The sequence below is a fragment of the Heterodontus francisci genome, chromosome 10 (genome assembly GCF_036365525.1).
Source record: "Heterodontus francisci isolate sHetFra1 chromosome 10, sHetFra1.hap1, whole genome shotgun sequence".
NCBI lineage: Eukaryota > Metazoa > Chordata > Chondrichthyes > Heterodontiformes > Heterodontidae > Heterodontus > Heterodontus francisci.
Window position 1 is genome coordinate 65,974,035 of NC_090380.1, and position 72,089 is coordinate 66,046,123.

General features: G+C 44.2%; 1 protein-coding gene across 1 annotated transcript; it reads right to left on the reverse strand.

The window, feature by feature from the left end:
- Nucleotides 1-35,819: 35,819 nt before the first annotated feature.
- rpl8 (ribosomal protein L8) lies at nt 35,820-48,598 on the reverse strand. Its single transcript, XM_068040659.1, has 6 exons — nt 48,523-48,598; nt 47,720-47,866; nt 47,393-47,534; nt 44,129-44,347; nt 43,312-43,427; nt 35,820-36,031 (listed from the first exon to the last, which is right to left on the reverse strand). Exons 2-6 carry the CDS (start codon nt 47,855-47,857, stop codon nt 35,873-35,875), a joined length of 774 nt encoding a protein of 257 aa, XP_067896760.1. The 5' UTR covers nt 47,858-47,866; nt 48,523-48,598; the 3' UTR covers nt 35,820-35,872.
- Between the last annotated feature and the right edge of the window lie 23,491 nt (nt 48,599-72,089).

Sequence of the window (72,089 nt, forward strand, 5' to 3'; positions counted from 1 at the left end):
CTGAGTCAGCGGCGCTTGAGATGGCTTGGCCATGTGAGCCGCATGGAAGATGGCAGGATCCCCAAAGACACATTGTACAGCGAGCTCGCCACTGGTATCAGACCCACCGGCCGTCCATGTCTCCGTTATAAAGACGTCTGCAAACGCGACATGAAATCGTGTGACATTGATCACAAGTCGTGGGAGTCAGTTGCCAGCATTCGCCAGAGCTGGCGGGCAGCCATAAAGACAGGGCTAAATTGTGGCGAGTCGAAGAGACTTAGTAGTTGGCAGGAAAAAAGACAGAGGCGCAAGGGGAGAGCCAACTGTGCAACAGCCCCAACAAACAAATTTCTCTGCAGCACCTGTGGAAGAGCCTGTCACTCCACAATTGGCCTTTATAGCCACTCCAGGCGCTGCTTCACAAACCACTGACCACCTCCAGGCGCGTATCCATTGTCTCTCGAGATAAGGAGGCCCAAAAGAAAAGAAAGAAAAGAAAAAAAAAGAAAATATATTCTCATACCATCTGTAAAGTGCTAGGAACTAGTTGTTATGTGTAAGTGTTCCAGTGGGGCCACATGCATGGCTACGCTGGAGAGTCATGTGATATGTAACAGAAAACCAGTTTCACCAGTCCCTACCAGGCGACATGGTGAGCTGTATTAAACACAGAGCTCCAGCCATTCCAAGTCTAAAGTGTGTTTATTTCTAAAATCTGGCAACCAGAAAGTAACAAGATGATGAAACATGGTGGCCGAGAGTGTCTGTGAGTAAACCTAGAACATTTTAAAATTAGATTTGGAAAATTGGCCCAAATTAGAGCCAGAGAGAGAGAAAGAAGTATTAGATTCATACAAAAACTAAAAAAAAAAGTCAGCCAGGACAGGAATGAATGCACAGCTACAGCTCATAATGATTGGGAAGCTGATGATGTCGTAGAGGCATTTGAGAAGTTTAAACAAAAGTGCAGATTGATATTCATCAGTTTCCTAAAAGGCAAGAGTGAAGAGAGGGTCAGCCATGTCCTTCTGCAGGCTGGAGATAAAGGATTAAATTTATTCAATAGCTGGGACCTAAGTGAAGAGGACAGCAGAAACTCAGACAAATGTTTTGAAGAATTCAGCACTCATCTCCAGCCAAAATCAAATCATCGGATATACTGATGTGAATTTCAAATCCTCAGACAAGAACTAGGTGAGCCTATTGACAAATTTGTAACAAGATTGAAAAATGCAGCCAGAAAATGTAAATTTAAGGACACAGATGAAAGGCTGATAGATCAGCTCATTTGGGGTTCTGCGCATTCCTGAAGTACAGAAAGCTCTAATTGGAAAGGACAAGCTCACACTATCTCAGGCTGTAGACACTGCCAGAGCACATGAAGCCACAAGCAGACAGATGAAGACACTGACTACCCAAATGGCTAGCCTTCAGTTAAGCCAAGAGAAAGGCAGCAGGGTTGATGCAGTGAAACAACAACAAAAGAATGTACACCAGATACAAAGACGTAGGAGCTGTGGACGACCACATGAATTGACAGACAGAAGGAAATGTCCCTCATATGGATCAATCTGCAGAACTTGCAGAAACACCAATCACTGGGAAAAGATGTGCAGAACAAGGCAAGAAGGTGGTAAACGAGTCACCAGTGCCAGAGTAACAGGGTGAATGAGTAGTGAAAGAAACCAAAACATCCATACCCTGGAAGATGACGATGGATTTGAGAACATGATAGACACAGTGGGCGGCACAGTGGCGCAGTGGTTAGCACTACAGCCTCACAGCTCCAGGGACCCGGGTTCGATTCTGGGTACTGCCTGTGTGGAGTTTGCAAGTTCTCCCTGTGTCTGCGTGGGTTTTCTCCGGGTGCTCCGGTTTCCTCCCACAAGCCAAAAGACTTGCAGGTTGGTAGGTAAATTGGCCATTATAAATTGTCACTAGTATAGGTAGGTGGTAGGGAAATATAGGGACAGGTGGGGATGTTTGGTGGGAATATGGGATTAGTGTAGGATTAGTATAGTTGGGTGGCTGATGGTCGGCACAGACACGGTGGGCCGAAGGGCCTGTTTCAGTGCTGTATCTCTAATCTAATCTAATAGAAACCATGAAATGTCTGGATGTGACAGTTCCCAGAGAAAAGAAATTCACACAACCATGCAGATCAACAAGAGGGTGAGAAACACGCCCACAACGATGAATCTGAAGGTGAAGATTGATACTGGAGCTCAGAGTAACATCATCCCGCTCAGACTATACCAGAAGATCGTTCCTGAAAATTTGGAGGAAAATGGTTATCCAAGGAAACGTGCTCTGAAACCAAACAACGTCTTGCTAACAGTATACGGGGGAACTGAGATTCGACAGCTAGGAACAACCCAAATCAGAGGGACACACAAAGGAAAAGATGTTAATTGTATGTTCTACGTCACTGAAACAGATGGTCCTGCTATCCTGGGGTTGAGCAGTTGCCAAGAACTGCAGATTATCTCAGTTAAACCATGAGGTGAAGGAGGCGACACTGAAGGTTGAAGACAGTACACCCACTGAAAAGCGTCCTCCGATCAGAAACAAAGAAGATCTGGTACAAATGTACCCAGAGTGTTTTGATGAAACGGTTGGATGCTTTGAAGATTTTGAGTATCACATCACTATTGACCCAGCGATTAAACCAGTGATTCATCCCCCATGTAAAGTTCCAGTAGAACTAAAAGGAAAGCTTGAAAGAGAGCTCCAAGAAATGGAAGAAAAGGTGATCGCCAGAGTCACAGAGCCTACAGATAGTGTAAATCCTATCGTCATGAGAGAGAAGCCAAATGGGCAGCTAAGAATTTGCCAAGATCCCAAGGATCTTAACTAAGCAATAAAGAAGGATCACTACCCTATTCCCACACTGGAAGAAATCACACCACTGGCAGGGGCAAAAGTTTTCAGCAAGCTTGATGCCAGAAATGGCTACTGGAATGTGAAGCTAGATGCAGAATCTTCACTGTTGACAACATTCAACATACCCTTTGGACGGTACAAATTCCTGTGTCTATCTTTTGGCCTCAAAGTGAGCCAGGATGTGTTCCAACAGAAAGTAGAAGAGACATACAGGGAATGCAAAGGAGCAGTCGGCATAGCAGATGATATCCAGATATATGGTGTAGATGGAAAAGATCATGACAACCATCTACATGAAGCCATGGAGAGAACCAGGAAAGCTGGGTTTAAGCTAAATGCAAGATATGCCAACACAGAGAGCTTTTGGCTGTCGTGTATGGATGTGAGAAGTTCCACACACAATTCTACGGGAGAAAGTTCATAGTGGAGAGTGACCATCGTCCACTGGAGCAGTTCGACAAGCAAAATCTATGTATAGCACCAGCAAGACTGCAGAGGTTACTCTTGAGGCTTCAGTTACGATTTCACTCTGAAATATAAGCCAGGAAGAGAAATGGTGCTGGCAGACACCCTATCTCGGTTGTTACCACAGGAGAGACAAGAGATAGAAGATCTAGGTATAAAGATTCATCACCTAGTGAATGTAACACCACCAAAACTTAATCAAATTAGAGATGAGACCAGCAAAGACAACGAGTTACAGACGCTATCTCAGCAAGTGATCCAGGGATGGCCTGATAAGATACAGCATACATAGCAGTACTGGTCTATCAGAGATGGCATCTCACTAGAGGATGGTGTTCTGCTGACCGGATCCAGAATAATCACACCCAAAACAATGCAGGAAGAACTTCTCCAAATGGTACATGAAGGCCACATGGGAATGGAGAAGTGTAAGCTCAGAGCTGCGTACTGGATAGGCATATACAAAGACATTGAAAATATGGTGTCTACATATACAAAAAATGGAGAAGCAGTTTTGTAACACCTCCAACCCTGGAGGAATGAAACGACATTTTTAAATGTGTTTCAATACAACGAGTGAAAAAAGATGAAAAATATTAAAACGCGTTTACAAATATATGACCGTACAAATTAGGAGTAGAACTAGGCCATTCGGCCCCTCAAGCCTGCTCCACCATTCAATAAGATTATGGCTGATCTGTTTGTGTTTTGAATTCCACCCTCTCACATACCCCCAAGACCCTTTGATTCCCTTGCCTAACTAGGATCGATCTACCTCCGCCTTAAAAATATTCAATGACCCTGCCTCCACCACCTTCTGAGGCAGAGTGTTCCAAAGTCGCACAACCCTCTGAGAGAAAATTTCTCCTCATCTCTGTCCTAAAAGGTTGACCCCTAATTTTAAAACAGTGCCTCCTCGTTTTGGACTCGGGCACAAGAGGAAACATCCTTTCCACATGCACCTTGTCAAGACCGTTCAGGATCTTGTATGCTTCAAGCAAGTCTTCTAAACTCCAGTGAAAACAAGCCCAGTCTGTCCAACCTTTCCTCATAAGACAATCCACTCATTCCAGGTATCAATCTCGTAAACCTCCTCTGGACTGCCTACAACTCATTTGCATCCTTCCTTAAATAAGGAGAACAAAACTGCACACAGTATTCGAGATGTCTTCTTCTTTGGCCTCCTTGTCTCGAGAGACAATGGGTAAGCACCTGGAGGTGGTCAGTGGTTTGTGAAGCAGCTTCTGGAGTGGCGAGAAAGGCCAATTCTAGAGTGACCGACTCTTCCACAGGTGCTACAGATAAAATTGGTTGTCGGGGCTGTTACACAGTTGGCTCTCCCCTTGCGCTTCTGTCTTTTTTCCTGCCAACTGCTAAGTCTCTTCGACTCGCCACACTTTAGCCCCGCCTTTATGGCTGCCCGCCAGCTCTGGTGAACGCTGGCAACTGACTCCCACGACTTGTGATCAATGTCACAGGATTTCATGTCGCATTTGCAGACATCTTTAAAGCGGAGACATGGGCGGCCGGTGGGTCTGATACCAGTGACGAGCTCGCTGTACAATGTGTCCTTGGGGATCCTGCCATCTTCCATGCGGCTCACACTGCCAAGCCATCTCAAGCACCGCTGGCTCAGTAGGGTGTATATGCTGGAGATGTTGGCCGCCTCGAGGACTTCTGCGTTGGAGATACGGTCCTGCCACCTGATGCCAAGGATTCTCTGGAGGCAGCGAATTGAGACATCGCTCTTGGCTGACATAAGTTGTCCAGGCCTCGCTGCCATAGAGCAAGGTATTGAGGACACAGGCTTGATACACTCGGACTTTTGTGTTTCGTGTCAGTGTGCCATTTTCCCACACTCTCTTGGCCAGTCTGGACATAGCAGTGGAAGCCTTTCCCATGCGCTTGTTGATTTCTGCATCGAGAGACAGGTTACTGGTGATAGTTGAGCCTAGATAGGTGAACTCTTGAACCACTTCCAGAGCGTGGTTGCTGATATTGATGGATGGAGCATTTCTGACGTCCTGTCCCATGATGATCGTTTTCTTGAGGCTGATGGTTAGGCCAAATTCGTTGCAGGCAGCCACAATCCTGTCGATGAGTCTCTGCATTCACTCTTCAGTGTGAGGTGTTAATGTAGCATCGTCAGCAAAGAGGAGTTCCCTGATGAGGACTTTCCGTACTTTGGTCTTCGCTCTTAGATGGGCAAGGTTGAACAACCTGCCCCCTGATCTTGAGTGGAGGAAAATTCCTTCTGAAGACTTGAACGCATGTGAAAGCAGCAGGGAGAAGATGATCCCAAACAGTGCAGGTGCGAGAACACAGCCCTGTTTCACGCCACTCAGGATAGGAAAGGGGTCTGATGAGGCGCCGCTATGCTGAATTGTGCCTTTCATATTGTCATGGAATGAGGTGATGATACTTAGTAGCTTTGGTGGACATCCAATCTTTTCTAGTAGTCTGAAGAGACCACGTCTGCTGACGAGGTCAAAGGCTATGGTGAGATAAATGAAAGCAACATAGAGGGCATCTGTTGTTCACGGCATTTCTCCTGTAGCTGGCGAAGGAGAACAGCATGTCAATGGTGGATCTCTCTGCTCGAAAGCCACACTGTGCCTCAGGGTAGACACGCTCGTCCAGCTTCTGGAGCCTGTTTAAAGCGACTTGAGCGAAGACTTCCCCCACTATGCTGAGCAGGGAGAATCCACGGTAGTTGTTGCAGTCACCGCGGTCACCCTTGTTTTTATAGAGGGTGATGATATTGGCATCGCGCATGTCCTGAGGTTCTGCTCCCTCGTCCCAGCACAGGCAAAGCAGTTCGTAGAGTGCTGAAAGTATAACAGGCTTGGCACTCTTGATTATTTCGGGGTAATGCCATCCTTCCCAGGGGCTTTTCCGCTGGCTAGAGAATCAATAGCATCACTGAGTTCCGATTTTGTTGGCTGTACGTCCAGCTCATCCATGACTGGCAGAGACTGGGCTGCATTGAGGGCGGTCTCAGTGACAACATTTTCCCTGAAGTACAGTTCTAGGTAGTGCTCAACCCAGCGGTCCATTTGCTTGCGTTGGTCAGTGATTGTGTCCCCTGATTTAGATTTGAGGGGGGCGATCTTCTTGATGGTTGGCCCAAAAGCTCTCAGTGCCATCATACATTCCTCTGATGATTCCGGTGTCAGAGGCCAGTTGAATATGACTGCATAGGTGTTGCCAGTAGTCATTTGCATAGCACCTGGCTGTTCTTTGTGCAGCGCTTCTGGCTGCTTTAAGTGCTACGGATATTAACTCGCTGGGGGCTTTCTTGTAATTCAGCAGTGCAATGCCCCTAGCAGCTATGACAAGTTCCAGCTCTTCAAAGTGAGATTGAAACTAGTCTGCATTCTGCTTCACACATTTGCCATAGGTGGTCATTGCTGAGTCATAGATGGCGTCTCTGATGTGGGCCTACTTGGTCTCTGCATCCCCTGTTGGAGTGTTTTGAAGGGCTTTTTCAAGTGAATTTAGAAACTTATGTAACAGCTGTGGATGGGAAATTCTGCCCGTGTTGATGCGCGGGTGGCCCTTCTGCTTGGAGTGATGCAGCTTCTTTGGTTTTAGTCTAACCTTGCCGCACACCAGGGAGTGGTCGGTGTTGCAGTCCACACTGTGGAATCTGCGTGTGATTTGAACGCTGTTTAAAGAGGCTCGCTTTGTGATGTTGAGGTCCAGCTGGTGCCAACGACATGATCTTGGGTGCCTCCAAGAAACCTGGTGACAGGGTTTCGTGTGAAAGAACGAGTTGGTGATGCAGAGGTTATGATAGGTACACAGCTCAAGCAGTCTTTGTCTATTCTCATTCATCCTTCCAATGCCATCGCGCCCAAGGCAAGAGGGCCATGAGTCATGGTCGGCCCCAACCTTGGCATTAAGGTCCCCCAGCAGGAAAAGGTGTTCGGTATTGGGGATGCTACTAATGATATTATGGAGTTCCTTGTAGAACTGGTCTTTAGCTTCAGGTGGGGAGCAGAGTGTTGGGGCATAGATGCTGAGTAGGTGTACTGGACCAGAGGCGGTGAACAGTCGGATGGACAGTATGCGTTCCGAGCCATTTGAGTGTGGCTCTATCATGCTGAGCAAAGAGTTTCTGATGGCGAAGCCCACTCCATACTGTCTTGGTTCTTGGTCTCACCAATACCCTGTATAACTGAAGCATAACATCCCTTCTTTTATTTTCGATTCCTGTCTTAATAAAGGATGGCATTCCATTAGCCTTCTTTATTACCTGCTGTACCTGCAGACTAACCTTTTTTGACTCATGCACTAAGTCATCATATAAATTGTAAAAAGTTGAGGCCCCAGCACAGATCCCTGTGGGACTCCACTCTCCACATCATGCCACTCAGAAAAGGATCCCTTTATGCCTACTTTCTGTTTCCTGCCAGCCAGCCAATCTTCTATCCATGCTAATATGTTTGCCACTACACCATGCTCTCTTACTTTGTGCAATAACCTTTTATGTGGTACCTTGTCAAATGCCTTCTGGAAATTTACACACTCATTCTTATTCACTCTTTACCTGTAGCTAATACAGTTCTGCTTTGTACCATCTTTGCATTCAGATAGCTCAAAGCAAAGTTAAATCCTGGACAAATCATCCGCAGTCACATTATTTTTCTCTGCAATGTGGCTAATCTTTAAGTGATAGTGCTGTAATAGTAAACCCCATTGGAAAGGTCTGGCAATCTGGTTTTTGAATTTTTATCAAAGTTTACCAAATCAGCTGACTGTAATTTTCTAAACAGAGATTCCAGTAGTTTCAAGTGGTCCTTCCAAGTGTCACGGTATACCAGCGCATCATCAAGGTAAACCACACAGTTAGGAACAGTGGCTACCACTTGTTTCATTAGTCTCTGGCAAGTTGCTGGGGCATGTTTTAGCCCGAATGGCATCAATCAGCATTGGAAAAGACTGTCTCCTGTGACAAAGGCTGATATTTTTTTAGCTCAGGGTGTTAAAGGAACCTGCCAGTATCCCTTTAACAAGTCTATTTTTGTAAGAAATGTGGCATTGCCCACTCTGTCGATACAGTCTTCCAAGCGATGAATTGGCTAGGAGTCTGCCTTTGTTACTGCATTAACCGTTCTGTAGTCTATGCAGAATCTAGTTGAACCATCAGTTTTAGACATTGCCACCACTGGGGAACTGCAGCTGCTTTGACTGGGTTCAATAAGGTGGTTTTCCAACATGTCTTGGATTTCTGCTTTTACCTGGGCCCGTTTCTCTAGACTTAAGTGATAAGGATGTTGTTTTATAAGGAAGAATTACCCTACATCCACATCATGTATGGCTAAGGTTGTACATCCTGACTTGTCCCTACAGACTCTTTTAAATGCCGTGAGTAACCCTGTTAGGTCTTCTCATTGTTCTGCATCTAAATATGAAAGCATAGTGTCCAATCTCCATAACAATATAACAGTTCAGTATTAGCTAACCAGAAAGTAGGGGGTTCAATTTGAGAATTGTCTCAGCCTCTAAGATTTTTGTGTGTTTAGGTGGGTTGTCAACTAGCTTTTGACCCACGAGCTACAAACTTTGGCTTCTTAATCAAGATAGAGAGTTTATTAAGTACAGCAAGAGTATACAAGCAATACTTAACCAACGGCAGTAGTTATACAGCAGGATTTATGGTGTCCTCGATCCTTGCCTTCAGAGCTGCTATGGCACCGTCTTCTTTCTTGAAGTGTTCTGTTGACTGCAGGTTGTTTTATTTCTTGATTCAGTGGGCCCCGAGTTGCCCCAGCGCCTGTCATTTATGGCCCCCTCCGAGAGTTTCTTCCTTCCATATTAGGTTATAGTCCACCTTAACCCCTTGATTGGTCAGGTATGACCTCACCTTCTGTACATTGTTATAAACTAATCAAGAAGGGACAATCAAATTACAGCAGATATGACCCTACCCTCTGTACCTTGTCTCTTCAGACAGCTTGATGACCCAAGCCATTGTCACACAATGGGGAATGTTTGCTGTTGCGATCAATATTCCAATTTTGAATGGTCTCTGAATATCTTTATTTACATTATCATCCTTTGTGAGGCCTACAAGTCTATCCCTTATTGTGACTGAGTCTGTCTTAGTTGAAATGCAGAATGGGCATCCGGTCTCGTAGCAACCCTCCTTCTGCTATTGTTGCAATAAACACCATCTCCCATCATCTCCCCACTACAGTTATACCAATATATATTTCACATTTAACAACATGATTCTAAACACAAAGTTCGTAACTTAGTCTAATCTAATACATTGATATATACATACAAAGTATAACTATTCCCAAGCATAACCGCAACATCACTTATAATCATTCTAATTTGAAACATAACATCCCATGTGAGTTTTATCAGACCATAACTTACGTAGATTCATCCAACAGATAAAACATGACCGAGGTTAACCCGTTAGTTCCTTCACCTCCTTCTGCCTCATTCTCACTATATCTTTCATCCTTCACTGTCCCCACTACCTGACATACCTGTGCTTGCTTATCCTCCTCTCGGTGATGATATTGTTTCAACATATTGATTTGACACAGCCAATTTTTCCAGCAATCTGGGGTGTCAATCAAATAATTTACTTTACCAATTCTCTTGACCATTTTATAGGGACCACTGAACCGTGTTTTCAGCGGTTCACCCTGTAAAGACAGTAATACTAACAGCTCAACTCTGATTGAATTGTTCGGGTCTTGGCATGCTTGTCTGCCCATTTCTTCGTGGTTGTTTCGGAAGGGTTAAGGTATTCCTGAGCCACTTTGCAGGCTCTCGTGAGCCGTTCCCAGAACACAGATACATAATCTAACACACAAGATTCATCCCTCTGTTCTAAAAATCTTTCTTTAATTAGTTTTAGAGGACCTCTTGTCTAATGTCCATAAACTAATTCAAAAAGACTAAAACCAATAGATTCATTAGGTGAATCCCTAGTAGCAAACAAAAGAAATTCTAGCCCTTTATCATGGGGATATTCATGACAGTATGCCCTGATCATTGTTTTGAGGGTCTGATGGTACCTTTCTAAAGTTCCTTGTGTCTGTGGGTGGTGGGCTGAAGACTTGAACTGTATTATACCCAAATTATTCATAACTTCCTGGAAAATTTTGGACATAAAATTGGAACCTTGATCCAATTGAATCTCAGTTGGTAATCTATATGTTGTGAAGAACTGGATTCACTTCTCTACCACTAACTTAAAAGAATTCGTTCTCAAGGGAATGGCCTCTGGGAACCGAATAACCATATCCATGATGGTGAGTAAATATTGTTGTCGTGCTTTTGTTTTCGGTAAAGGTCCTACACAGTCTACCAACACCTTAATAAATGGTTCCCCAAAAACTGGTATGGGAATTAGAGGTGCCGTTTTTATGACCGGTTGTGGTTTTTGCACATTTTACAAAACTGTACCACGTCCTTGGAAAGACCTACCCAGTAAAAATGCGGACTTATAGGTGATTGGGTCTTCCAGATTCCCGTATATCCCGCTATAGGAATTTCATGCTCTACGCTTAATATTTCCTGGCGATACTTGGGTGGTACATATCTGGTGAACAACCGTCCATTCTTCGTCCCCAGGTCTGTGAGGAGGTCTCCACTTCCTCATCAGCATACCATTTTTAATATAGTAGCCTCCCGGAACTCCCTTTGCCTCACTTCCATTGGAGCCAATTGTGCTACTTTATTTAACTCTGGATCATCTTGTTGAGTCTTGATCAGACAATGTTTATTGAACATTTCCTTCGGATTATCCAAATCCCCAAAGAACGTTTCAGATATTCGACTATCTGTGGTGCCAATTTTACCTCTAACAATGGAACTTGTTTAACCATTGCTCGGGTCACGACACATGAAGGAAAAAAGTCCTGGAACCTTTTCCTGCAACTGTTCTGTCTCTTTGACTTCACTTAGTCTTTCCGTGACTACTGGAGAAGCTACTACCTTCACTCCGGCCAAATCATTCCCCAGGAGTAGGTCAACTCCGTCTACAAGCAGACTATGGAAACTCCTACAGTGACTGTTCCAGACGTTAGGTCACGCTCTAGGTACATTCGATACAAGGGTATGGGTATATACTCCCTGCCAATACCATTCACTGAAACTTTGGCATTCAATGAGCTCGCTGGTGGAAAGGTTATCCCCAGCAAAAGTGTTTGGGTGGCTCCAGTATCCCTAAGTGTAACGAAAGGTTTACCAGCCTCACTTGAGGGATAAGGAGTTACTTTTCCTTTTGACAAGAATTCCCTATAACTCTCAGGTATCTTATTCATATCTCCCACACTCAGTGTTTTTTATGCTTGACCTTGCAGCTGCAGTCAGAGCTACAGCCTGATGTATCATACACTTGGTCAGGGCCTCTTTCTCTACATTGGCCTTGTGTATCCCAATAAGTCCCATGGGTTTACCCTGCAACTTCCAGCATTCTGCACAATGTCCCACCTTGTGACAATGGTAACACTTAGACTTGCAAACTTCACTTCCATCCTCGGCATCTTCATTTCTGGCCTGAGGAGGAGATGCCAGGGCATTCCTAGCTGTCCCTTGTTCCCGGCTACTTGCCTTCCGTTCACCCTTGCACCTTCTATCCTTCTCAGGTTTTCGGGGTGACAGACAAAGGGTTTGGGGTGATAAATAAGCTGGTAATCATCAGCGATTTCCGCTGCCTGTCTGGCTGTTGAAACTTCCTGGTTCTCTACATGGATTCTTACTAACAGAGGGAGTGAATTTTTAAATTCTTCCAGGAGAATTAGTTCCCGAAGGTTCTGATACATGGCCTGTACCTTTAGTGCCCACATCCAGTGATCGAAATTAATTTGCTTTACCCTCTGCATTGAGTGCTGCTGGGAGGGCACATAGTGTGAAGAAGGGTGTTTGATAAGTCAGAAGATTTTGGAGTTAATCTCTCAAGTCTAGTTTTTGTTTTGTTTACATTTTGTAATTAACTGAAATTACTGTTTGAGTTGAGAGGCAAGTTAAGTTTCGTACAGTTTTAAATGGGTATACAAGCTCTCTGGGAGTAGCTGTAGCTAGTTAATTAGGTAGCTAGCTTAAACTGATTTCTGAGCTCCAAGAGAGCTGACACATCATTGTTTTCAAAGAGTATAAATTCAGGGGATTCTCAGAGCTGCTGGAGGGCACAGTGTGAAGAAGGAAGTTTGGTAAGTGAGGGAGTTCAGTCAGGAGGGGATCTATAAATTAATTAAGAAAAAATAAATTTAATTAAATTAACACAATAAAGATGGCAGGACAGGTGATGTGTCACAGCTGCAGTATGTGGGAGCCCCGGATGCCATGGCAATCTATGGCCACCTTTTCTGTAGTCATTGTTTGCAGCTTGAGGAGCTATAGCTCAGAGTCGTTGAGCTGGAGGCCGAGCTGCAGACACTGCGATGCATCAGGGAGGGGGAAAGTTACCTGGACATTTTGTTCCAGAAGGCATGCACACCCCTTATGATAGGGTCGTCTGTTTTGGTCAGTGGTCAGGGAAAGGAGAACATGATTACGCGTCAGGCAGGTAAGGGGATTGAGAAGGTGCAAGTGGAGGAACCTCAGCCCTTGCAATTGACCAACAAGTTCAAGGTGCTTGCAGATTGTATGGACAAGAGCAAGGGCTGTAGTATGGATGAGCAGATTGACCATGGCACCATGGTACAGGAAGCTGTTCAAGGGGGGGGGGGAGCAAAAAGGAAAATAGTGGTAGTAGGGGACAGTATAGTGAGGGGGATTGACACTGTTCTCTGTAGAAAGGAGTGAGACTCCAGAAGGCTGTGTGGTCTGCCCGGTGCCAGGGTTCAGGACATCTGTCAGGGCCAGAGAGGAACTTACAGTGGGAGGGGGAGGAGCCAGTCATCGTGGTCCATGTAAGTACCAACAACATAGGCAAGACAAGGAACGAGGTTCTGCATAGTCAGTATGAGGAGCTAGGCACCAAATTAAGAAGCAGAACCTCAAAGGTGGTAATCTCTGGATTATTACGTGAGCCATGTGAAAATTGGAGTAGGGCAAATAAGATTAGAGAAATGATTGTGTGGCTCAAAGACTGGTGTGGTAGAAGTGGGTTGTGGTAGAAGTGGGTTCCAGTTCGTGGGGCACTGGCACCAGTACTGGGGAAAGTGGGGATTGTACCGTTGGGACGGTCTACACCTGAACTGTGCTGGGACCAGTGTTTTAGCAAGCTGTATAACTAGGGAAGTAGAGGGTTTTAAACTAAATAATGATGGCAAGGGATCAAACTTGGGAAGATGTGGTAAATCAAAGAGTGGAGACAAGACAAGTGAGAAAGGTATTAATATGGAAAAAGATAAACAGACCGTAACAGGAAGGGACAGTGATTACAAATCTATGAGTAAACCAGCAGACAAGGCTAGAGGTTACAAAAATAATAAAAGGACAAAATAAAGGCTCTGTATCTGAATGCACATAGCATTCAAAACAAAACAGACGAACTGATTGCACAAATAGAAATAAATAAGTGCGATCTGATGGCCATTACAGAGACATGGCTGCAGGATGACAAAGATTGGGACCTGAATATTGAAGGGTACATGACATTTAGGAAGGAGAGGAAGCTAGGAAAAGGTGGAGGGGTGACTCTGTTAATTAATAATGGTATTACCATAATAGAGAGGGATGACCTAAGTTCAGGAAACCAGGATGTAGAAGCACTTTGGGTTGAGATGAGAAATGATAAAGGAGTCACTTGTGGGAGTGGTGTACAGTAACCACACATTAGGACGAGGTATAAAGGAAGAAATAATGGGTGCTTGTCAGAAAGGTACAGCGATAATCATGGAGGATTTTAATCTACTTATAGATTGGAAAAATTAGATGGGCAATGGTAGCCTAGATGAGGAGCTCATAGAATGATTTTGGGATATTTTCTTAGAACAGCACATTCTGGAGCCAACCAGAGAGCAGGCTATACTAGACCTGGTATTGTGCAACGAGATAGGATTAATTAATGACCTCATAGTGAAGGTGACCCTAGGCAGCAGTGATCATAATATGATCGAATTTTGCATTCAGTTTGAGGGAGAAAAGAGTGGATCTAAGACTACTATTTTATACTTAAATAAGGGCAATTATGAGGGCATGAAAGCAGAGCTAGCTGAAGTGAACTGACAACGTAGGTTAAGAGATGGGTCAATAGGGATGCAGTGGCAGACATTTAAGGGGATATTACAGAATAGGTACATTCCCAATGAGAAAGAAAAATTCCAAGGGGAGGACCCACCGTCCGTGGTTAAATAAAAAAAGTTAAAGATAGTATCAAACTTAAAGAAAAAGCATATAATTGTGCAAAGATAGGTGGCAGGTCAGAAGATTGGACAGAATATAAAAAGCAACAAACAACGACTAAAAGATTAAGAAGGAGGGAAAAATTAAGAGTACAATAGAAAGCTTGCTAGAAATATAAAAACATAGTAAGAGTTTCTATAGATATTTAAAAAAAGAATTAACAAAGTGAGCATTGGTCCTATAGAAAGTGAGTCTGGGGAATTAGTAAGGGAAAATAAGGAGATGGCAGATGAATTGAAGAGGTATTTTGCATCAGGCTTCACCATAGAGGATACAAATAACATCCCAGAAAATGCTGTAAATCAGGCAATGGAAGGGAGGGAGGAACTCAAGCAAATTACAATCACCAGGGAAGTGGTACTGAGCAAACCGATGGAGCTGAGGGCTGACAAATCCCTGGATCCTGATGGACCTCATCCTCGGGTCTTAAAAGAAGTGGCTAGTGAAATGGTTGATGCGTTGGTTTTGATTTTCCAAAATTCCCTAGATTCGGGGAAGGTTCCATTATATTGGAAAGTAGCCAATGTAATGCCTTTATTCGAAAAGGGAGGGAGACAGAAAGCAGGAAACTACAGGCCAGTTAGCTTAACATCTGTCATAGGGAAAATGTTAGAAGCCATTATTAAAAACATTATAGTAGGGCACTTAGAAAAATTCAAGGTAATCAGGCAGAGACAACATGGTTTTATGAAAGGGAAATCATGTTTAATCAATTTATTGCAGTTCTTTGAAGTAACATGTGCTATGGATAAAGGGGAACTGGTGGATGTAGTGTACTTAGATTTCCAGAAGGCATTTGATAAGGTGCCACATCAAAGGTTATTGTGGAAAATGAAAGCTCATGGTGTAGGGGGTAATATTTTGACATGGATAGAAGATTGGCTCGCTAACAGGATGCAGAGAGTAGACATAAATGGGTCATTTTCTGGTTGGCAAGATGTAACAAGTGGTGTGCCACAGGGATCAGTGCTGGGGCCTCAACTTTCTACAATATACATAAATGACTTGGAAGAAGGGACCGAAGGTATGGTTGCTAAATTTGCTGACGACACAAAGACAGGTAGGAAAGTAAGCTATGAAATAACTAGGGCTTTTATAAGTAGTTAAAGAATAGTCAAAGGGATAAGTGCTCTTAGAGATCATCAGGTTCATTGTGTGCTCGAGTTAGGAATGGCAGAAATGTGTTTCTGAGCTTAGCAATTACCAGACGAAAAGTCGCACGATAATGGGCATTGTTGACTAATCATAGAAATCTCCATCAATTAATCTACAACAGCCCCAGAATCTAGGGGAAACCTCATCAGTGGAGACCTTTTGGAAGCATAGGTCCAAAGTCACCGTTGCTCCAAAGTATGCACCTAGCACCCATAATGACTCAGTGTATTTATGTACTATATACCAAAATGTTATTTATTTTTTGAAGGAAATCAATTGATTTTGCGTTTGAATGAATCAATACCAACTGCAGAGTGAATATTGGAAGGAAATAAGTATTTGAATTACTCTACAACAGATGGGATTAAATTAAATATTATAAAGTATTGGGTCTGTATTGGCCTTCGAGAGCCCATGCCGGAGGTAATAAAAATCTGTACCTACCACCACGAGGTGCAAGTACATGCAGTCTAATTGCATCCACTATCTCGCCAGAGCACCTAGCCCATAAGTCAACTTTCATTCCTAAAACCGGAGGGCAAAGTTGGAGGAGGATTTGGAACAGTCACTGCTGGAAATATTCAAGTTTACGGGATTAAGAAAAAACAACTTTTATTTATACAGTACCTTTAATGGAATAAAATGCTCCACGGCACTTCACGAGCGTTATAAAGCAAAATTAGACATCAAGCCATGTAAGGAGATATTGGGGCAGATGGCCAAAAGCTTGGTCAAAGAGGTAGGTTTTAAGGAGTGTCTTAAAAAAGAGGAAAACAAAGCGAAAAGACAGATGTGTAGGGAGTGTATTCCAGAGCTGAGGGCCTAGGCAGCTGAAGGCACCGTGACCAATGGTGGAGGGATCAAAATCAGAGGTGAAGAGGCCAGAAATAGATGAGCGCAGTTACTCAGAGGATTATGGGGCTGGAGGAGACTAGAGATGGAGAGGATCGAAGCCATGGAGGGATTTAAAAACAAGGATGAGAATTTTCAAGTTGAGGCAATGCTTGACTGGAGTCAATATAGGTTGCCGACCAGAGGGGTGATAATGAGCGGGTCTTTATGCGAGAAAGGCAGCAGTTTTGGATGACCTGAAGTTTACAGCAGGTAGTCAAGTCGGGGAGATAACAATGTCATGCATGAGGGATTCAGCAGATGAGATGAAACAGGGACGAAGATGAGCATGGATTTGGGAGGAGACAACCTGTTCAAGGACTGGAAAAGGAGGTTGAAGATGGAGCAGTAGTTTGTCAGGACGGTGGGGTTAAGGGTTGGTTTTTCTTTTTGAGGGATGACTACAGATGTAAAAGGAGTGGGCAGCACCTGGAGAGAGAGAAACCCAATAATATAAGCTAACATGGGGGCCAAGAGGGGAACTTGTGTGGTCAGTTTAGTGGGAATAGGGTCAAGAAAGGAGAAGGGTCCTATGGACAAGAGATCAGTAGGGGCATGAGGGGAAATAAGAAAGGGAAATTTGAGAGTTCAGGGCTAGGGTGGGGGGTGGGGGGGAGTTTTAGAGGAAGTTTAGCCCGGTGGGCTAGTGGAAGGGAGGGAAGGAGCTGATTGGATGGTCTCGATCATGGTGACAAAGACATCTATGAGTTCCTCACGTTTATTGTTGGAGGTAAGAGTGGAGGAGATGGGAAAGAGGGGTTTAAGAAGACAGCTTACAGTCAAGAAAAGAAGTCTGGGGTTATCTTTGTATTCTAGGATAATTCTGGTACTTTACTGGTCCTGCCAGATCAGGTGGTGAATGGCTGAAGCAGTTGTCTGCAATACTGGAGATGAAAAACAGCAAAATCAACAAGTTTTATGTAGTCTGGAATGCAAACTACATAAAAGACTTGCATTTATACAGCAATATTCATGACCACTGGACATAAAGCACTTCACAGGCAATGATGTACTTTTGAAGTGTAGTCACTGCTGTAATGTAGGTAACATGGCAGCCAATTAGTGCACTGCAAGCTCCCATAAACAGTAATGTGATAACCAGATAATGTTTGTGATGCTGATTGAGGAATAAATATTGGTGAGGGCACCAGGGATAATTCCCCTGCTCTCCAAAAGAATGCCATGGTATCTTTTAGAGGGCTTCGATTTTACATATCACCCGAAAGATGTCATCTCCAACAGTACTGCACTCGATTTGATGGTCAGCCTTGATGTTTATGCTCAAGTCCTGAAATGACACTTGAATCCAGAACCTTGTGACTGAGGGGTGAGTACTACCAACTGAGCCACAGCTAACAAACATTCAGCAGTCACTTACAACAAGTTGGGGACTAGATAGTGGAAATTGGAAATGTGCCAAAGGACCTGCACAATCTAACATCCCTTTTCCAGGAAAGGAGTAAGCCATTATATAAGGCAGATAGTCTTACTTCAGATGTGGATAAATCTTCAGATGATCACAGTATGGGCTGAAATTAATGGACACTAAAAGCATGGACAAATCAGAGAATATTCATTAAGCAAAGCTTATGCTTGACTATTTTAATTGACTTCTTTTCCAAGTGATTCAAGATATAAAAGGAATTCAAGTAGATACCATATATGGATTTTCAGAATCTTTTGATCAGGTATCACATTAAGAGTTGTTACAAGGAGGGTAAGAGGGTAAGGCTAGAGAACAGAAAGCAGAGTGTAGGGGTAGGTGTTTTCCTGATGTGGGTGGCCACCCATTTTATCACCATAAGCATTCACTCCCTTCACCACCGGCACAGTAGCTGCAGTGTAAAGTCTACAAGATGCACTGCAGCAACTCGCCAAGATTCCTTCCACAGCACCTTCCAAACCTGCAACCTTTATCACCCAGAAGAGCAAGAGCAGCAGATGCATTAACAACAACACCAACACCTGCAAATGCCCCTCCAAGCCACACCCCATCTTGACATGGAAATATATAACCAGTCCTTCAATATCGTTGGGTCAAAATCCTGAAACTCCGTTCCTAAGAGGACTGTGGGTCTAAGTACACCACATAGACTGCAGCAGTTCAAGGTGGCGGCTCACCACCACCTTCTCAAGGGCAATTAGGAATGGACAAATAAATGCTGACCTTGCCAGCGATGCCCACATCTCATGAATTAAACATTTTAAAAGGCACAAAGGGACAATCAAAATTTTGGGGTGGGGAGGGGGTAGGGGTATGTAAATGAATTAGTTAGGTCAAATGTAATAATAGACAATATTGTAGAGTTCAAGTTGAAATCAAAGCAAAGTTGAATGAGATGAGTATTAATCAAAATTAATCAGGCAGAAAACTTTACAAACAGGTTGTTAAAATCAGCAGTCAGGGCAAATATGATCCAGATATAGTGCAAAATGGTTGCCGTCCCTACCATTTAAAACGCCCATGTTTAAATAGGCAATCGCTTATATTGACCAAAAAGTAATAACCATTATTCATTTGCATTAACATCAATTTCAAAGTTGCTAAAACATCTTAAAATGTTTTCTGCATAATTAAAGCAGTCTCTGCTGCCCCATAGAGCTTGGCAATATTTTACATTTGCAATGTCTTATTAAAAGTGGTGGGACTGGCATTTTGGGCATTCATTTGCCCTACTGTATATTACACTGACTTTTGGTGCCATCTACTAGCTTTGGTTTAAAATGCTCGTGTGAAAACTCTTTATATAAAAAAAAAGAAATGTCAGCCGGGACAGGAATGAATGCACTGCTACAGCTGATCATGAATTGGGAAGCTGATGATGTCTTGGAGGCATTTGAGAAGTTTAAACAAAAGTGCAATTTGGCATTCGGCAGTTTCCTAAAAGGCACTAGTGAAGAGGAGAGGGTCAGCTGCATCCTTCTGTGGGCTGGAGATAAAGGGTTAAATTTATTTAACAGCTGGACTTAAGCCAAGAGGACAGCAGAAAGTATATCACAATCCCCCTCCCTGATTTCTACACCTACTACCACCCTCTGTCTTCTATGGGCCAGCCAATTCTGTATCTAGACAGCCAAATTTCCCTGTATCCCATGCCTCCTTACTTTCTGAATGAGCCTACCATGGGGAACCTTATCAAACGCCTTGCTAAAATCCATATACACCACATCCACTGCTCTTCCTTCATCAATATGTTTTGTCACATCCTCAAAGAATTCAATAAGGCTTGTGAGGCATGACCTGCCCCTCACAAAGCCATGCTGACTATCTCTAATCAAACTATGCTTTTCCAAATAATCATAAATCCTGTCTCTCAGAATCCTCTCCAATAATTTGCCCACTACCGACGTAAGACTGACTGGTCTGTAATTCCCAGGGTTATCCCTATTCCCTTTCTTGAACAAGGGAATAACATTTGCCACCCTCCAATCATCTGGTACTACTCCAGTGGACAGTGAAGATGCAAAGATCATCGCCAAAGGCGCGGCAATCTCTTCCCTCGCTTCCCGTAATAACCTTGGGTATATCCCGTCTGGCCCCGGGGACTTATCTATCCTCATGTCTTTCAAAATTTCCAGCACATCCGCCTTCTTAACATCAACCTGTTCGAGCATATCGGCCTGTTTCACGCTGTCCTCACAAACGACCAGGTCCCTCTCACTAGTGAATACTGAAGCAAAGTATTCATTAAGGACCTCCCCTACCTCCTCCGACTCCAGGCACAAGTTCCCTCCACTATCCCTGATTGGCCCTATCCTCACGCTGGCCATCCTCTTGTTCCTCACATAAGTGTAGAACGCCTTGGGATTTTCTTTAATCCTACCCGCCAAGACTTTTTCATGTCCCCTTCTAGCTCTCCTAAGTCCATTCTTCAGTTCCTTCCTGGCTACCTTGTAACCCTCTAGAGCCCTGTCTGATCCTTGCTTCCTCAACCTTAAGTAAGCTTCCTTCTTCCTCTTGACTAGCTGTTCCACATCTCTTGTCATCCAAGGTTCCTTCACCCTACCATCCCTTCCTTGCCTCATTGGAACAAACCTATCCAGCAGTCGCAGCAAGTGCTCCCTAAACAACCTCCGCATTTCTGTCGTGCATTTCCCTGAGAACATCGGTTCCCAATTTAACCTGCCCAGTTCCTGCCTAATAGCATTGTAATTCCCCCTCCCCCAATTAAATATTTTCCCATCCCGTCTGCTCCTGTCCCTCTCCATGACGATAGTAAAGGTCAGGGAGTTGTGATCACTATCACCGAAATGCTCTCCCACCTGGCCTGGTTCGTTGCCAAGCACCAAGTCCAACATAGTCTCCCCTCTAGTTGGCCTATCTACATATTGAGTCAGGAAACCTTCCTGGACACACCTGACAAAAACTGCTCCATCCAAACTATTTGCACTAAGGAGGTTCCAATCAATATTAGGGAAGTTGAATCACCCATGACAACAACTTTGTTACTTCTGCACCTTTCCAAAATCTGCCTCCCAATCTGTTCCTCCGTGTCTCTGTTGCTATTGGGGGGTCTATAGAAAACTGCCAATAAAGTGATTGCTCCTTTCCTGTTTCTGACTTCCACCCATACTCAAGTTCCACCCATATGGCATTTGAGGAACCTTCTATGATATCCCTCCTTACTGCAGTAATTGACTCCTTGATCAACAGTGCAATGCCACCTCCTCTTTTACCCCCTCCCCTGTCACGCCTGAAGATTCTATACCCCGGAATATTGAGCTGCCAATCCTGCCCAGCCCTCAACAATGTCTGCGATAGCGATAATATCATCATGCCATGTGCTAATCAACGCCCTCAATTCATCTGCCTTACTAGTAATATTCCTTGCATTCAAATAGATGCAATCCAGCCTTGCATTTTTCACTTATGCCTGAACAGGTCTGTATTTGCTCTGCCTTCCAGACTGATTCACTTTCTGTTCTGTACCTCCACTCTGTATCCCAAATTAGTTTAAACCACCACCACCACCCCACAACAGCACTAGCAAACCTCCCAGCAAGGATGTTGATCCTGTTCCGGTTCTGGTGCAACCCGTCCAACTTGAACAGGTCCCACCTTTGCCAGAAACAGACCCTGTGATCCAGGAAACTAAAGCCCTCCTTCCTGCACCACCTCCTCAGTCACGCATTCATCTGCTCTATCCTCCTATTCCTATATTCACAAGCACGTGGCACTGGGAGTAATCCAGAGATTACAACCTTTGCGGTCCTGCTTTTTAATCTGCTACCTAGCTCCCTAAATTCTTGTTGCAGGACCTCATCCCTCTTTCTACCTGTGTCGTTGGTACTAATGTGTACCACGATCTCTGACTGTTCACCCTCCCCCTTGACATCTTGACCCTAGCACCAGAGAGGCAACATGCCATCCTGGAGTCTCGTTTGTGGCCACAGAAACGCTTGTCTGTTCCCTTTACATTGAATCTCCTTTCAGTATGGCTCCCCCATTCTTTTTCATCCCTTCCTGTGCAGCAGAGCCATCTGTGGTGCCATGAACATGGCTGTTGCTGCTTTCCCCTGGGAGGCCATTCCCCCCCACCCCCAACAGTATTAAAAGTGATATATCTGTTTGAGAGGGGGATGATCACAGGGGACTCCTGCAATACCTGCCTATGCCTACTACTACTCCTGGTGGTCACCCATCCCTTTTCTGCCTCTGCAGCCATTACCTGCGATGTGACCACCTCGCTAAACGTGCTATCCATGACGTCCTCAGCATCGCGGATGGTCCACAGTTAGTCCATCCGCAGCTCCAGCTACGCAATGCAGTCAGCCAGTAGCTGCAGCTGGACAAAGTTCCTGCACACATGATCGCTAGGAACACTGGATGTGTCCCTGATTTCCCACATAGCGCAGGAGGAGCATGCCATGGGGCTGAGCTCTCTTGCCATGACATAGGCTTGGATTAAGCTCCTTAGTTACTCCCTTTAATTTAGAGTACTAATTACGCTAGGGAACCTATTCTACTCCAGACACTACCTACTACCATCTAAATTCCCTACCTTTACTTTTACCTCAGCTATTGAGCGTAGTAAAAAAAGGGTAGAAATACCCACCTGTTCCTACTTACCAATCAGCTGCTTCCCCTTGCAATGCGTCACTTTCAGAACTGTGACGTCAATCTTGGAACTCTCTCGCTGTCCCTTTGAGAGTGTGTGAGAGTATGCCTCTTTTAAGCCACTGGAATTCCCACTCGCTTGTCCCCTCGCAGATCCGCCTTGGTCTCACTCTTTCCCTGGCCTCTCACAGCCTCTTTTAAGCCGCTGGAACTCCCACTCACCGGTGCCTGTCTCCTCGCAGGTCCGCCTTGGTCTCGCTCTTTCCCAGGCCTCTTGCAGCCTCTTTTAAGCCACTGGAATTCCTGCTCGCCGGAACTTTAGAATTCTCTGCCTCAGAAGGCGGTGGAGGCGGGGCTAGGTAGATTCTTGTTAGGCAAGGGAATCAAAGATTGTCGGGGGTAGATGGGAGTGTGGAACTTGAGACACAAACAAATCAGCCATGATTTTATTTAATGGCGGAGCAGGCTAGAGGGACTGAATGGCCTACTTCTGCTCTTAATTTGTATGTTTGTATGACAGGATGGATGTGGAAAGGATGTTTCCTCTTTGTGGGAGAATCTAGAACTAGGGGTCACTGTTTAAATATAAGGCGTCACGCATTAAAGACAGAAATGAGGAGAAATGTTTTCTCTGAGGGTCATGAGTCTTTGGAACTCTCTTCCTCAAAAAGCAGTGGAAACAGAGTCTTTGAATATTTTTAAGGCAGAAGTAGATAGATTCTTGATAAGCAAGGGGGTGAAAGGTTATCGGGGGTTAGGCGGGAATATGGAGTTGAGGTTACCATCAGATCAGCCATGATCTTATTGAATGATGGATCAGGCTCAAAGGGCCAAGTGGCCTCCTCCTGCTCCTAATTTGTATGTTCGTATGTTTGTATGTTCATAAATTCTATCTAAAATCTGCCGAGGCTGTCTCCGGAGGTTCCGAAATTTCTGCTTGTACGCTTCAGGGACCAGCTCATAAGCAGTGAGAATAGCCTTTTTTGCCATCCCATAATCTGCAGAAGCCTCCTCAGAAAGCATGGCATAAACATCATAAGCTCTGCCCTTCAAACTGTTTTGTATAAGCAGTGTCCAGCTTTCCTTCGGCACTTCTTCTGGCTATCTTTTCAAAAGAAATGAAAAATACTTCGATGTCCCTTTCCTCAAACTTTGGGAGGGCTTGTACAAATTTAAATAGCTCTCCACTGGATCTTGGGCTGGAGTCAGATCTTTCCCCACCAAAATTTTCACTGGAGTCAAGACCACCCCTTTGTCTTAGTTCCAGCTTTTTAAATCAAATTCCCTTCCTTCTCTTTTTCTTTTTTCTAATCTTTTTCCTGTTCAAGCTCAAGCTGCTTCATTTGCTAATTCAACTGCATTACCATCTGGTTCACCTTTCTCTTCTTCCAGTTTCAAATGGTGTCCTATTACTGCAATTATGTCTGCTTTCTTAACCCCTGGTTTTAACTCTAACACCAACAATTCTGCCAAATCCTTTAGCCTAGCCTTCTCAAATCACTCAGGGATGCATCCTTCTTCCCCAGAAATGTTGTAGCAACTGACAAAGACATTCCAGTAGTGTAAACTTTACTCTAATGCACAAGAAACCTGTGTTTTCTTTTTACTTTTCCTCTTTTTAATTATTATTACCCCACTTACAATTGCACATCGTTGGTGTTGGGTTATCCTACACAGAGACCCCAATTATATGTTATAACTGAGGCAGGAGGAGTGCACTGTCGTCTCGTTCCACTTCTCCACAGGTCACAACATATATTTTTTTAAATGTTTACCCAGTTACCGATGCAGCCAATCTTATACTTTATTCTTTATGCCAGAATAAAATAGACCAACCAAGTTTCTTCATTAAACAAGAAAATTGTTATTTAATTATAAAACAAGACTTAACCAGTAAGAAGCAAAGCATTAACAAACAGATTGAAATATGATAGTATGAAAGTACCCTTTTTAAATTCCCCACACTCAAACACACACACTAAAGCCTGGCGACCTGACCCGAACCCGACTACATGTGTTGAAATTCCGAGTCCAGCATTCGGGCTCGGGTCAGGTCGGCCTGGAAAGTGCTGCTTCCGGGAAGTCACGGGTTCAGGCTTACCCATGATTCCCCACAACTCCAGTTGCAGTAATAGCCTGCTGCCGGAACTGATGAAGGATATTCATGTCAGGTTGGGTCGGCGCGAAAAAAAATTAAAGGATTTGGGCCCAGGTCGGGTTTGGGTTGGCTCTGGTCGGGTCAGGCCCAGGTCGGGTTTTAGTTTTATACCTGAACCAGGCTTTAACACGCACACACTGAAAATAATACAGAAACTCTCTCTGCAGAGGTCTGTTACAAAAAAAAGACATAAAAAGAATACTTTGGCCAAATACTTGCTAATTCTTAAAGAAAAATGAGAAGATATGGAAAGATGTCAGTTGTCCCTATTTTGGTCTGGCATCCCAAATACCCATAGACAACTGTCACTGGGATATTTCTCAAGCAGTTCTTTTCAGGCAATGTTGAGGATCAGTTTGGCAGGTTTTCCAGGAGAAATGCAGCATCAGGAGTTTCTGGCAGGCTTTTCAAGAGGAATGCAGCATCAGTTTCTTTGTTTCTTACACTTGATTCTCAGGAAGTTCTCAAAGAGATAGAAGAGAGTGCTGATGGTGGCTGCTCTCTTTGACTGCTCTTTTGTTTGGTTTTCTCCAACTGCCTTCAAAACAGATCATACTGTAACACACTGTCCAAAGCGAAACCATAAACAATATCTCAAGAGTCAAACTTCCAAACCCTTATAAATCGTGACCTGTCACTTCTCTGTAAACATCTCCTCCAGGTCACCAAGCTTTCTGTTGTTCCTTGCTTAAAGCACTTGACTTCTAGCAAGGCTGTTTTTAAATAATATCTCAGTGCCCTTTCAATGAACTGTCAACAACAAAGCAAAGTCCAGTTTCTATGAAATCTTCAGCCTTCCAATGAATCCATCTTCACAATTAAAATATAAGTTCTCAAAAACATATACACAACATCTAGAAGGACCTGTGTATTACTGCCCACAAAGGTGGTGGGCACAGAGACAATAAATGACTTCAAAAGGAAATAGGATGGGGACTTGAAGGAAGTAGACTTGCAGGGCTACGAGGATCGAGCAGGGGAGCGGGACTGACTGAATAGCCCCGTGGAGAATCAGCATGGACTCAATGGGCCAAATGGCCTCCTTCTGTGCAGTAAATGACTCTTTAACTCTGTTTTAAATTGCCCAGGTTATTTATGGCAGACCCCTAAAGGGCTGAGACTCCTTGTTGTGTAGCATACCCCAATTAACATGATGGATTCCTCCTTACCTTCTACTCAATCCATTTGACTCCTGTAACTTACCACTTATTACAACTGATTTTTTCTATTGCCATTGTTATCTTCAACTAGTACAACTACACCACCTCCTCCCTTTCTTCCCTTTGCTTTCTAAATGTGTTATACTCAACAGTAGGTGCCACTTCTGTTCCCTTTGTAGCCACGTTTATCTCAGTCCCTGACTTGATGTCAGACCACAGTCTGATAGCACAGGGACAGTAGAGGTGTCAAGAGAAGTGATGGACAGGTAGAGCTGGGTGTAATCAGCATGAATGTGGAAGCTAACCTTATGGTTATGGATGATCTCGCTAAGGGACAGCAATTAATTTAAGGAGTACAAGATTTGATCTTTGGGGACTTCAAAAGATGGTGGTTAGTAGAGAAGTCATTGCTGGAGATGCTCAGACTATGTTTGGTTAGGTAAAAGTGGAACCAAGTAAAGATGGTCCTCCTGAGGTGGAAAACAGAGGAGAGACATTGGAGGTGGACAATATAGTTGTCTGTGTCAAAGGCTCCAGTGATTCACCATGGTCATGGTCAGAGAACATCATTGTTGCTTTTGGTTAGGGCTAATCAGTCAGATGGACTAAAACAACAGATATGTTTAATATAGATTAATGTAGCTAAGTATAACCCAATGCACATTAGGAGCGTGAGACTGTACAGGACCAGGAAACGTAAACTGCATCCATTGGGCCTGTTTCATATTGCAAGAGGAAATGGCAGAAATCTAAAAAATTGTTCTATTTTGCTTGATCACTCTAGTCATAGAGTTATACAGCACAGAAACAGGCCCTTCAGCCCACCATGTCCGTGCTGGCCATCAAGCACCTAACTATTCTAATTCCATTTTCCAGCACTTGGCCCATAGCCTTGTATGCTATGGCATTTCAAGTGCTCATCTAAATACTTCTTAAATGTTGTGAGGGTCTCTACCACCCTTTCAGGTAGTGCGTTCCAGATTCCAACCACCCTCTGGGTGAAAATTTTTTTCCTCAAAGCCCCTCTAAACCTCCTGCCACTTACCTTAAATCTATGCCCCCTGGTTATTGACTCCTCTGCTAAAGGAAAATGTTTCTTCCAATCTAACCTATCAATGCCCCTCATAATTTTGTATACCTCAATCATGTCCCCCCTCAGCCTTCTCTCCACTAAGGAAAACAACCCTAGCCTTTTCAGTCTCTCTCCATAGCTGAAATGCTCCAGCCCAGGCAACATCCTGGTGAATCTCCTCTGCACCCTCTCCAATGCAATCACATCCTTCCTATAGTGTGGTGCCCAGAACTGTGCACAGTGTTCCAGCTGTGGCTGAACCAGCATTTTATACAGCTCCATCATAACCTCCCTGCTCTTATATTCTATGCCTTGGCTGAGAAAGGCAAGTATCCCATATGCCCTCCTAATCACCTTATCTACCTGTGCTGCTGCTTTCAGTGATCAATGGACAAGTACATCAAGGTCCCTCTGACCTTCTGTACTTCCTAGGGTCCTACCATCCATTGTATATTTCCTTGCCTTGTTAGTCCTCCTAAAGTGCATCACCTCACACTTCTCAGGATTAAATTCCATTTGTCACTGCTCTGCCCATCTTACCAGCCCATCTATATTGTCCTGTAATCTAAGGTTTTCCTCCTCAATATTTACGACACCACCAATTTTCATGTCATCTGCGAACTTACTTATCATACCTCCTGTATTCACGTCTAAATCATTAATGTACACTACAAACAGCAAGGATCCCAGCACTGATCCCTGTGGTACATCACTGGTCACAGGCTTCCACTCGCCAAAACAACCTTCGACCATCACCCTCTGCCTCCTGCCACTAAGCCAATTTTGGATCCACTTTGCCAAATTGCCCTGGAACCCATGGGCTCTTACCTTCTTAACCAATCTCCCATGCGGGACCGTATCAAAAGCCTTACTGAAGTCCATATAGACTACATCAACTGCTTTACCCTCATCTACACATCTAGTCACCTCCTCGAAAAATTAAATCAAGTTAGTTAGACACGATCTCCCCCTGACAAAGCCATGCTGACTATCCCTGATTAATCCCTGCCTCTCCAAATGGAGATTAATCCTGTCCCTCAGAATATTTTCCAATATTTTCCCAACCACTGATGTTAGACTCACCAGCCTGTAATTACCTGGTTTATCCCTGCTACCCTTCTTGAATAATAGCACCACATTCGCTGTCCTCCAGTCCTCTAGTACCTCTCCTGTGGCCAGAGAGGATTTGAAAATTTGTGTCAGAGCCCCTGCTATCTCCTCACTTACCTCACCTAACAGCCTGGGATACATCTCATCTCGGCATAAGCATTTATCCACTTTTAAGCCCTTTCAATGCTAATATGTTCAAGTATATCACAATCTCCCTCTCTGATCTCTACACCTACATCGTCCTTCTCCATAGTGAACACAGATGCAAAGTAATCATTTAAAACCTCACCTATGTCATCTGACTCCACACACAGATTACCACTTTGGTCCCTAATGGGCCCCACTCTTTCCCTGGTTATCCTCTTGCCCTTAATATACTTATAAAACGCCTTAGGATTTTCCTTTATCTTGCCCGCCAGTGTTTTTTCATGTCCCCTCTTCTCTCTCCTAATTACTTTTTTTAGTACCCCCCTACACTTTCTATACTCCTCTCGTGCCTCTGTTGTTTTCAGCGGTCTGAATCTGCCATAAGCCTCCTTTTTTTCCTGATCCAATCCTTTGTATGCCTTGACATCCAAGGTTCCTTGGACGTGGTCCTACCCTTCACCTTAACAGGTACATACATGTTGGCTCTGTTTCCTCACTATTTCCTCTTCGAATGACTTCCACTGGTCTGATGTAGACTTTCCTAAAAGTAGCTGCTCCCAGTCTACTCTGGCCAGATCCTGTATTATCATATTGAAATCAGCCTTCCCCCAATTCAGTACCTTTATTTCTGGCCCATCTTTGTCCTTTTCCATAACTACCTTAAATCTTACAGAGTTATAGTTACTATCCCCGAAATGCTTCCCCCACTGACACTTCTACCACTTGTCTGGCTTCATTCCCTAGGATTAGGTCCAGTACTGCCCCTTCTCTTGTAGGACTTTCTACATACTGGCTCAAAAAGCTCTCCTGTATGCATTTTAAGAATTCCGCCCCTTTAAGCATTTTACACTAAGACTATCCCAGTTGATATTGGGTAAATTGAAATCCCCTACTATTATTACCCTATTATTTTTACACCTCTCTGAGATTTGCCTACATATCTGCTCCTCTATCTCTCCATGACTGTTTGGAGTTCTGTAGTACACTCCCAGCCAAGTGATTGCCCCCTTTTTGTTTTTAGGTTCTACACATATGGCCTCATTTGAAGAACCTTCTAAGATATCATCCCTCCTTACTGCAGTAAATGACTCCTTAATCAACAGTGTAATGCCACCTCCTCTTTTATTCCCTCCCCTGTCACGCCTGAAGATGCTATAACCCTAGAATATTGAGCTGCCAATCCTACCCCTCCCTCAACCATGTCTCTGTGATAGCAATAATATCATAATCCCATGTGTTAATCAACGCCCTCAATTCATCTGTTTTACTGGTAAGACTCCTTGCATTCAAATAGATGCAATCCAGCCTTGCATTTTCCCCTTGTGCCTTAACAGATCTATATTTGCTCTGTCTTCCGGACTGACTCACTTTCTCTTCTATATTTGACTGAGCATCACCCCATACTGTACCTCCAATCTGTATCCCATTCCCCTGCCAAATTAGTTTACCCCACCCCCCAACAGCACGAGCAAACCTCCCAGCAAGGATGTTGGCCCTGTTCCGATTCAGGTGCAACCCGTCCAACTTGTAAAGGTCCCACCTTTGCCAGAAACAGACCCAGTGATCCAGGAAACTACAGCCCTCCCTCCTGCAGCATCTCTTCAGCCACGCATTCATCTGCTCTATCCTCCTATTCCTATACTCACTAGCACGTGGCACTGGGAGTAATCCAGAGATTACAACCTTTGAGGTCCTGCTTTTTTATCTGCTACCTAGCTCCCTAAATTCTTGTTGCAGGTCCTCATCCCTCTTTCTACCTATGTCGTTGGTACTAATGTGTACCACGACCTTTGACTGTTCAGGAAGTTCTGCAGCTGCTCCATGACGTCTTGACCCTAGCACCAGGGAGGCAACATGCCATCCTGGAGTCATGTTTGCCGCCACAGAAACGCCTATCTGTACCCCTTACGATAGAATCCCCTATCACTATAACTCTTCCACTCCTTTTCCTTCCCAGCTGTGCAGCAGAGCCATCTGTGGTGCCACAAACATGGCTGTTGCTGCTTTCCCCTGGGAGGCTATTCCCCCCCCAACAGTGTCCAAAGAGGTATATCTGTTTGAGAGGGGGATGGCCACAGGGGACTCCTGCACTACCTGCCTGCGGCTACTACTCCGCCTGGTGGTCACCCATCCCTTTTCTGCTTGTACAGCCATTACCTGCGGTGTGACCACCTCGCATGCTATCCACGACATCCTCAGCATTGCAGATGTTCCACAGTGAATCCACCCGCAACTCCAGCTCCATAATGCGGGCAGCCAGTAGCTGCAGCTGGATACACTTACTGCACAGATGGTCGTCAAGGACACTGAAAGCGTCCCTGATTTCCCACATAGCGCAGGAGGAGCATATCACAGGTGCGAGCTCTCCTGCCATGACTTACCTTTACCTCTACTGTGGAATCTCTTTGCTTTAGTAAATGTGATAAAGGTTTGGTTAATAGAGGGGCAAATGTGACACCCTTATTCAAGAAAGATTGTAAGGACAGTCCTAGCTACTACAGGCCAGTTAGTTTAACATCAATGGTAGATAAGATCTTAGAAACAATAGGGAAAAAATCAACAGGCACTTGGAGAGGTTTGAGTTAATTCAGGATAGCCAGCACAGATTTGTAAAAGGCAGATCATTCTTGACTAATCTAATTGAATTTATTGACGAAGTAACAAAGGTGGATGTTGTCACTCTGGATCAGGGGTGTCCAACCTTTTCGTATGAGGGGCCACAATATAATTTTTGTCCTACACAGGGGGCCGGTGAGCAAATTTTGGAAAGATAACGGCATCAGAAATTTATTTTACTATTAATGAAAACAGCAAAATATGTGCATTTTTGTGAACAAGCTCAGCCCAGGCAACGCCATCTTACTAAAGGAGCCAGAGCACCAGGGACTGAAGTGTATCTGCCATCTTGGTAAAGAAGGACATGCGTATTGAGGCATCTCTGCCATATCAGTAAAGGAGCTGCAACCATTATCTGCAAGTTGTGGTAAATGGCTGTTTTTCAGATTGGAAGATGGAAGAGTTGTTTCTCAAGGGTCAGCGCTCGGGCCATTGCTTTTTTTGCTATATATATATGACTTGGATTTTGGAATACAAGCGTGTAATTTCAAAATTTGTCGAGGATACCAAACTTGGAGAAGTGGCAAACTGTGAGGATGATATGAACTGCCTGCAACAGGACCTGGATAGACTAGCCAAATAGGCAGACAAGTGCCAGATGGAATTTAATATAGACAAGTGTGAGGTGATGCATTTTGGCAGAAGGAATAGGGTAAAGCAATATCAACTTAATGGCGCAGTTCTAAAGAGTGTACAGGGACAGAGGGAGCTGGGGGTGCAAGTGCATCAATCTTTGAAGGTGGCAGGACATATTGCGAGAATGGTTTGCAAAGCATTTGGGATCTTGGGCTTCCTAAGTAAAGGCATAAGAGTACAAAAGCAGGGAGGTTATGCTGAACCTGGCTCCAACTGGAGTATTGCATCCAGTTCTGGTCACCATACTTTCGAAAGAATGTGAGGGCCCTTGAGGGGTTGCAGAAGAGATTTACCAGAATGGTTCCAGGGATGGGGGATTTTAGTTATGTCAGGTTGGAAAAGTTGGGATCGTTCTCTCTGGAGCAAAGGAAATTGAGGAGAGAGTTGATAGACATGTACAAGATTATGACAGGCTTAGATAAGATAGACAAGGAAAAATTGTTCCCATTAACTAATGGTTCAAGGACTAGGGGATACAAATTGAAGGTTTTGGCAAGTGATACAGAAGAACGTTTTTACGCAGCAAGCGATAATAACCTGGAACTCACTGCCCGCAATGATGGTGGAAGCAGAGACAATGAATGATTTCAACAGGAAATTGGATGGGCAGGTGAAGGAAATAAACTTGCAGGACTACAGGGATCGAACGGGGGAGTGGGACTGACTGGATTGCTTTGTGGCGAGCAGGCAGGGACTTGATGGGCCAAATGGCCTTCTATGCCATAAATGACTCTGAATATAGAATTTACACTGGTTTGATTAGCAGCAGCTGTGGTACTGAACTCGAATATAATAATGCTAGAATATGCTTTCACCCACAAATTCACTGCACTGCAAGTTCTTATTCTTGACCAAATCCTCAGTGGGAACTATCACAGACCAGCTATTTCCCCACACATGAGAAAGTAAATGCATGAATCAACTTCCACCAATTTCCTAGCAATGTATTACAAGATATTATTTGCAGCAACTTAGAATAAGTGTGTGTGCTGTGTTATGAAAGTGATTGTTTTTTAAAAAATATTTTTAGAGGAATTTATAGCTAAGCTGAATAAATGTTGGACATGGTTTTTTTTAAAGAACCATCAAGAGGACACTGAGGAAGCCGGATTTGCAACAATGTTGCTGGTTGTCACATGACTCAGGTTGGAAATGCAGCGGAAACCCTGGTAACAAAGGCAGAGAAGTGTCAAGCGTTCCTTTGATTAGACAAGCCCAGTAGTAACAGAGCACCTGGGCTGGGCAGAAACCTGACAAGCTTTTTGATTGTTGGTCAGTGTATCTATGGTTTTAGCTTTTGGAAGGAGATAAAGTCAAATCTGCTGAAGTGTCAAGAAGACGACTACAATCCCAGTTTGCTTTCCAGCAATTCTATAAAAGACCCTGTGAAATCCAGTGTGTCGATTTGTCTCGTTTCCTGTCTCTGAGAAGGGCCTGCTGGAGTTGTTGTTTGGCGCTGCCTAAGGCAAACTGTCCTGGGGATCTCGATGGCTTGTCTGTGTCTGCTCAGAGGTTGGACTGTGTGCCAGTTTTGGTGCAGCGTGTCTCATCTGCTGTTTCTTCAGGGGTGGGCAAGTGCTCTTCCTTGTGCTTTTTGTGGCTGTAACAGAGCTCTGATCCAAAAATTCCTTATTTTTTCAGTTAACCAGTATACACGTGTGTGCGCGCGTGCGAGTCTGAGATGCTAAGGTGAAAAGGGGGGACTTTAAAATTTAATGTTGGGACTTTAAAAACTTTGTGTTTGTTTTACTTCATTACTAATTAAGACTTGTTTTATAATATACTGATAATTTTGTTGTTCAGTAAAGAAACCTGGTTAGTGTGTTCTATTCTGGGAAAAGTAAGCATATATGATTAATCATATCGATAAGTGGAACAATTGAAAATATATGTTGTGACCTGTGAAGTGGGACTAAATTAACAGTGCACTCCTCTCACCTCAGTCATAACAGCTTGCACTCTTGGCTGAGGAATAGTGCAGAGCATAAAGGAAATGGAGAAAATATCCAAAAATAATTAAAAATTATAAAGGCAGTCATCACACTATGCAGATGTGTTTGAAGCCTTTAGCATATTGACAATTGCTGAGTAAACTACCAATGCTATGTTCACTACCACTTTCTACACTTTTAAAAGCATGAGCTTACACGAGTTAAGATCAAATTCTACCAAACAGCAACAGCTTAGGTGGCGATTACACTCTTATGCTGCGCTGCAGAGTTGAAGCACACAAGTTCCCACAGAGCAAAATCCTACTCAGCTAGATCAACAGGGAGATGAAGTGCAAAATACAAGCATGTAGGATGATTTCATAGTGGAGCTGGGTACAGTTTCTGATTTATCAGTTATGAAGCAGTGAATATAGAAAGAACTCCTTATACAGTGCCTATGCAAAGTGTTGGTTACCTTCTCAATTCCTCAGCTATTCCATTGCATGCAATAAAATGTAACCTCCTCAAACTTTGTTATGAACCAGCATGCTAATTTTAAGAGGATACCAGAAATAGAGTCCCTACTTTACCATCCAGCGATATCAGCTGAACACAGGATTGTTTTGCTGTGAAATCTCTTTGTCAACTAGCCCGTCAACGTTCACGATTCTCAAAGATTATGCTACATGAAAATTAAAGGAAGTTGTAATAGTCTACTTATATATTTAGTAAATATAACCATATAAGCTTAGTAGCACTTACCCATGAATCTACACATGCAACAATGTCAAGGTGCTAAGACCTTGTTTGTCAGGTCTACAGAAGATCCCATGGCACTATTTGGAGAGTGGACGCCTCCCAATCTACTGGCCAACATGCCCTCAAGAGACAGTTTAAAAAAAACTCAATGCTGTTTGTGGAATCTTGCTGTACGCAACATGAGTACAATATTTGACTGCAGAAGTCGTCACTATGCTTTCTGAGATTATAGCAAGATGGCCTTCTCTAACTAAAATTGGAATCTAATTTTATAATTTATTGCACATTAGTGGATAGTTATACAGTTCCATCTGCAACAGAAGTCATGGGCTATTTATTGTTGCAGCAGCATCCAATCCCTCACATTTTAAGACTATAAGGTCCTAGAAGCTAGTCATTTGGCCCTTCGAGTTTGTCCCACCATTCAACAAGATCATTTACCTCAACTCCACTTTCCTGCACTACCTTAATTTCCTTAGTACCAAAAATCTATTGACCCGTCTGGGATTATACTCACCCCAGGAACTGTTCTTGTGAACCTCAGTTGCACTCTCTCTATCGCAAGTACATCCTTCCTTAGGTAAGGAAACCAAAACTGGACTCAAATACTCCAGGTGTGGCCTCACCAATGTCCTGTATAATTGTACTAAGATTTCTTTACTCATACTCCAATCCCTTTGTAACAAAAGCTAACATACCATTTGTCTTCTTAATTACTGGCTGTATTACCTGCATATTAACTTTGATTCATGCACAAGGACACCCAGGTCTCTCTCGTCTGCAAACATTTCCCAGGCCTCTCTGCATTGCACACATACTTCCAGGAACACTCACCACTTTTCCTCTCCCTCACCTCAGGGCACTGAGGCTAATTTAGAAACCCTTAATTATACCCATTGAGATCAGCTAACAACAGAATGGGGATGGAATTTTCTGTGTAAGTCAGCTATTCATTAGGTAAATATGCTGTATCATTGCAAGAGCACAGCACAGCAACTCAGACACTGAACATTGCAGCAGACTATGAGAACATTGTTTTGGCCAGCTTGCTTTGTTTTGAAACCCAGAGGTATCACACACTTACACATCCATCTATGACACTCAGGCCCTGCATATACATCAATGATACTCTCATTTATGTGCAACCACAGACAAAAGCACACATTCTGAATGCAGAATTTTCTACCATATGGAATAGTTGAGGCTAATAATGTAAGGGGAAGCTGGATAAATAAATGAGGGAGAAGGGAACAGGTTGTGTTGATGGGTGAGATAACATTGGGTGAGAGCAGGCTCATTTCGAGCATACACACCAGTATGGATTAGTTGGGCCGAAAGTTCTGTTTTAATGCTGTGCATTCTCTGCAAGTCTACAGACAGACACTGTACATTTTAAATTATCTAGACAAACAAAATTCTTGTAAATAATATTACCAACAGCAACAGCCAGTTTTATACAAGGAACAAAAGGGCATTTTGTAAATCATTTTTATTGTGACAAACTAGCACATATGTTACATTAAGAAATTAGTTCTCTTTCTCCTGGACAGTCTTGGTACCACGCAGTCTACCAGTACGACGAGCAGCAATGAGACCGACCTTGCGACCAGCTGGAGCATCTCTCCTGATAGTTGAAGGCTTCCCAATGTGCTGATGGTTACCACCACCGAAAGGATGTTCTACAGGCTGTGGAAGAAAAAACAATGGGTTAACAAATCCCTTATCGCACAATTCCAATAGTTAATTGCAATATACACCAAAGGTAATTAATTACATATAAAACACAATGCAAAAATAAGTCACCCAGCCCATATGGTGTTTCCCCTCCACATGAGCAGCAGTCCAAATCCCATGTGCCCACCCGGTTCCCATATTCCATTTCCCACTCCCTCTCCAACCACTTATTCAACCCATACTTAATAGTGGCATGGTTTCTGCTTCAATCACTTACTCCGGGAATGCATTCCACAGCCTCCCACTCTTCACTTTTAAATCTGCTTCTATATCTGTGTCTCTCCCATGACTGGAAAGGTTATGTACTGTGTCCCATTCCTTCATTATTTTAAACAATTAATTCCTTCTGTTCTAATGAAACAGCATTTGAGCGAATCCACACTGCACCCTCTCTATTGCCTCAACAGTGTTCCTATAATGTGGATCCCATGCTACTACTATTATACTCCTACTGTGGACTTAACATTTTGTATAGATTCATTAATACATCCATTTTTATATTCTGTACCTCTTGCCACAGAATACAGTATTACATTAGCTTTTTTATGGCCTTATCTACTTGAGGTGCTGCTTTGAATTCCAAAATTCCCCTGCTTTTCCTCAACAGGTTTAATATAACCATAAAATAATCCTCCCTTCGCATTGTCCCTCAAGCCTTTGCTGCAAGTTGTGCATTGCACAGTTATTTACATGCTTAAGACCACAAAGGCTAAGGAGATGATGCAGGTACTCCTCCTCCAAACAATTTAGTATGGAACCCTTCCATATAATTAAAGCAGCAGTGATTGTGAATGGTTCACAAGCTTAAATGCAACAACTGCCAGCTTAGAATTATACCACAGCAAGCTTGGAAATCTTCCAAATCATCCATTACTAAATTACTAATTACCAGAAGAGATTTTACGATAAGGATAACTTATACTAAATAATTATTGATCAAAGTAGTGAATATTGATTCAGATGACCAAATTACTATAATTACACCAACGAATAACTTTTATTTATAATAGCACCTTTAACCATTAACGAAGTAAAATGTCCCCGAGGCACTTCACAGGAGCATTATGAAACAATGTTAGACACTGAGCCACATAAGGAGATCTTAGGACAGATGATCAAAAGCTTGATCAGAGGTATGTTTTAAGGAGTGCCTAAAAGGAGGAAAAGGAAGTAGAGAGGGAATTTGAGCTAAGGGCCTCAGCAGCTGAAGGCACAGCTGCCAACAGTGGAGCGATTAAAACTGGGGATGCTCAAGAGGCTAGAACTGGAGCAGGCCAGGTATCTCGGAGGTTGCAGGGCTTGAGGAGGTCACAAAGACGGAGAGAAACAAGGCCATGGAAGGATTTGAAAACAAGTATGAGGATTTTAAAACTGAGACGCTGCTGAACCAGCAGCTAACATGGATTAGTGAGCAGAGGTGATGGGTGAATGGGATTTGCTGCGAGTTAGGTCACAGGCAGCAGAGATTTAGATGACCTCGAGTTTACAGAGGCCAGAGTGTGGGAGACCAGTCAGAAGTGCATTATAATAGTCAAATCTAGAGGTAACAAAGCCAAGGATGAGGATTTCAACAGTAGATGAGCTGAAGCAGGGGCTGAATCAGGCAATGTTAATAAGATGGAAATAATTGGTCCTCAGAATGACAAGGATAGGTGGTTGGAAGCTCAATTCTAGGTCAAATACGATGCTACGGTTGTGAAGTCTTGTTCAACGTCAGAATTTCCAGGGAGAGGGATGGAGTCAGTGGCAGGAATTGAAAACAATGGCTTTGTTCTTCCCAATACTGGATGTCGGACAAGCAGTCTGGTACTTTAGAGACAGTAGAGGGGTCAAGAGAGATGGTGGTGAGGTAAAGTTGGGTGTTGTCAATGTATATATGGAAACTGATGCTGTCTTTCTGGATGATGCCGCCAAGGGGACAGCACATCGATGCAAAGTAGGAAGGGGCCCAAGGATAGACCTTTGAGTGACACCAGAGTTAATTGTGCAAGAGCAGGTATTGATGCCATTGCAGGTGATTCTCTGGTTATGATTGGATAGATAAGAATGGAACCAGGCGAGTGCAGACTCACCCAGCTGGATGACGGTGGAAAGGGGTTGGAGAAGGATGGTGTGAGCTGCAGACAGGTAGAGAAGGACAAAAAGGGATAGTTACTGTTGTCAGAGTCACATAGGATGTCATTTGTGATTTTGTTAAGAGCTGTTTCAGTACTGTGGTGAGGCAGAAACCCGATTAGAGGGACTCAAACATGGAATTCCAGGAAAGATGGGCAAGGATTTGTGAGGCGACAGCATGTTCAAGTACTTTGGAGAGGAAAGGGACGTTGGAGATGGGGCAGTAATTTGCAACGCCAGAGAGGTCAATGGTTGTTTTTTTTTTGATGACAGGGACAGTGGCAGCAGATTTGCAGGAGACGGGGAGAGTATCCCCAAGGAGAGGGAACAGTTAACAATATCGGCTAACATGGAGCTAGGGAAGGGATTTTTGTAGGAATTGGGTCCAAGGAGCAGGAGATATGTTTCATGGGATGAATTCGCAAAGGGAATGAGTTGTGATAGTAGAGAAACGAGAGAAAGATGCAAATTCAGGGAACATCGGAACAGGAGTAGGCCATTTCGCCCCTCAAGATTGTTCCGCCATTTAATAAGACCATGACCTAACTCCATATACCTGCCTTTGCCCCACATCCCTTAATTCCTTTGGTTAACAAAAATCTATCAATCTCAGATTTAAAATTAACAAATTATGTAGCATCAATTGCCATTTGCAGAAGGGAGTTCCAAATTTCTACCACCCTTTGTGTACAGAACTGTTCCCTAATTTCACGCCTGAAAGGTGTATAATTTTTTAGGCTAGGCCCCCAGTCCTAGACACCCCAACCAGCAGAAAGTTTCTCTACCTGCCCTTTCTTAATATCCTGAAAACTTTGATTTAATCACTCCTTAACCCTCCAAATTGCAGGGAATCCAACCCTAAATTGTGTAATCTCTCCTTGTAATTTAACCCATGGAATACAGATTGTCATTCTGGTAAATCTATGCTGCACTCACTCCAAGGCCAATATATCCTTCCTGAGGTGTGGTGCACGAACTGCTCTTAGTGCTCCAGGTGTGGTCTGGCCAGGCCTTTGTGCAGTTGTAGCATGACTTTTACCCCCTTGTATTCTAGTCCTCTAGATATAAAGGCCAGCATTCCATTAGTCTTTTTGATTATTTTCTGTACTTGTTCATGGCATTATAATTATCGGTGTACCTGGACCCCCAAGTCTCTTTGGCCCCGATTGTTTCTAGCTTTTTGCCATTTGGGGAGTACCCTGTTCTATCCTTTTTAGGCACAAAATTAATGACCTCACATTTACCCACACTGAAATCCACTTGCCCGTTTTGTTCATTCACTTAATCTGTCAATATCTTTGTAATTTTATGCTTCCAACGACACTGCTTACAATGTCACCCATCTTTGTGTTAATAGCAAATTTAGAAATGTGACTCTATCCCATCATCCAAGTTGTTAAAAAAATACAGTCTCTTATAAGGGACTTTACCAAATGCCTTCTGGAAGTCCATATGAATAACATTTCTTTGTTCCCTACTTTAGTCACTTCTGCAAAACAATTCAATGGGGTTCATCAGGCACAACCTACTCTTTCACAAATCAATGGGGGCTCTTTCTGATCAGTTGGAAATTTTGAAGATGTTCAGTCACCTAATCCTCAATTAGAGACTGGCAATTGTCTGACAACTGATGTTAGGCTAACTGATTTGATTCCCCAGTTTCCCTTTCTCACCTTAGTTAAAAAGCGAAGTGACATGCGCAATTTTCCAATCTAAAGGAATGGTCCCAAATTGAGAGAACTTGAAGGATTATAGCCAGTGCATCTGCAATGTTCTCATCTACTTCCTTTAAAACCCTGGAAACTATCTGGTCCTGGGCTAGGACTGGGGGAAAATCTTAGAGGAAGTTTGGCCTGGAAGGCTAGAAGGGAGGGAATTGGCAAAGGCAGCTGAACAGATGGTCTCAATCTTAGTGACAAAGATGTTCATAAGCTCCTTGCACTTGTTGGAGGTGGAGGAGAAAGGGGTGCAGGGTTTAAGAGTTTACAGTAGAGAAAAGCCAGGGTTTATCTTTACATTCCAGGATGATCCTGGAATAGTCAGCCATTTTGACAGCCAAGAGCAGAATCCAGTAATCCAGCAAGATCTGACAGTGAAAGGCTAAAACGTATCAGTTCAAGACTGCGTCCCTTGGACTTAAGGAAGTATAGATGAAGGTTGTACCAGGGAAATGACCAGGGTGAGAGGGTGTAATAGTTTTAATGGGGAATGGGGCATCAAAGGTGGAGGTCAGGGTGTGGCTAAACAGATTGGTAGCTGCAAAAATGTTGTGGGAAATGGAGAGCTGGACAGTTGGGATTTTGATTTTGAAAGCGCAGTTGTAAGTAAATTAGGAGAGAGCGTTTCCCCCCAGGGCTGGACACGGAAGGAAGTAGAGCTGTGGGGGTGGGGGAGGAGGGGAAAGAAGGGGGATTGAGTGGAGGAAGATACAAGGAAGTAATTAAAGATGGCCTCATCTGTGATTGACACAATGGGAGAAGCAAGGCCAGATGAGATGGCAAGGTCAAAGTGGTGGCTGTGAATATGGGTAGGGGAATTTATATGGAGGGAGAGAATAAGGGATGATAGAAGGGAAGTGAATTCAGAGGAGAAAGCATGATGAATTTAGTTTGAGGTTGAAATCCCTGAGGGTGAGAAGTCGATCAGTGCAGAGGCTCACAGAGGAAAACAGTGAAAATATCCAAGAAAATTTTTATGGTTCTTAGGTAGGTGATAGAGAATGAGGATTTTCAAATAATGGACAAGAAGGGTGGAACAAAAAGATGTTCCCAAAGACCAAGATGCCAAGGAGTAAGGGGGGGGGGGGGGGAAAGACACCAAAATGTGATTTGGAGGCAAGAGCCACAATGCCACCATTAAGGGCTGGGCAGGGCAACTGGCAGAAAGCATAGCCAGGTGAGAAGACTTCATTAAAAGGGGAAGGTATCATCGCCTCTCGGCCAGGTTTCCATCAAGACCATGATGTTGATTCAATCATCCATAATAAGCTCATGATGACAAGGGCCTTGTTCACAAGTGAACGAAGTGCAGAAAGATGGAGATAGTTGATCCAGTGGCAGAGTCCACTGGGTCAGTATTGAAGGAGAGCGAGAGGAGGAGGAGACAGGAAACATTAGCTCCCAGCAGGCGCGCTGGGTGAAAAGCTCGCCAAGAGAGTAGGATGAGGCAGTTGGGGTTGCCACTGTGAAAAGGCAGTGACGAATGCAGAGATCGGCTCTTTGGAGAATGCCATGCAAGGCACAGAGAGAAGCTTTAGGCTGATCTCAGAGGGAGTTAAGGCTGAGACAGCAACAGGAGAGTAGAAAGGTTTTTTTTTTTATTCATTCATGGGATGTGGACGTCACTGGCCAGGCCAGCATTTATTGCCCATCCCTAATTGCCCTTGAGAAGGTGGTGGTGAGCTGCCTTCTTGAACCGCTGCAGTCCATTTGGGGAAGGTATACCCACATTGCTGTTAGGAAGGGAGTTCCAGGATTTTGACCCAGCGACAGTGAAGGAACAGTGATATAGTTCAAAGTCAGGATGGTGTGACTTGGAGGGGAACTTGCAGGTGGTGGTGTTCTCATGTATTTGCTGCCCTTGTCCTTCTAGTTGGTAGAGGTCGCGGGTCTGGAAGGTGCTGTCTAAGGAGCCTTGGTATATTGCTGCAGTGCATCTTGTAGATGGTACACACTGCTGCCACTGTGTGTCAGTGGTGAAGGGAGTGAATGTTTGTAGATGGGGTGCCAATCAAGCAGGCTGCTTTGTTCTGAATGGTGTCGAGCTTCTTGAGTGTTGTTGGAGCTGCACCCATCCAGGCAAGTGGAGAGTATTCCATCACACTCCTGACTTGTGCCTTGTAGATGGTGGACAGGAGTGAAGAACAGGGAACAGGACTTGGGAGTACCAAATACCCAAGAGGAATGAAAGCAGGCAGCAGAGAAGGGTCTAGGAGTGTACAGAAAAAGGTAAAAAAGGGTAAGAAAAAAGTGGAAATATAATTGACAGGCTTGGGTCTGGAACGGTAGCCAAAACACACACTTGAATGGACAAGGAAAATTCTAAGCAAAGATTTATAACCCCATGATGTTTTACATTAGTATGGTATTAACAATAATTTGCATTTATATAGCACCTTCAATGTAGAAAAGTGTTTCAAGGCCCTTCAGAGCAGCATAATCAGACAAAATTTGACACTAAGTCAAAAAAGGAGATATTAGGAGGGGTGACTGAAAGTTTGGTCAAACAGTTAGGTTTTTAAGAAGAATCTAAAATGAAGAGAGGACAGAGAGGCAGGAGTTTTTAAAAGGAGGGAACTGCAAAGCTCAGGGCAAGGACAGGAGAAGGCACAGCAGCCAATGGTGCAGCAAAGGGACTGGGGGTGCAGGCCAAAACTGGAGATGGCAGAGTTCTTGGAGGGACACCAAGGTTGCAAACAGTCAGCTTGAACATGAGACTGCTGTTGGAGAGGTGGCATACAATTCGAACCTGACACCATATCTGTGGATGATGTTACCATGGAACAGTGTGTAGATGAAGAATAGTAGGGGGCCATGGATAGATTATTGGTAGCGTCCAGAGGCAACAGTGTGAGGAGAAAACCACTGTCAGAAGATTCACTGTCTACAATTGCACAGATGAGTGAAAGAAAGTGAAGACATTCCAATTTTGGACAAGGGAGGAGAAGTTGTTGGGTGAAGCTGATGTGGTCAACCAAGTCACAGATTACAAAGGAATCACAATGGACAAAGAGGGATAGTGCACTATGGTCACAGAGAATGTGATTTGTGACTTAAATCAGACAGGGAAAGAACCCGACAGCAGAGGTTCAAATATGGAGTTGCAGGAAAAATGGACCTGGATTCGCAGGGCAACATATTCAAAGTCTTAGGAGAGGAAAGGGAGGTTGGAGGTGTAACAGTAGTTTGCAAAAAGGGGTTGAGGGTGTTTTTTTTTTGGAGGAGGGATAACGATGGTAGCTTCGAAAGGGAGAGGGTACAGTATCTGAGGAAAGAGAATCATTTACAATGTCAGTTAGCATAGGGGCCGGGACGAGTTGTGTGGTCAACAGTTTAGTGAAAATAAGATCAAGACAGAAGTGAACCATCAGTGGAAATAGTTAGTAATTGTTGACTTACATTCATAGCCACACCACGGACACGTGGCCAGCAGTTTCTCTTTGCCTTGTATTTGTGATAAGCCCGACCTGCCTTCAGTATGGGTTTGTCAATACGACCACCACCAGCAACAACACCTGCAAAGTAAACACTTGGTTAGCAATATACAATAAAGTGATTTTTACGATAAATAGCTTAAGTTACCCATAGTTCTAATGTTACTACCCCAATCACTTCAATAAAGGGCTCCCAGATTTAAGAAAGTAACTAGTCATTACTTTTATTGTTGCAATTGCTACATGACTAGGTATGAAGATACGGCAAAACAATTTATTACAAATCTTTACACGTACCATTGATTAAATCAGACACAAATACAATTAACTATTAACAATCTCTATTAAAAGATATGACAAAAATGCATTTTGTTTAAACAAATTTGAAACCAGTTTTCATTTTTGTGCAGATCTTTACACACAGAAGTATTGTGCATGTCACCTGGCTGCAGCACGTCTCAGGCAATCAAATTTGTAGATATTTTGACATGGACAAAATATGCAGATAAGTTATTGAAATAAATGCCAATGTAGTGTTAAATCCCACCAATCTCTTGTTGGAATGCCATTTTGATTTGCAGGAAATATTAACCCCCAAACCAAAGTGTTTTCTTTTCCCAGCTGTGGATGTAGCGTAACTTCTTGTTCATCTACATGTTACAAGTTAAAAGCCATAAACTAAATGATTTAAATAAATATTTATAGTTCTAAAACTGAATTCAATTTTTAGAAGGGGTAACTTTTTAAAAATCATCAACAGATAGCAGTAAATTAAATCTTACCAACAATAGCTCTGTTAGCAGAGGAAACAACTTTCTTTGAACCTGATGGCAATTTGACACGACTTTTCTTGGTCTCTGGATTGTGGGAGATGACTGTGGCATAATTACCAGAGGCACGGGCAAGTTTACCACGGTCACCTGGCTTCTCCTCCAGGCAACACACAATGGTACCTTCTGGCATAGTACCCACAGGGAGGACATTTCCAATGTTCAACTGAGCTGCAAGCAATCAAGATTTTACAAGATTGAGTCCACAGTTTTGGCACAATTATGTCAAACAAATACTTTCCACAGTACACTGCTTACAATTACAATGCTCATATTCTCAATTAGGAACAATATAAGCGTGAGCACACCAAGGGACGAGTAAATCAATTCAGCTACCATTGACCATCTTCTTGGAGCCAGTTTGTTTTTCTGTGCAGCAATGCTCCCACATCACACCACCTTACTGCTGAGCAGAAGCCAGTTCAAGAAATGCGGTACAGTAGGAGGAGTCCACTTTTCAAAAAAATTCCAAGATACAGGTGATGATAGAAGTTTATATGCTTCAGGTACAATGCAAAAAATGGTGTAGGAGGACCAGGGGCCAAATGTTGCTTGGTAATGTTGGTAAGGTGAATGGAGGCAGGGGGCAGTGGGGGAGATGCAGAGAAAGAGGAAAAAAGGGTGGCAAGGATCTAAGTGAACCAGGAGAGCATTTAAGATGTGGGAGCAATGGGACAGGCACTCTAGGTATTTGACAATTGAGAAGCAGGTTCCATGGCCTCGAAGGTTGTGTCAGCATGTAGCAGAGGTGGGGGGGGGGGGGGGGGGGGGAGAAAAGAGAGAGGGGGAGAATAAAAAAAAGAGTGCAACAAGGGTTTTCTTGGGGCAGACAAGATAGGAATACTTAGGGACAGAGTGAGAGAGGGGGAAGAAAATATTTGACAGAATTCCACCCACTTCTCCCACAGTGGTAAGTCATTTCCAAAACCCTTTTTAAAAACACCTTCAAAGATGCAAGGAGAACAAATGCTTGATGAACTTCAGGTCAGTTGCTGGTAACAGCAAGAAATGTAAGGCAATCAAGATGCCACTCAGGTTTCTGGCCAGAGGCCTGATTTTACAAACTCTGGTGGAGCACAGAATCATCTTGGAGTCAAAGCTTAGAAGATCTACCTCCAGATCTGGCTGGAGTACTTACAACACTATCGGGTCCTGCTCTCATCTGCGAAAACTGCTCACTATTCCATAGTCATCCTGGAATACAAAGATAACCCCCAGCTTCTTTTCTCTACTGCAATCTTCTTAAACCCCTCTCCCCGACCCCTCCACCTCAACAATAAGTGCAAAGAGCTCATGGACCTCTGTTACAAAGAGACCATCCGATCAGCTGCCTCTGCCGTGTTCCTCCCTTCTACTAACCCACCAAGCTAAACTTCCTCTAATGCTCCCCCTTGCCCTAGCCCTGAACTTGCATCTTTCTCTAGTTTCTCCTATCTTGGCTCATGCTCTCTCTGAACCCATCTTGTCCATGAGACCCACCTCTTGCTCCCTCGATCCTATTCCCACTAAACTGCTGCTCACCCAACTTCTGCTCCTGGTCCCCACGTTAGCAGATATTGTAAACCGTTCTCTCTCTTCACTTGTTGTCCCTCTCCCTTTAAATAAGCCGCCATCACCAATCTCCTCAAAAAAACCAATCCCTGACCCCACTGACTTTGCAAACTACCGTCCCATCACCAACCTCCAGTTCCTGTCCCATCTTTTCACTAAACTCAATTCCTCTACATCAGGCTTTGGCCCGTCCCACAGTATCAAAACAGTTCTCAAAGTTACTAATGACATCCTGTGTGACTGTGACAACGGTAAACTATTCCTCCTCGTCCTTCTCGAACTGTCTGCAGCGTTTGACACAGCTGACCACAACATCCTCCTCCAACGCGTCTCCACTGCTCTTACCTGGTTCCATTCTTTTCTATCCCATTGGAGCCAGAATATCACTCGTAATGGCTTCTCTTCCTGCTCCCACACTGTTTCCTCTAGTGCCCCCCAAGGCTCTATCCTGGGCTCCCTTCTATTTCTCATCTACATACTGGTCTTCAGCGATATCATCCGAAATCACAGCGTCAGCTTACACATTTACGCTGATGACACCCAACTCTTACCTCACCACCACCTCTCTCGACTCTTCCACAGTTGCTAAATTATCAGATTGCTTATCTAACATCCAGTACTGGATGAGCAGAATTTCCTCCAATTAAATATCAGGAAGACTGAAGCCATTGTTTTCAGGGCCCATTCCAAACTCCCTTCCCTAGCTACTGACTCTATCCCTCTCCCTAGCAACAGTCTGAGATTAGGCCAGTCCGTTCACAATCTTGATGTCACAACTGACCCAGAAATGAGCTTCTGACCTCATATTCGCACCATCACTAAGGCCGCTTATTTCCACCTCTGTTAAACCATCTGAGTTTGTCCATCTCAACTCATCTGCTGCTGAAACCCTCATTCACGTCTTCGTTATCTCCAGACTTGTCTATTTGTAACTCACACCAAGTCCCATTCACCTATCAACCCTGTGCCTGGAGACCTACACTGGCTCCCAGTCAAGCAACGTCTTGATTTTAAAATTGTCATCCTTGTTTTCAAATCCCTCCATGGACTCACCCTTCCTCTCTGTAATCTCCTCTAGCCCCAGAACTCTCCGAGATACCCAGGCTCCACGAATTCTGGCCTCCTGAGCATCCCCGATATTAATCGCTTCACCATTGGTGGCCACACCTTCAGTTGCCTAGGCCGCAAACTCTGGAATACCCTCCCTGAACCTCTCTGCCTCTCTTTCCTTCTTTAAGACACTCCTTAAAACCTACCTCTTTGGCCAGGCTAATGGTCATCTGATCTAATATCTCATGTGGTTCGGTGTCACATTTTGTTTTATAATGCTCCTGTGAAACACCTAGGGACATTTTATTACGTTAAAGGTGCTATATAAATTGCTTTTGATTCATGAAGTATTTTATGTGACAGATAGGTTTAATTGCAACTGATATCACAGGAAATGTTATGGAAGCTTAAGTTAAACTTTTGGAACTTGGGTCTTTCACAACTTTATTTGGTATTAACAGTTTCTGGCAACTAAGTAAATACAGACCACGATTAACGTAGGACCTTCTTGCTTTGCATGACTAAACTATTACTAAATAAACTCAAAACGTTCAGAAGCAGAAAGCACTTTTTTTCAAGAAAAAAATGGCAATTATATAATTTCCCTCAACTTACCCTTCTTGCCACAGTAGATAAACTGACCAGTGTGAATACCTTCCGCTGCAATGAACAGCTCAGTCCTTCTTTTGAACCTGTAAGGATCACGGAACACCACCTTTGCTAAAGGAGCACCACGACCAGGGTCATGAATTATATCCTGCAAAACAAACCAGGAATCTAACCACTTTGTAATTAACTGTGCCATGAGTTTATCCATTTAAGAAGCTGTTCACATGGTTTTAGAAAAGTGTTTGTTGCTTTATTCTTAAATACTCAGCTCCACAGATAAAAAAATTTAAAGAGTAAATTCAAAATTAGTTTTCCTTCTTAAAGAATACTTGCCTTGACAATACCCTTGATGTAACCGTGACGTTCAGCAAAGTCCACAGCTCTCAACTTTGCAGGACCTTTCCTGTGTTTCACATGGGCTTTAAAGACGGAGCCTGCACCCTTTCTCTGGCCTCTAATTACACGACCCATTGTGCACTACTGTAAATACAACAACCCATTTAAAATGCGATTTTTTTTTTCTATACAGCTGTTCCAAAAGTTAAAACGACCTGGTTGGTATACAAAGCCCCAGAAACGTTTGTATTTAGCTTCCATTTAAAAATGACATAAAGGTTTCCCATTCGTGTTAGTCTTTCGATAAGACTGAAATGTAGTCAATTAAATGTAAAACTATAAGTATGTGAAATAAATATGTTTTCAAAGATTAACAGTAACAATTTACGCAACATAATTTCCTCGGCCAGCTTGCTAAAACAAAAATGAAGTCGGATTTCAATTTAATTTCCCTTCCAGCACCTCCCTCCCTCCCACTGTTTTCCCGTACGTATCAATTTTACTCCCAATCCCTGTATATGCCAAATAAAGTATAAACGAGGAAAGGGAAAAACTAAAATCATGAGTAGTTTTTCGTTATCATCCAAAGTTGCAACTCTTCGCACCATGTTACTTAGAACAGGAGCCACGATCGAAATGTATTTTAATCTGCCATATATCGACATTAGATAAACGATATTCAAAACAGTAACGTCTACATGACAATGATTCATTTTTCGGAATAATATTAAATGGATGGCTGTTTAAATGTGAGATTACAGATGGATTCTCATCATCCACCCAGTCTCCATTACTCCTACCTGGAGCGGGTGGCTGTGCGAAAGGAAGTCATCACCCTTTGCGTCACTACTTCTTCCGGACACGCCGAATGCTTGTCCCGGAAAATTAATTTTCTCCACAAATAATGTGCGAAAAATGAAAGTCGATTATTTTGCAGACTAGAGACACTAATCCTTCTCAAAAAAGAAATAAAAGCAATTTCGGTGCCCAGGAAGTGGCTTCGGCGCTGCACGATGGGAAATGTAGTCTTTTGCTTCTGGTGGCCTACGGCCTTTCAACTGTCAATTCGCAGCATCGTTTGTGAGGATTCCTGGTTGAGAGGCGGTTCATGTTTAATGGTAAAGAGCTCTATTGTCCAAATAAGCACTGGTTTCGTCCCAGTATTAATGAATATATTATAAAATTATTTTTGAAATTAAGGTTTTCTTTTCTCATTACAGCGTTGATGTGTCAGTCTTAGCTTAGTGGTAGCACTCTCAGTTAGGAGGTTATTAGTTAAAGCCGCTCTCCAAAAACTTGATCGCATAACTCGCTGACACTTCAACGTGCTACTGAGGGAGTGCTGCATTGTCTGAGGTGCTGTTTTTCAGCTGGGGTGTTAAACCTGTGTCCCATTTGCCCTTTCCCGTGGCTGTAAAAGATTTTATTTTATTCGTTAGTGGAACATGGGCGTCGCTGGGTACAGATTTAAAGTATTTGGTAAGAGAAGGAAAAGTGACGAGGAAAAACTTATTCATGCGATGAGTGGTTAAGGTCTGGAGTGCGCTGCCTGAGAACGTGGTGGAGGCAGGTTCAATTGAAGCGTTCAAATGACAGAATAATACAGTGCAGAAGAGGCCCTTGGGCCCATCGAGTCTGCACCCCTGACCTGTCTACCTAATCCCATTTGCCAGCACTTGGCCCATAGCAAAAAGGAATTAGACAGTTATATGAAAAGGAAGGAAATGCAGGGTTATGGGCAACGGGCAGGGGAATGGAATTGAGGGAGTTGCTCTTTCAGAGAGCTGATGCAGACACGATGGGCAGAATGGCCTCCTTCTGCGCTGTAACAAACGATTCCGCTGGCTGGGCCAACATTTATTGCCCATCACTAATTGCCCTTGAGAAGGTGGTGATGAGCTGCCTTCTTGAACCGCTGTAGTCCTTAGGGTGTAGGTACAACAGCAGTACTGTTAAGAAGGGAGTTCCAGGATTTTGACCCGACGACAGTGAAAGAATGGTGATATAGTTCCAAGTCAGGATGATGTGTGGCTTGGAGGGGAACTTGCAGATGGTGGTGTTCCTATGCATTTGCCCTCGTCCCTCTAGGTGGTAGTGGTCGCGGGTTTGGAAGGTGCTGTCGAAGGAGCCTTGGTGAGTTGCTGCAGTGCATCTTGTAGATGGTACACACTGCTGCCACTGTGCATTGGCGGTGAAGGGAGTGAATGTTGAAGGTGGTGGATGGGGTGCCAATCAAGTGGGCTACTTTGTCCTGAACGGTGATGAGCTTCTTGTGTGTTGTTGGAGCTGCACCCATCCAGGCAAGTGGAGAGTATTCCATCACACTCCTGACTTGTGCCTTGTAGATGGTGGACAGGCATTGGGGAGATAGGGGGTGAGTTACTCGCTGCAGAATTCCTAGCCTCTGACCTGCTGTAGTAGCCACAGCATTTATGTGGCTGGTCCAGTTCAGTTCCTGGTGAATGGTAACCCCCAGGGTGTTGATAGTGGAGGATTCAGTGATCGTAATGCCATTGAATGTCAAGGGAAGATGGTTAGATTCTCTCTTGTTTGAGATGGTCATTGCCTGGCACTTGTGTGGCGCAAATGTTACTTGCCACTTATCAGCCCAAGCCTAGATGTTGTCCAGGTCTTGCTGCATCTGGACACAGGCTGCTTCAGTATCTGAGGAGTCGTGAATGGTGCTGAACATTGTGTAATCATCAGGAAACATCCCCACTTTTGACCTTATGGTTGAAGGAAGGTCGTTGATGAAGCAGCTGAAGATGGTTGGGCCTAGGACACTACCCTGAGGAACTCCTGCAGTGATGTCCTGGAGCTCAGATGATTGACCTCCAACAACCACAACCATCATCCTTTGCGCTAGGTATGACTCCAACCAGCAGAGAGTTTTCTCCCTGATTCCCATTGACTCCAGTTTTGCTAGGGCTCCTTGATACTGTACTCGGTCCAATGCTGCCTTGATGTCAAGGGCAGTCACTCCCACCTCACCTCTGGAGTCAGCTCTTTTACTTAATGCTACTTGCAGTGGTGTGTAGTCGCATTCATCGTAGCCCGTGGGTGATTTCAAATGCCAATCACATGAAAGTGCAGCCATGCTTGGTTAAGATTGCAAACAGGAATTTCTGTGGGGAATTGTTATGTCTCTCCTCCCAGCGTTCCTTGATGATGTGGCTTATTGTTGGCTGAAACGTGCATAAATTAGGTTCTCCCTGATGTTCCTTGCATGTCTCTCCATGGCCCTCATATAGATGACGACATTGTTGTCGTCCTCCTCAACCTCTTCGTAGTCATCCTCATCGAGGAGGACTGGTGTTCCTCCTGTTCCTCTGCTGCGTCTAATTACTAGGTTGTGCAAGGCAGACAATTATTCGTGACACCCTCTGTGGCGCATACTGAAGAGCCCCTCCAGACAGGTCAAGGCAACAGAATCACATCTTTGGCATGCTAGTGGTATATTCAATGATGCCTGAGTGATATTGTACCTCTCTTCAGCAGCACTTTGGGGATGACATACTGGTGTCATCAACCATGTACAAAGTGGTTAACCTTTGTCATCCAAGATTCAGCTGTCCACTTTGGCTGGATCCTCGAAAACTGCTTGCAGCTGTGAGTTCCTCAAAATGTATGAGTCATGACAGCTCCCTGGGAAACGTGCGCAAACATGCATGATTCTTCTCTTCTGGTTGCAAACCAGCTGTGCATTTAAATAGTGGAAGCCTTTGCGATTAACAAACACAGCAGCTGGTCTAAGGGAGTTCTAATGCTCACATGAGTACAGTCAATCATCCCTTGCACTTTAGGGAAACCAGCGATGGTGCAGACCTTGCTGCCTGGTTGTCCGGGTCTACAGGTAAGTAGATGAAATTATTGGCATGTTGAAAAAGGGCATTGGTCAGCTCTTTCATGTACCTCTGGGTCGCAGACTGTGAGATGCCACATATGTCGCTCGTTGATCCCCGGAAGGAGCCGCTAGAGAAACAATTGAGTGCAGCAGCCACCTTAAGAGCAATTGGTATGGGATTCCCACCGAAGCCGAGCGACTGCAGGTCATGTTAGAGGATCCTACAAATTTCTGTGACCATTTCAAGTGACATCCTTAGGCATCTCTGGCATTGCCTCTCTGTTTTGAAAGTAACTTGTCCTTGTCCTGTGGATGCGATGACGTGCCAGTGCCTGTCTTCGATAAGGATGTTATCTTTCAAAGCATCCTTGCCTTCCTGTTCTGCCTGTTGCTGGCGCTCAGGCATCACGAGTTGCGGGAAGAGAGCCCTTCTTAGTCTCTCCCTTTGTTCTTCTTCCTGTGGTGCTAGATAAATTGGATGTATGAGACTAATGGCGCTGTGGCTTTTCCGAACAATAAATAAACAGAGTGTGGCAATTCAGCCCTCTGCTGCTAGTGAGCAATGAGGCAATGAACAGCACCCTTATAGCTGCCTTCATATTGCAGCCAGGGAGAAGATATACCCACTGTCATTTGCCTCCTCCCAGACTCCTCTGAATCCTTGAGTGTCCACGTGGTTCCCATTATCGTTGGAGAAGATGGTGTGTGGCAAGTCTCCCCACCTTCCAAAGTCCTCCTGCAATCTTCCAGCTTGAACCCGTCACCCTTGACCGACCCAATGTTTCCGTTACCCTTCCCTCCATTACCATTGAGCCTCCCCCATTACCATGCACAGTGTAATCATCAATGTATTCATGCCACCCCTCCCCCTGTTCCTACTCCTGTTACTATCAACATGCCGACTCTTACCCTTGAACCTCCTCACATCAAACTGTCCATTGTTGCCGAGCCCCATTCCCCTCCATATGTCAAATATCCACCCATTAGTCTTGACCTTCCCTCCTACAGAATCTATTTGCCTCAGTTGACTGTGATCATTCCTTATGCTAGGCAGTATCCTCAATTTGCCCCTCAGCTCCCCAATGTCGACAGCAGTCATCCCTCCATTTTAGGCCCATGCCAAATATTAGCAATATTACCAAATATTAGCACTAATCTAATCCACCCACCACCCCCACAGCCGACAAAAATGCATCTTCACCATCAACACCAACCATTCAACAACCTGGACACTCCACTCCACCCTGCCCTACTCCTCCATGCACCCGTTCAGCCCCGTCCTTCCCTCCCCGACTACCCTGCCCTGCTCCTCCATGTAGCCCATGCTGTCACCACCATTCCCCAAGATGATTCACCCTTGATGTTGCTGAGCCTGGAGGCAAACATCCAATTTAATAGTGGCGTGGTGGTAAACAGCCATTGTAACGCTGGTGTTAGTTTAGTGGCTGAGTAAAAGAGAGAAGAGTACAGTCAACTGCACAAATCCGACTGCTGCACGCCACGTTGAAACATTCGTAAACCGGGTGGCACGGGAATATCATTCGGCGTTCAGTTAATCTGACAGGTAGGACTAAATCGCAACTATGCATAGGGTCATGAGTATTCATGTTGTTTAAATGAATGCAAAGCTGCAATCCGCCACTGTGCTGGGGGAGCCGCAGAACTCCGCAAACCCGCCGTCGACTTAATTCCTCTAAAATATCCCGCCATCGGGAATCTGAAATACACCTCCCACCTAGTTATATCACGCCACATACCACCAAATCCGCTGCGGCGGACTGCATAAAATTCCCCCCTTAGTGTCCTCCTCACAACATGTTTTCCTACCTACCTTTGTAACGTCCACAAATTTGGTTACAAAACACTCAGTCCCTCCATCCAAGTCATTAATATAGATCATAAATAGTTGAGGCCCCAGCACTGATCTCTGTGGCACTCCACGAGTGACTGTTTGCCAACCTGAAAATGCCCCATTTATCCCGACTCTCTGTTTCCTGTTAGCCAATCCTCTGTGCATGCTAATATGTTACCCCCAACACCATGAGCTCTTGTGTAGTAATCTTTGATTGAAGGCCTTTGGGAAGTCCAAGTACACAACATCTATTGGTTCCCCTTTATCGACCCTACTTGTTAAATCCTCAAAGAACTCTAATAAATTTGTCAAACATGATTTCCCTTTCATTGAACCAAGTTGACTCTGCCTGATTGCGTTATGATTTTCTAAATGCCCTGCTACTACTTCCTTAACAACGATTCTAATTTTTTTCCCAATGACAGATGTTAGATTAACTGGCCTATCGTTTCCTGCTTTCTGTCACCCCTCCCCCGCCCCCCCACCCCCCGAATAGAGTTGTTGCATTTGCAGTTTTCCAATCCGCTGGACCTTTCCAGCGTCTAAGGAATTTTGGAAGATTACAACCAATGCATTCACTAGCTCTGCAGCCACTTCTTTTACGACCCTTGGAGGCAAGATATCAGGTCCGGGGGACTTGTTAGCCTTTAGTCCCATTAGTTTTCCTAGTACTTTTTCTCTAGTGATAGCGCTTGTTTTAAGTTCCTCCCTTTTGCCTCCTGATTTTCTACTATCCTTTCGATGCTTTTTGTGTCTTCTACTATGAGGACAGATGCAATAACTTTTTCAAAGTCTGCCATTTCCTCGTTTCCCATTGTTAATTCCCCTGTCTCATCCTCAAAAAGACCAACGCTTACTTTAGCTATTCTCTGCCTTTTTAGATACTTGTAGAAGCTTTTACTGGCTGTTTTTATATTTCTTGCTAGTTTACTCTTATACTCTAATTTCTCCCTCTTTATTTGTTTTTAGTCATCCTCTGCTGGTTTCTAAAATTTTCCCAATCTTCTGGCCTACCACTAATCATTGCAGCATTGTACACCTTTCCTTTCAATCTGATACCATCTTTAACTTCCTTAGTTAATCACAGATGTTGCATCCTTCTCATAGAGTCTTTCTCAATAGAATGTATGTTTGTTGAGAGTTCTGAAATATCTTCTTGCATGTCTGCCACTGATTCTCTACTGTCTTACCTTTCAACTTATTTTCCTAGTCCACTTCAGCCAACTCTGCCTTTGTAAATGCCTTTATTTTAGTTTAAGACACTAGTTTCAGACCCAAACTTCTCACCCTCAAACTGAATGTGAAATTCTTTCATGTTATGATCACTGTTGCCTAGAGGATCCTTTACTATGAGACCATTTATTAATCCTGTCTCATTACATGTTACCAGGTCTAAAATAGCCTGCTCCTGGGTTAGTTCCAGAATGTATTCCAAGAAACTGTCCCTAATACACTCTTTAAATCCATCCTCCAGGCTACCTTTGCCAATTTGATTAGTCCAATCTATATGAAGATTAAAATCGCCTGCGATTATTGCAGTACCTTTTCTACAACCCACCCCCCCCCACCCCATTATTTCTTGATTTATATTCTGTCCTGCAGTGTAGCTACTGTTAGGTGGCATGTAAACTACTCCCGCAAGTGACTTCTTTCCTTTGCTATTTCTTATCTCCACCCAAATGGATTCTGCATCTTGTTCTTCCAAGCCAAGCCATTTCTCAGTACTATACTGATTGCATCCTTTATTAACAGAACTACTCCACCTCCTTTTCCTTTCTTCCTACCCTTCCGAAATGTCAAATACCCTTGAATATTTAGTTCCCAGCCTTGGTTACCTTGCAACCATGTCTCTGTAATGGCTATCATATTGTACCCATTTATTTCTGTTTCTGCTATCAATTCATCCATCTTTTGACAAATGCTACGTGCATTCAGATTTAGGAGCCTTTAATTCTGTTTTTTTTTACCATTTTTCCCTACTCTGACCTTATTTGCTGATGCACTCTTATGTTTGTATGCTCCACCCTTCTAGTTATCATTATCCGTATTGCTACTCTGCATTATTGCCTTGTCCTTTCACATTAATTTTCTAAATTTCCCCTCAACTGAACCCTCACCCCCACTATTTAGTTTAAAGCCGTCTCTACAGCCCAAGCTAAATGATTTGCCAGACACTGGACCCAGTGCAGTTCAGGTGAAGGCCGTCCCAACAGTACAGCTCTCTCTTTCCCTAGTACTGGTGCCAATACCCCATGAATCGAAACCCATTTCTTCCACACTAATCTTTGAGCCACACATTCAACTCTCTGATCTTATTTACCCAATGCCAATATGCTCATGGCTCAGGTAGTAATCCAGAGATTACTAGCTTTGCGGTTCTGCTTTTTAATTTAGCCCCTAGCTGCTCATACTCCTTCAGCAAAAAAATGAAAAGGTTGGAGAGCATAAACAAAAGTAAAGGAGAGAGACAGTAACAGAAGTGGAGAAATATAACAAAATAAAGGCAGTTTGGGTACCACAGAAGATTAATGTGATTTTCCTGATTTTATCTATGACTTACTTGGCTTTTTGCCATTTTTACTTTGACTAATCCATGATTTTTCAAAAAGGTACCATGACAGAATTATACTCAGCGTATGAAATTGGATTTATATAGTGTCTTATTGCAATGAATTGGAATCCATGAACTTAGAATCCATTATTTGTGATTAAATGTGTCAGCCATTTTGCATCAGCAGCCTCATATAAACAACAATACAATGCTTAAGTATTGTTGACTTTGTCTGAGAACCTCCACAAGAGTGTTGGTTTTGATAGCTGAGAGCTTCAAATCAAGAACTTGCAACAGGACAAACATTCTTCCAAAATCTAGGGCTTGATCAGAATGAATGACTCTGGGCCGGATTTTCTATTTTGGGTTAGGACCCCGATATGAGGGTCACATGTGGATTCCAACCCTGCACCGTGTTAGGAGCAGTCGTCAACATCAATTTTCGTTGCATTGGGCAGTTAGTGGCAGGGGGCATGCTTGCCGTCCAATTAAGGATGGCAGGGATGCTCCCAAGGCTGGAGGGCTGATAGGAGGCGATGACTTGTTAACAGCCCCAGCGTCTGAGGTGGGGGCTGCTGATGCTGCAGTGAGATAAAGAGTGCACCTCACACTGGCGGTGCCCTCTGAAGGCCAGGTGAAAAAAATTAATTAAAAAAAGGCCCTATCTGCCAGGCTGTGATCATGGAGGCGCAACCCCTCCGCTGGATGGCCAGCGGCCACAGCTGTGGCCCGATGGCCATGACAGGTGCCAGGGAGGTCCCTAGCGTGATGAAACGCCGATCCCCCTCCTCCCCGTCGGGAGGCCACCTTGTTTAACTAGCTGTGTTTCGGCTGCTGTGTGGGGACAAACCGAGTTGGTGCGGGAGGGGGCCTTAATCGGCGCCTTAATTAACTCCATTTTCTACCCGCTGCAAATTCTGCCTGGGCCTTCCCAAAAATATCTCGGGGAGCGTGCTGGCAATCTGGCATGCTGGCTAGCAGCTAAAATTACCCACCTGCCCACCTCAGTTCCTGCCCCCATTGACGTCTGAAAATCCTGCCCTCTGTTTTAGAACAAAGAACAGTACAGCACAGGAACAGGCCATTCGGCCCTCCAAGCCTGCGCCGATCTTGATGCCTGCCTAAACTAAAACCTTCTGCACTTCCGGGGACCGTATCCCTCTATTCCCATCCTATTCATGCATTTGTCAAGATGCCTCTTAAACGTCGCTATCGTACCTGCTTCCACCACCTCCCCGGGCAGCAAGTTCCAGGCACTCACCACCCTCTGTGTAAAGAACTTGCCTCGCACGTCCCCTCTAAACTTTGCCCCTCTCACCTTAAACCTATGTCCCCTAGTAACTGACTCTTCCACCCTGGGAAAAAGCTTCTGACTATCCACTCTGTCCATGCCGCTCATAACTTTGTAAACCTCTATCATGTCGCCCCTCCACCTCCGTTGTTCCACTGAAAACAATCCGAGTTTATCCAACCTCTCCTCATAGCTAATGCCCTCCAGACCAGGCAACCTCCTGGTAAACCTCTTCTGTACCCTCTCCAAAGCCTCCACGTCCTTCTGGTAGTGTGGCGACCAGAATTGCATGCAATATTCTAAGTGTGGCCTAACTAAAGTTCTGTACAGCTGGAACATGACTTGCCAATTTTTATACTCTGTGCCCCGACCAATGAAGGCAAGCATGCCGTATGCCTTCTTGACTACCTTATCCACCTGCGTTGCCACTTTCAGTGACCTGTGGACCTGTACGCCCAGATCTCTCTGTCTGTCAATACTCCTAAGGGTTCTGCCATTTACTGTATACCTCCCACCTGCATTAGACCTTCCAAAATGCATTACCTCACATTTTTCCGGATTAAACTCCATCTTCCATTTCTCCACCCAAGTCTCCAACCGATCTATATCCTGCTGTATCCTCTGACAATCCTCATCACTATCCGCAACTCCACCAACCTTTGTGTCATCCGCAAACTTACTAATCAGACCAGCTACATTTTCCTCCAAATCATTTATATATACTACAAAGAGCAAAGGTCCCAGCACTGATCCCTGCGGAACACCACTAGTCACATCCCTCCATTCAGAAAAGCTACCCTCTGTCTTCTATGATTGAGCCAGTTCTGTATCCATCTTGCCAGCTCACCTCTGATCCCGTGTGACTTCACCTTTTGTACCAGTCTGCCATGCGGGACCTTATCAAAGGCTTTACTGATAGATAACATCCACTGCCCTTCCTTCATCAATCATCTTTGTCACTTCCTCAAAAAACTCAATCAAATTAGTGAGACACGACCTCCCCTTCACAAAACTATGCTGCCTCTCGCTAATAAGGTCGTTTGTTTCCAAATGGGAGTAAATCCTGTCCTAAAGAATCCTCTCTACTAATTTCCCTACCACTGATGTAAGGCTCACCGGCCTATAATTTCCTGGATTATCCTTGCTACCCTTCTTAAACAAAGGAACAAATTGGCTATTCTCCAGTCCTCTGGAACCAATAAGGATGCAAAGATTTCTGTCAAGGCCCCAGCAATTTCTTCCCTTGCCTCCCTCAGTATTCTGGGGTAGATCCCATCAGGCCCTGGGGACTTATCTACCTTAATGCTTTGCAAGACACCCAACACCTCCTCCTTTTTGATAATGAGATGACTGAGACTATCTACACTCCCTTCCCTAGGCTTATCATCCACCAAGTCCTTCTCACCTAGTATCCTCGATGTGAAGGCGGGACTTCGTCTCCACAAGGACTGTGCGGTGGTCACTCCTACCAATACAGTCATGGACAGAAGCATCTGCGGCAGGCAGGTTGGTGAGGACGAGGTCAAGTATGTTTTTCCCTCGTGTTGGTTCCCTCACCACCTGCCAGCATTTTCTGTTTTTAATTGAACTATAAACATATGTCTCATAACCACTGAGCCAAGTCTGGCACTGAAAGCTTTCCAACCAAATCTTCCCTCTCCCTCTTCCAATACAGTTCCCCTACCTGATTCTACACAAACACATACACCAATCCTTTCCACATATAACCTTACTCAGTGTCTGTCTCTTCCTATAGGCAAAACCAAACCATTCCTATTTGAAACTTTATAACCACTCCCATCGCGACTACAGAACTCTTCCTCCTCCTCCCCATTCCTCCATTCCTTGCACAATAACTGCACTGCTTCTGCCAATGCCACAGGAGAGGGCAAAGGTGGCACAGCTTTCTAGTTCAAAGCAGGGATAGGCACTGACATGTTGCACCACGGACATTTGACAAAATTATTGACTCAGTCACGGACATGGGGTCAATTAATCTGAATATAAAGTGTATAGCCAATCTAAAACACAGTCCAATTTAAAACACATTTTTCCCTATAAATAAAGTAGTTAAACATATAAACATTTCTCTTGTGGGAGAATCTAGAACTAGGGGGTCACTGTTTAAAAATAAGGGGATCACCCATTTAAGACAGAGATGAGGAGAAATCTTTTCTCTGAGGGTCATGAGTCTTTGGAACTCTCTTCTACAAAAGGCGGTGGAAGCAGAGTCTTTGAATATTTTTGAGGCAGAGGTAGATAAATTCTTGATAAGCAAGGGGATGAAAAGTTATTGGGGTAGGCAGAATGTGGAGTTGAGGTTACAATCAGATCAGCCATGATCTTGTTGAATGGCAGAGCAGGCTGAAGGGGCTGAGTGGCCTACACCTGTTCCTAATTCATATGTTCCTATGTTCATATCAATGCAGAGCAGCACAATTGTATTAGCTAGCTAGCAAGTAAAATGGGATGCAATGCCAATGCGAATTACTGTTGTTGACAGAACAGAGCTAGCTACACCATGTCATGGGATGGTAGATGGACCTTATCTGATGACCTCTGTGGATTCACACTGTGTTAGGAGTGCAATTTCATCCAATAAACCATAAAACTCAAGGAGAGGATTGTTATTGTGGTTTTTGAGGCGAGGCAGTAGAAATATCAGCCATAGGAAGACGGACCATTTCTCACACTACTGTTGTCACAAGACAATTTAAACCATGATCAACGTCTGTGCAACTTCTCCACCTGCTTGTGATATGTGTCTGAAGACTAGGGCAGCCAACAAAAGGATCTCCATATCAATTTTATAGGATGGAACAGATTGTACTTCAAAAGAGTCATGTAAAACAGAAAAGCAGAGCGGGACAGGTAGGAACAAAGATTAATGGTAGGTAGCCAAGATTAGTTTTTTCATCTTGACAGGCTGTTAAACTAGGTCCTGGATTCTAAAATACAGAAACAACAGAATTTCACATGGACAAAATTAGATAAACACATTACAAATAAAGAGCGCCCTTCAGTTCCTCCAATAAAGCAATTCTCTTAAATTCACTTATGTCTATATCTCAGTTTATTACTGTTGATTCCGATTCAGCTCTGACAAGATAATTATTAACAAAAAGCTTTTCTGCAAAAAGGTGAGAGGTTGTTACTGCATGCATTATTCAATTCCAAAATGTTTAGTGATTGTCTGTAAGATTATACTCCAGACTAACCAATTTATATCCAAGCCAAATCTCTTACCTGTTAGCAAAGGTGTACTCATAACGTGTACTCATAACGCATGGAAGATGGCAGGATCCCCAAAGACACATTGTACAGCGAGCTCGCCACTGGTATCAGACCCACCGGCCGTCCATGTCTCCGTTATAAAGACGTCTGCAAACGCGACATGAAATCGTGTGACATTGATCACAAGTCGTGGGAGTCAGTTGCCAGCATTCGCCAGAGCTGGCGGGCAGCCATAAAGACAGGGCTAAATTGTGGCGAGTCGAAGAGACTTAGTAGTTGGCAGGAAAAAAGACAGAGGCGCAAGGGGAGAGCCAACTGTGCAACAGCCCCAACAAACAAATTTCTCTGCAGCACCTGTGGAAGAGCCTGTCACTCCAGAATTGGCCTTTATAGCCACTCCAGGCGCTGCTTCACAAACCACTGACCACCTCCAGGCGCGTATCCATTGTCTCTCGAGATAAGGAGGCCCAAAAGAAAGAAAGAAAAAAAAAAGAACTCATAACGTAATGTAAATTATATGATACAGACAACCTTCAAATTACATTGGCCACTCAGGTTATTTGGCCTCAAACTGGATAGTAAATGATGCACGTTGCAGTTACCAATCTTTGACATACTTGTAAAACATTTCCTTTAATCCAATTCACAGCAAAAAAAGTCATTTAATGACTATTTCTAACGGCCATTGAAACATTAAAAAATTGTTACTATGTATTCCCTGACAGTTTTTAAAACTGCAAATGCAGCATGAATGTTGTTAAGGAATCGTAGACAGTTAATCATAAATTAAAATTTATTTAAGTTATTTGGGCGGCACAGTGGCTCAGTGGTTAGCACCGCAGCCTCACAGCTCCAGGGACCCGGGTTCAATTCTGGGTACTGCCTGTATGGAGTTTGCAAGTTCTCCCTGTGACCGCGTGGGTTTTCGCCGGGTGCTCCGGTTTCCTCCCACTGCCAAAGACTTGCAGGTGATAGGTAAATTGGCCATTGTAAATTGCCCCTAGTGTAGGTAGGTGGTAGGAAATATGGGATTACTGTAGGGTTAGTATAAATGGGTGGTTCTTGGTCGGCACAGACTCAGTGGGCCGAAGGGCCTGTTTCAGTGCTGTATCTCTAAATAAATAAATAAATTATCCATTGTATTTACTAACCATTGTATATGGGTCAGCAGCATCCTGTTGGCGCCAATATTACTCAGCCCCAATACTTTTGTATTCATGAGGAACTTACAGTGCTGACATCTGGAGATCCCTTGGATTTTTTCGTCTATTTTCCCCTTTATACAAGTTCTGGAACAGGGTGATTCCAACTGGATAGCAGCTGAATTGTGACATTTATATAGAAATAAAAGTCTAGTAACTTTTAACACGTCACTGAGCTTGTGAAAGTAATGCATGCCAGAGTGTAGAAATCGAGACATTCCCTCAGTGATTTTAGCCATTTTAAAATGAGTTTACATAATACAAGCCTTTAAACTTTTGTTTTAAAATAACCTAGCCACTAAGTTATTTTAAAACACAAGGTTAAAGGCATGGAGCAGGGGTGTCCAACCTTTTTGTCTTACATAGGGGGCTGGTGAGACAATTTTGGAAAGATAAAGACATTAAAAATTTATCTTACTGTTAATCAAAACAACAGCAAATGTGCATTTTTGTGACGAGGCTTTAAATGAGAAGACTAATTTCTTAACGTACTTTTTTGTCACTATTTTGGATACTGATTTAGTGAGATACCTGGCATTTGTTTGCTTGCAGAAGTAGTTAATGTCTGCCCACACACTTGTGTAGCGATGCGGAGTATTCCTGATAGATGTCCATCTGTCAAGAGTGATCTTGATTACTCTCCCTCTCTCTAGCCTGTCTCTGTCTGTCTGTCTCTCTGTGTGACTCTCTCTCTCTCTCTGTCTCTGTCTCTCCCCCTCGGTCCCTCCTCTCTGTGTTTTCCCCCCACTCTGTGTTGTTCCCCCCCTTCCTCGTGTGTTGCTCCCTCCCTTCTCTCTGTTGCTTCCACCGTGCCATTTCCCCCTCTCTCTCGTCCCCCTCCTCTCTGTGTTGTCCCCTCTCTCTAACCCCTCTCTCTCTCTCTGTCCCCCCACCTCTCTCTCTCTGTCCCCCCACCTCTCTCTCTCTGTCCCCCCACCTCTCTCTCTCTGTCCCCCCACCTCTCTCTCTCTGTCCCCCCACCTCTCTCTCTCTCTCCCCCACCTCTCTCTCTCTCTCCCCCACCTCTCTCTCTCTCTCCCCCACCTCTCTCTCTCTCTCCCCCACCTCTCCCTCACTCTGTCCCCCCTCTCTGCCCCCTTTCTCACCCATTCTCTCTCTCTCTGACCCCCTCCTCACCCCAAACTCTCTTTCTCTCTCTTTCTTACTCTCTCTCCCTCCCAGTCTCCCTCTCTCCTCCACTCTCTCTCTGTCTCCCCCACTCTCTCCCCCTCTTTCCCTCCCCTACTCTCTCTCTCTCCCACACACTCTCTCCCCCACTCTCTCTGTCTTCCCCCATCCCACTTACTCTGTCTGTCTCCTCCCACTCACTCTCTCTGTCCCCCTCCCATTTTCTCTCCCCCTCTCTCCCCCTCTCTCCCCCACTCTCTCCTCTACTCTCTCTTTGTCTCCCCCCTCTCTCTCTCTATCCCCACTCTCTCTCTGTCCCCCTCCTCCACTCTCTCTCTCTCTCTCTCTCTCTCTTCCCCACTCACTCTTACTGTTCTCCCTCCCACTCTCTCTCCCCCTCTCTCCCTCCCACACTCTCTCTCTCCCATACACTCTCTTTCCCCCACTCTTTCTTTCTCTCTGTATCCCCCTCTGCCACTCACTCTCTCTTTCCCCACCCCTCCCAGTCTCTCTCCCCCTCTCTCCCTCCCCCACTCTCTCTCTCTCCCACACACTCTCTCCCCCACTCTCTCTCTCTGCCTCCCCCATTTTCTCTCCCCCACTCTCTCCTCCACTCTCTCTCTCTCCCACTCTCTCCCCCTTTTTCCCTCCCCCACTCTCTCTGTCTCCCCCCTATCCCACTTACTCTCTCTGTCTCCTCCCACTCACTCTCTCTGTCCCCCTCCCATTTTCTCTCCCCCACTCTCTCCTCTACTCTCTCTCTGTCTCCCCCCCTCTCTCTCTCTATCCCCACTCTCTCTCTGTCCCCCTCCTCCACTCTGTCTCTCTCTCTGTCTCCCCCACTCACTCTTTCTGTTCTCCCTCCCATTCTGTCACCCCCTCTCTCCCTCCCGCACTCTCTCTCCCACTCACTCTCTTTCCCCCACTCTTTCTTTCCCTCTGTCTCCCCCTCTGCCACTCACTCTCTCTGTGCCCCCTCCCATTCTCTCTCCCCCACTCTCCTCCACTCTCTCTCTCTTTGTCTCCCCCACACACTCTCCCTCTCTGTCTCCCCCGCTCTCTCTCTCTATCCTCCCTCTCCCCTATCTCTCTCTCTATCCCCACTCTCTCGCTGTCCCCCTCCTCCCACTCTCTCTCTCTGTCCCTCCTCTCCCACTCTCTCTCAACTCTCATCCTCTTCTCCCCCACTCTCTTGCTCTCTGTCCCCCTCCTCCCACTCTCTCTCTCTGTTTCCCCCTCCTCCTCTCTCTCCTCCTCTCTTCCCCACTCTCTCTCCCCTACTCTCTCTCTCTTTCTTCCCCCCCCCCCCCCCCCCCCCCACTGTCTCTCTCTCTCTCTCTCTCCCCCTCACTTTCTCTCTGACTGTTACTGAGAGCGGGAACAGTGCTTCCAAACTCCGGACAAATTCAGGGTTTTCCAGCAGGCTTTCAAAAAAATTGGAACCCACCAGAAAACCCCAAATCTGTCCGGAGTTCGGAAGCACTGTTCTGCTTCAGCAGCTGTGAAACTGACACTTGCGATTTTTTATTTAAAAAGCCGGTCTGAAGAAGCCAATGGGAAATTTCTCATCCCTGAAATTACCAGTCACAGACCCCAAAATTGTTTACCACGGAAACTTGTGTCCGTGTATGGACACGTTGCCAACCCCTGGTATGTGGACCAAATGCAGCTTAATCCATCACTTCCAGCCCAGTGAGGGAGCCTGGCTGGAGATGAGGTCTGAAAGGGCAGCAAGAATTGGAAGGAGAAGCAGCAACAGTGCAGGAAGCCTTTATTGAACATCACAACAAACACGAGGCATAACATCTACATATTCTATTCACCCGTGAGCCCCTAGGTGTTCTTCTTAAATCTCTTACTCATGCTCCTATGTGGTCCACTACACCCACCCCCCCTCCGCCCCCTCCCCTGCACGTGAGGTGGAGGCAGGCTGCTGACCTTGCTGCCTCATGTCTTGGGATGACCTTGGCCTCCTCTGTCATCGCAGCTATTTGAGGCACTGGTGTTATTGGCAGAGGGGCCGATGAGCCGCTGTCCACAGTAGGAGCACCCTGAGACTAGCCCCCAGATGTGGAAGGCATCCACTCCTCCTCCCTTGCAAGGCACACGTACCTCCCTGCTGACCTGAGAATTATGAGGACCTGGTGGAGACTCCAGGCACCTCGTCACCTTCTTGCCTTGACGCTGCTGCATTGAGCTCATGAACAAGGCGATGGCATGCAGTTCTGTGCGCAACTCCAGCATCCACTGAGTTGTCTGCTGCATCAGGTTCTCCATGAGAGTCACCAGTCTCTCCATGGAGGAAGCCATGTGTACACATGCCAGAGATATGGCAGCATTCGTGACCTGGATGGACTCCTCTGTTGTCTGTACATGGGTGCACATAGCCCCTGGAAGCTCCGCCAGATGTTCCCTTACATCTTGCTACAGCTCCAGCAGATGCCATGTGGCCGACGACTCCAGAGGCACATCATCAGTCTGGGGCTCAGCATCGGCCTGGCCTCTCACAGCCCTCCAACTGTTAATGGATTCGGCTGTCACAGCTTCCGACAGTCACTCAGGCGCATCTGTGTTGTGCTGACCAGGTTCTGACCCTGAATCTAAGTGTCACCGCTTACCCACCAATGTGAGAGTATCTGTGCTCGTGGATGGTTTGGGGGAATGATGTGATGGTGCACCATCCGAGGATCCATCCTGTTCATTAGAGGCGGCTGGCTGTCCCACGCTCTCCACAGCTCTTTGCACTTTGGCATGACCCTGACTTGCATGAGAGAACAGATACATTGAAGGGCTAAGGGCTTCCCATTTCCTTATCCCACCATCCCTGCTGTGGAGCTCCATGTGTCCAGTGGTGAACACATGAGCATTATGCCTTGTGTGTGCCAGATGCACCCGTGTGCCCCTTGATCCAGTCACTCACCCTCTTGGGTGGGCACTCCTGTCTCGCCATCAGCAATAGCACAGCCACCCTGGTGCCCTGCCATTTCCAAGGCTGCCTCCTCCATGGGGGTTAGTATGTGCAGGTATGGCACCTCTCCGCTGGTCTTGGCCCTTTCCTTACTGTTGTGTGTTGTTTTCTCCTGCAAGCACAAGAAAGAACACTTTTAGTTTCTCTATGGAGACAAGCACAATGCTTATGGTGGTGCCAGCCCAGCGGTGCATGATGGGGGCACACCAATGCCTCCTGCACGCACTCATTCTCGAAGGACCTTGTGGGGATCAGAAATAACAGAAAGGCGCCTCTCACTGCGATGCAGCCATGCCTCTGGTAACATATGCTACTACCTGTCCCCTTTGCCACTGACTGAGTGATCACTCCCTCCGCCAAACACACCCTCTCGCATTGCCACATGCAAGGCCCAAAGGGAAAAGAGGTATGGAGTACTCACCTTTGCAGACCAAATGGGGTCATATGCGCTTGCAGCACTGGATCCAGGTTCTTTGGGTAAGCTGACAACTGCTGACCTCCTCTGCAATCTCCGTCCAGGCTTGCTTGATCAGGTGGGCCGATCTCCTCCTCCCATTCCTGGGGAAGAGGACCTCCCGTTTTGCCCTTGCAGCCTGAATGAGAAGCTGTGGGGCCACCCAGAATATAAGAAGTCCAAGAAGGGATGTTTTGCTGCTGGATCTGGTCTTGGGGAATGCACCAGAGCAGGTGAGAGAAGTAAAAGTAGGGGACCATCTAGGCAATAATGACCATGACATGGCTTAGGATAATAATTGTGAAGGGCATAAGTATGATAAAAATGATAGATTGGAGAAAAGCTGATATTGTTGGGCTAGAAATAGAACTTGAGACAATACAATGGATAATATTGGCAATGGAAAACATTTTAAATGGTGTCCAATAGAGTCGAGGAAAAATATATATATTGTGCAAAAAACAAGAACTAAACATGAATGAGCCACAATGGATGAATAAAGATTTTTTTAGTTTTTTTAGTTTTAGAGATACAGCACTGAAACAGGCCCTTCGGCCCACCAAGTCTGTGCCGACCATCAACCACCCATTTATACTAATCCTACACTAATCCCATATTCCTACCACATCCCCACCTGTCCCTATCACTTACCTATACTAGGGACAATTTGTAATGGCCAATTTACCTACCAACCTGCAAGTCTTTTGGCTTGTGGGAGGAAACCAGAGCACCCGGAGAAAACCCATGCAGACACAGGGAGAACTTGCAAACTCCACACAGGCAGTACCCAGAATTGAACCCGGGTCGCTGGAGCTGTGAGGCTGCGGTGCTAACCACTGCGCCACTGTGCCGCCCTGATACAGGGGAAAAATGGATCGTAAGGAAAGGGACTAATGTCATGAAAACCACACCTGGTAAAGTGAGACATGTTGGTTTCGTCTTATAGAACATTCATTTTGAACTGTTGCTGGACTGAAAAAAATGGCTTGGTTTAAAAGACCACCGAAACATGGCTGCACATTTTGCATTCCAAAAGACAGTTGAAAAGAAAGAGACAATGGGAACTGCTCACTGATTAATTTAACAAAGATTGGTCTGAGCAACACTGATCCACATCTTGTCTGCGTAACCCCCCCCCCCTCCCAGCCCCCGCCCACCGAGAGCTTTGAAATCCACAAATGGCAGGAGCAGGAGTGGTTGTTCCAAATAAGGGGTTAGTCACATGACTAACCTGTTGGCCAACTTGGAGTTTTGAATTATGCTCACAGGACAGTTGGAAAAGAAACTGCAATTTGAAGACAACAGAGAACTCACGAAGTTCCAGGGGATCTATTAAAGCCACTCAAACCTCAAGAGAGAAGACTCCTGCAGGTAAACAAGGTTAAAGTGTGCACTGGGCCCCAACAAGAACTGCAAGACAACTGCAATCAGACTTTACATCAAACCCAAAAGCCAGTAACTGAACTCCAGCTATTACTTAAACCTTTCCCTTTCTTTCTCCTCCTCTGTCTCTATTTGTGTGTGTGTGTTTATCGCGTATGCACGCTAGTGTGGTCGCGTCGCATATTTCTAGTAGTTTTAACCGAATTAGAGTTTTAAGGTTAATAAACTTATACCTTTCTTGTTTAAATCTAAGAAAACCTGTCTGGTTGATTTCTTTGCCATTAAAATTAGAAAGTGGTGAACAAGGATTCACTGAGGGGAAGCTAAAAACACGGTGTTTGAAAAATTAAACCCTGTTATGTCCAAACCAGGCAAAGGCTGAGAGGGAGCCCTAGACCCCTGCCTCACCTGGTCGTAGCACTAAGTACAGGGACAACAGAGCTGAGCATAACAAGGGAGAATATGAAGAGACAAGGAAAGAAGTAAAAAAATACAATTAGGAAGGCAAAGAGGAACAAAGAAATTCAATTCTCAAGGAAAACAAAATAGCACATAAATAAAAAAAGGAAAGTTGGGATGAGAATAAGGCCACTAAGGGATGGTCAGGAAAAATCACAAGCAGCAATAGCAAAATGGCAGAAATATTCAATAATTATTTTCGAGTCATAGAGTCATTTATAGCACAGGGAGGCCATTCGACCCATCAAGTCCATGCCGGCTCTCCAAAGAGCTATTCATTCAGTCCCACTCCCCCACTAATCCCCATAGCCCCGCAAGTCTATTTCCTTCAAGTGGCCATCCAAATTCCTTTTAAAGCCATTGATTGCCTCCGCTTCCATCACCCTTGTGGACAATGAGTTCTAGGCCATTACCACCCACTGCGTTAAAAAATCCTTCCTTGTATTCCCCCTGGATCCCTTGCCCAAAACCTTCAATCTGTGTCTCCTAGTCCTTGTCCATTAGTTAATGGGAATAGTTTTTCCTTGTCTAACTTATCTAAGCCTGTCATAATCTTATACATTTCTATTAAATCTCCCCTCAATCCCTTTGTTCCCAGTTTTTACAATCTAACCTTGTAACTAAAGTCCCCCCTCCCTGGAATCATTCTGGTAGGTCTCTTCTGCACCCTCTCAAGTGGATATGATATTGGATGATGAGATTATAAATGATTTAATGCATTTAATATTGAAAAAGGAGAAATATTAAATAAACTAATGAAACTCAAAGAGATTAAAACCCCTGTGTTAATTGTATATTGTTATGAACGCTGGACTTTTGTCATATGATAATGTAGTGTAAGAAGGATTATCCACAGAGGTCCAGGTCGAAAGTGCTTGGAAGAAGATGGTGAAGAGGACATTGACTTTGAGAAAGACTGGGAGATCCAACCCATGTAGTGATTTTTAATGTAGTGTAAGAAGGATTCAGAGGAGCCATATGACCAATTCTACCTAGAGACAAGGCAGGGATCCTCCTTACCAAGGAACCCAGACCAAAGACACTTGAAAGGAGAATGCAAGGTTGTAATACCTGAAGAACAATGGGTTTCACTCTCCTAGACTCTCAGATCATAAACAGGGAACTAGGGGATCTGAAGGTGCAAACTTGAGTTGAATCTTTCACACCTGGAAACAAAGGAAGCCCAGGTGTTTCTGCTGTGGCCAGACTTGTGGACTCTGCATATTGGAATAGAGAAATGACTATTGACTTTTAATTCTGGATAAATTCAACAGGCTTTCAGAAGTCTGGAGGCTGTAAGGAAGACCAGAATACACAAAGACCTGCAGGGGCAGCCTCAGAAGAGAGAGAAAACATCGGTTCTCAGAACACTGACACAGCGAAAGGCTGCTAAGACTAGAACCCAATTCAAAAGTTGAGGTTTTCAGAGGAGAAAAAGACCAACACGGTCACCAGAGATCAGCTTATTCACAGAAATCCAGGTCGAAAGTGCTTGGAAGAAGTGAGTGAAGAGAACATTGACTTTGAGAAAGACTGGGAGATCCAACCCATTGCAACTGGGAGGAGTTTAGGACTTTTAACTGCAAAGATAGCGCTTCAATGAGGACACTGTTTAATGTATAAATGTGGTGTGGGTTTTTCAAGTGTTTTAATAAGTTAAAGGGAAATACCTTTCTCTGTAATTTAATGTATTAGCTACTTACTAAGTACTGTTTAGTTAATGTTGATTTTTAGTTTAGTTGTTATAGTAAAAGTCTTAAAACATGAACTCTTATTGTGTACTTCTTTAAATTGGTCTGGGGAGTTCATATTTTGTGTTTTAACGGTCTCACTGAGGTTGCAACAATATTATTGTGTTTAATTGAATGCAGGTTGTGGGCATTAACTGGCCATTCATTTGAGCCTCCTAAAAATAGACACAGACTAAAACTGTGGTTGTTCGGTTAGGAGGTGAATACTTGTAATGTGTAACTCTGTAAATAAATATAAAAGTGTGTGAAGATTGTCTCTAGTTCTATCCTTCAATAACTGGCTTTCTGGAATAGAACGTGATAACAGAGGATGGTTGCCCAAAGGTGAAGGTTGGAAGCTAAGGAAAAAAATTCAGACAGAAAACTACAATCCTAGTAGCCGTTGTGAAAAATGGCAGAAGGCATATGTAAGTTATCAGGGTATGATTACTCTTTGATGTTCTCGGAGTCTGAACCATATGACCAGTGGAAGAATGAAGTGGATATGTGGACGTAGGTTACATCCCTACTAAAGCTTTGTCGCTTCCTACCAGAAGTAAAATCTGAAGTAAAGTATTTTGTGAGCTGGCTGCCCATGAGTTGGAGAGTGATGAGGGTATGGACCTTCTGTTAAAGTTCTTGGGTGACATTTACAAAAAAGGATGACGTATTAAATGCCTATGAGGCATGGTCAGACTTTGATACATTTTTGAAAAAAAGATAGTCATTCCACAGAAGAATATGTCATGGACTTTAACAGATTGTATTAGAGATTGACCAAATTCAATTTGGAGATCCCTGGATTAGTACCCGTGTCTAAATTGCTGTATTGTGCTAGCACGTCTCATATGGACAGGCTCCTGGCTCTAATTGGTGTTCAGTTCTTGGAGAGTGAGACCCTGTTGGATCAGATGTCTGCTGCCTGGAAAAAATTCCTGGGGAAACAGTCATTTCCTTCAGCCTTTGTGAAACAAATGGGACATTCCACAGTGATACAAAGAATAGAGGACTCATTAATTGCCAGATTTTGAAATGGTCCAGATACTGAATGCAGATTTCAATATAATGGAAGAGTTAAAGACAGGCAGAATGAGGATAAAAATGTCTTTAGCAGATCTGGCTGTTACAGCAGAAGACAGAATTCGAACATCAATAATAGGCAAATGAATCCCAGGAATGCCCAAGGAACAGTTAACAGGTGCTTCAGGTGTGATTCGGAAGTATCATTATGCAATGAACTGCCCAAAATGGAGAGGCAGGTTCCTTGAAATGACACATGACACAGAGAATTCTGAGAAGGAGGATGAAAATAATGATGAATCTGAACAAATTATGCTAGTCACAAGACGTTTTAGTCCTGAGGTGAATGTGTTAGTCATGGACTCTTTTGACTGTGCAGCTCTAGATAGTACTTACATTTTGATACCATGTGGAACAGATTAGTTAAGATGTTAACTTGATTCGCTAAGTAGTGAGGGTAAGGAATATAAAAGTACTACTTCTTTTAGGTTTGGTGATGACAACCCATTGAGGTCACTAAAGAGAGTTGTACTTTCATGTAAAATAGCTGGAGTAAGCCATTTTATAAGTACTGATGTAGTCTGTAGTAAGACAACAATATTTTTCAGTAATCTTTCTATGAAAGAAGTACAAATGAAACTTGGCATGATAAGGCAATTATTTTTGGAAAGTCAGCACATCTGCAGTTTACCCAGTCAGGATATTATTGTATCCCCTTAACAAAACCTAATGTTTCTCATCAGAGTGTTAGGCAAGTATTAATGGCATCAGATTATAGGAATTCAAGAGGAAAAAAGCAAATTGTCTTAAAGTTACATAGACAATTTGCTCACCCTGCTTGTCAAAGATTAAAATCCTGCTAAAAGATGAAGAGTTTATGAGGCTAATAGAAGAGATTAATGAGAAGTGTGAAATCTATAAAACGTATCGGAGGATGCCCGCCACGTCCTGTTGTAAGCTTTCCATTGGTTACTTTAACAAGGTCATTGCTATGGACCTAAAGGGATGGGACAAAAACAGGAATATTTTCATTCTACATTTTGTAGACCTGCTGACCAGATTTAGTCTTCCTACAATAATACTTGGTAAGGTCGTAAGGGTCATTATAGACAAAGTCATGGGGAAATGGATAGGGACACCAGTGAAGTTTCTGACTGATAATGGAAGGAATTTGCCAATGACAAGTTCAGAGACATGTGTGAAAACATGAACATCATGGTCATGAATACCGCAGCTCAAAGTCCTTTCAGC

What these genes read in the sequence shown, in the direction of transcription:
- rpl8 (XM_068040659.1), bottom strand. Translation starts at nt 47,857, where the DNA reads ATGGGTCGTGTAATTAGAGGCCAGAGAAAGGGTGCAGGCTCCGTCTTT. An exon ending in TATCTACTGTGGCAAGAAGG is followed by an intron (nt 44,348 to 47,392) that starts GTAAGTTGAGGG and finishes GATTGCTTGCAG; the next exon opens with CTCAGTTGAACATTGGAAAT. An exon ending in TCCGTGGTGTGGCTATGAAT is followed by an intron (nt 36,032 to 43,311) that starts GTAAGTCAACAA and finishes TTTCTTCCACAG; the next exon opens with CCTGTAGAACATCCTTTCGG.